This window comes from Vanellus vanellus, assembly GCF_965231255.1.
Source record: "Vanellus vanellus genome assembly, chromosome: Z".
NCBI lineage: Eukaryota > Metazoa > Chordata > Aves > Charadriiformes > Charadriidae > Vanellus > Vanellus vanellus.
In genome coordinates, this window is record NC_138908.1 from 57796179 (window position 1) to 57868267 (window position 72089).

The 72089-nt window shown below is 39.8% G+C and overlaps 1 protein-coding gene across 1 annotated transcript; it reads right to left on the reverse strand.

Annotated features, from left to right (window-relative positions):
* Nucleotides 1-3259: 3259 nt before the first annotated feature.
* On the reverse strand, nucleotides 3260-55337 carry SLC1A1 (solute carrier family 1 member 1; the record flags this gene model as incomplete). Its single annotated transcript, XM_082497832.1, has 12 exons — nucleotides 3260-3595; nucleotides 6820-6954; nucleotides 7476-7670; nucleotides 8208-8330; nucleotides 13068-13175; nucleotides 15220-15404; nucleotides 16791-16898; nucleotides 18600-18642; nucleotides 19639-19753; nucleotides 22044-22136; nucleotides 40083-40223; nucleotides 55247-55337. The coding sequence occupies 12 exons, from the start codon at nucleotides 55335-55337 to the stop codon at nucleotides 3349-3351; spliced, it is 1584 nt and encodes a 527-aa protein (XP_082353958.1). The 3' UTR covers nucleotides 3260-3348.
* Nucleotides 55338-72089: the final 16752 nt, after the last annotated feature.

Consider the following 72089-nt stretch of genomic DNA (forward strand, 5'->3'; position numbering starts at 1 on the left):
CTAAATTGGAGAGACATGGATTTGACCAATGGACCACTCAGTGGATAAAGAACTGGCTGGATGCCTGCACTCAAAGAGTTGTGGTCAACATCTCCGTGTTCAAGTGGCGAGCAGTGATGAGTGGTGTTCCTCAGGGGTTGGTACTGGGACCTGTACTGTTCAACATCTTTGCTGGTGACATGGACAGTGGGATGGAGTGCACCCTCAGCAAGTCTGCTGATGACACCAAGCTGTGTGGCAAGGTAGACATGCTGGAAGGGAGGGATGCCATCCAGAGGGACCTGGACAGGCTGGAGAGGTGGGCCCAAGCCAACCTCATGAAGTTCATCAAGGCCAAGTGCAAGGTCCTGCATGTGGGTCAGGGCAATCCCCTGCACAAATACAAGCTGGGCGAGGAATGGCTGGAGAGCAGCCCTGAGGAGAAGGACCTGGGGGTGCTGATTGATGAGAAACCCAACACAAGCTGGCAATATGCGCTTGCAGCTGAGAAAGCCAACTGTATCCTGGGCTGCATTAGACGAAGTGTGGCCAGCAGGTCAAAGGAGGTGATTCTGCCCCTCTACTCCGCACTTGTGAGACCCCACCTGGAGTACTGCATCCAGCTCTGGAGTCCCCAACATAAGAAGGGCATGGACCTGTGGGAGCGGGTACAGAGGAGGGCCACAAAGATGATCAGAGGGCTGGAGCACCTCTCCTGTGAGGATAGGCTGAGACAGTTGGGGTTGTTCAGCCTGGAGAAGAGAAGGCCCTGGGGAGACCTTAGAGCAGCAGAATTTAAAGGGAGCCTGCAGGAAAGATGGAGAGGGACTTTTTATGAGGAAGTGTAGTGATAGGATGAGGGGTAATGGTTTTAAACTGAGAGAGTAAATGTAGAATAGAGATTAGGAAAAAAAATTTCACTCTGAGGGTGGTGAGATGCCGGAATGGGTTGCCCAGGAAAGTTGTGGAGGCCCCATCCCTGGAGGTGTTCAAGGCCAGGCCGGATAGGGCTTTGAGCAACCTGGTCTAGTGGGAGGTGTCCCTGCCCATAGCAGGGGGGTTGGAACTAGGTGATATTTAAGGTCCCTTCCAACTCTAACCATTCTATGATTCTATCACTCAATATAGTGTTTGGTCTCTTGGTGGTGAATAGATGGCAAAACAGCACCATCAACCCCTGCTTCGTTGAATCTGATCCATCTAAATAAATAATAACTAAATAATCCCCTGCTTTGTGTGTGTTTACTAGTATACTCCCAACACAGATCATCCATAGTTAGAGGGCTTCCTTGCAATCTCAGCACTGTGCTCTTAAGCATTTATTTTATTGGAAGAGAAGAGTAATTATTGCCAAAGCTACAGCTGAGTTACTAGTGAAGATAACAAATCCTAAATTCGACCAGTTTAGTTTTCCTTGCTAATAGCTAAAGGAACTCAATATGCTATAGTGAGGCAAGGACAGCAGCCTAAAACAAGAGTAAAGAGAGAAATTATTTATTTAGAACACATTAGGAACACTGTTCACAGTACATCATAACAGGGTGACTACATAATGGGGTGATCATAAAAGGGTGACTTAAAAAAGCAAAGAAATGACAAAGTGTAGTTGTGGAAACTGGTGCGTTTTTTCCTCCCATAAGCAAAGCTGTACAAATACAGACTGTCTCACACTATTTCTGCACAGGTAAAAGATGGATTTACTCAGTCTTACTTATTTTGTATAAACATACTGATACTTAGATTAACACTTCCATATAGTTTACAATGTTTAATTTAAATACAGTATTATGTCTCATTGACTTGTTGATTTAAGGTGCAATTTATCAAAACCTACAGTAAATATTTTCTTCTTTTCTTCATCAGTTCTCTTTGGCACGCTTCTGGTTTATTTAAATACAAAAGTGTAGGATTGAATTGAATATATAACACTGTAGGAACTTGAAGGTTTTTTTGTTAGCATATGAGTGCAATTTTAGGTTTACCACAAGCTTATTTACAAACAAAGAACTGTATATGAATTTCAGTTTACTTTACATATAAAATGGCTAACGACTTTAATGTGCAAGGCAAAAAAATTTGTTACAGCATTTCCTCCCTTGAGAGTGATTTTTGCACCATGGAAATCTTGTATAAAATGTTTTAGAAAATGGAAATTTCTTATGAGGAAGTTCTTGGTGCTTCTTATCCTATAGCAAGCCATCTGAACACATGACTTCCTGGGTCCAGAAATGCTTCATAAGATACAGTTTAGCTGATATGTTGGCACTGTATTAGTGTTGCAGCTACAAACTTGTGTGTTCAGCTGGAAAACTAAACCAAGGAGCAAAAAAACCAACCAGCCTGTGTAAAACGCTCAGTGACAGTGACTTCCCTCTAGGAAAAGGTATGCCTCCTACATTCTTGATATTTTGTCTGTTTTTATTCCAATAAGGAAAGATTTATAATTTACACTATGTGTTGCTATATAGTCTATTTTCACCTTCATGACTTCCGCCTGCTTTTGGGCTGATTTAATATTTGGTTCAAAAGTGAACAACAGTAACTGAACTTATTTCTGCTTCTGGTGGAAATGTACTAGGAGGCCATCAAAGTGGACCTAATTTGATGAAGTACCACTACAAAAACTCTTCAAATGCTAGAAGAGCAAACACACAGAAACTTATTTCACATCTGAAGGCCAATCCCAGCAGCTGTCATTCACATGAAAAGAATGGGGAAATCTAGCTACATGAACACTGGAAATTCTTCCAAGCCCAATTATTTCATAATTAAAGAAAAATGAAACCCTGTTCACAGTAAAATACTTATTACAAGGCCTTTCTGGTCTGCTCCTTCCTGAAGCACCCAAGTAGTATCCCCTCAGCTGCAGAAATGAGTATTTTGGCACACGATCAAGTTACAGTAGGTGTCAAGTACAGTGCAATCTGTTTAGAAGGCAAGGATGTTAAAAGGGATTTCATACAGGTGCTCTGTAATGTGGGTAAGATGTGGAATGCTGTGCTACTCCTGAGTAAAACACGTTTGGGCTGTCCCAGCTAAGATCCCCATTTATAAGCATGCTAATTCCAAAGAGGCATTTTGTAGCCTCATCAATAGTGTATACACTTGAGGAAAAAAAAAAAAAAAAGTATTTTACAATTTTACAACTGTCTTTTTCTTTAACCTATCAGCAAGGACTAAAAGTGGTGAGTTCAAATTGTTGGGAGAGGTGATGAGAAGGGGGCAGAACTGGTAAGGAGAATCAGAGTCTGTGTAGTAAATCAAATGCATGTGAGATGTAATTCATTCTCAATTATACTTTAAGCTATTTGAGATATTGTATATGGCCATGTCCTTTAGTGCTCTTGTTTTACCTGAAAGCTACTGACTTTAGAATTGAGATGTCTGCGTGAAGGATATGGTGTCAGACTTATCTACAGCAAAGCCTCCGTTGACATACGATTTTTTGGTCTCTGTTTCATCATTATCAAGTATTGTTGTTTCCAAGGCAAAAGGATTGACTATGTTGACTTCAGAGGTGACATCCATCTGCTCCAGCTCCTTTTTAGAGAGCTTCTCCACTATCCCTGTGCCAAAGGCATCTCCCAAGACATTCACCATTGTTCTGAATCGATCCCTATGGAATAAAAACATTGTCAGAAAAACCATTCTGTATGTTACTTAGAACATACTTTTACTAAAAGTAAGCAGCTCTGCATTTGCTAGAGTAGCTTTTTTTTTTTCCAGTGTAGATTCCCGGTAATTCTGCAATTAAAAGAAAAATATCTTGTAGAACAAGAAACAGAATTTTCCCCACATGTATTTAAAGAAACCTGGAGTCACCTTCAGGACAAATTACTTTGTACAGAGTGTGTAAAACTGCAAGTCACATCACTAGTCTGTTACAGCAGTAACCATACTGCTGTGCACAGCCGTCCAAAACGTTGTAGGGATCACTTCTCAGGCCCTGAAGTATGCTACACAGCTGGTTCTCTTTGTGACGAGACTGCGTTTGTTGGGAGTAGAGACTGTGGGGTGCAGCAGAACAGTCTGCATGGTGTCTTTTGTCTTTCTAACAGTCATTTCCTCAGTCAGAGGAGCACCCAGTCCAGTGTCTTCAGTATATTGGCCCACACCCTGGAAATGGGAAAGGCTATCTTCTGTTAGCTTCTCTGTAAAGAGCTGAAGTACAAAGTTGTACTAAACAAGTCAAAGGAATATGATACTTCTGTACTGTTGATTTTTCTCCCAACAGAAATGTGATTTGCAGGCCTTAAAAATTTGCCAGTACTTGGCAGAGGACCAACAAAACCATGCAATATAGCAAAGTTTGAAAATTGGCATGGAAGTAAGGTAGGGACAGTGGAAGGTCATGCTTCCCTGTTTGTTTTTTTTTTTTCAGCTACACAGCACTGCAAGGGCTTTGTGGCAGAACAAGTTGCTCTGTCTGTGCAGAGATGTTGAGGTGGATATAGTCACAACTAGAGGGACTGTAAAAACAATAGCAAAGTGAATTGATGTGTATCATACACATCTTCTTCTACTACAACTGTTAAATCCAGTGCTAAAAAGTGTCCATGCGTTCTCCATGTGGAAAGGAAATATATGGTAAGGACAGGAAGAGAGAGGGGTAAAGGAAAATTCTGGTAGGATGAGAGTGACAAGCGAGGGAATCAACAGCACTGGAAACTCATCTTTCACAATACTTCTCAAAATTTTTTTATTCTTCATTAAAAACATGGATGTACTCCGCAAGCCTATGTAATAAAATCTTCATAAGTTCAGAATTAACTAGAGGATTGTTAATGAGCCACTAGCAGGTTGCAAAATAATACATTTTAGGCAGTAAGTACAAAATGCGAAAGTGTTAATAATCTACGTGGCATCATGATGTGCATTCCAACTGCTGAGGTGCAAAAGACACTGGCAATGATCCCTGGTACATGAAATTAATCTTTAATTTGCTTTACAGAGCAAGACACCTTAATTTGAAAAATATCTCAATTAGAATCAGAAGCAGCTAGAATTCTCTGTCTGTTTCATGGTGGAACAGGTAGCTTCCATGTGTTCATATTGTGCCTAAGAATCACATAAATTGTGGACTTTCAAAGTGGAGACAAGATCAGATCCATAAAACTATAATTACTATGAGAAATAAGGAATTACTGTTCTCTTTCTCTCTCACTCCCACAAAAGAATTAGAGGGTATGGACTAAAATGATTAGGAAGAAGATTAAAACAAACAAAATTAAATATGTGTCTGTGCAACACATTGCTAGGTTGTGGAATTCCTCTCCACAGGGCTTGTAGAAATCTAAAAGTTTATATGGGTCCCAAAAGAATTAAGGCATTCATAGGAGAAGAAGAAATCTTTTGAGAACTGTTAAAAACCTCCTCTATCTCAGGAACTCTGTAAGCTGAAATTTGCAGGAGGCTAGGAGTGTACTTTGGGAAAAGAACCAATATACGTTTGTTCTGTTGTTACACCTTTCTCTAGATACCTGCTCTGAGCCAGTGGTTTGCATTGATCTTCATCACCCTCAATAAAATTAAATGTCCACTGGGAAGAGAGGAGAGCTGGAGAAAATGAAATGATTGTGAAGCACAGCAAACAAACCTATTAGACCCTGTTGCAGATAGTTGATGGGGAGAATGTACTTGTGGCTGGAGCTGTTTGGTCTGGAGCAGTTATGCTTGCACAGAAATTGTATTAATTCTTGGATCCGTTCAACAGCCCTGGTTTTCTGGAGACTGAAATTTCTCTCTACAGCCTGCAAAACTAAGTTATATAATGAAATAAATTATATATATCTGTGAAATACATAGGTTGCTGCCAGAGATCCTTCAAGAAAGTTATTGGAAAGGATGGGAGAGGAACAGGAGTGCATTTACCTTGCATGTAAATATGAGCCTAAGAAGAACACATGCAGAGACTATGAAATAATTAAGATCTCTGCATTGATACCAACAAAATGCCATCTATGCTGAGTTACTGCAGGTGAACAAGACCTTGGTCTGGGCACTAAAGCTTGCATGATTTAGGAGGCAAAAAAAATGTATTACAAACTAAAGTTGTACTCCTTAGCCTGTGAATCCTGTTATCTCTTTCCTAGTGAAAGATTTCTGGTAAAAACATTTCTCTCCAGAAAGAGCTGCTTAATGGAGCTGAGGGGTTTTGATGTGCTCTGAGGTGAGATGGTTGGAATCAAGCATAAGGAATACTTCCTGAGTTTGCATGCGTGTGCTTGTTGATCAAGGGGTTGGGTCTTTGAGAAAGTCTCAGTGAAGAACGGCCCCTGCAAAGTAATGCTGGCAGCACAGACCCATGTCCAGCCCACCACGTGTGTGCACACGGAGTCAAGGACCTGCTTTGCTTAGTTCATGTTGTGCTCCGCTCCCTCTTCACCACTGTATGGATTTTATGTGCTCTGTGGAAATCAGCTGAGATGTTCTGCTTGTGGCTGCATTTGATTTTTATAAATGGGGCATGAATTTAGTATAATATGGTGGCAGCCAAGACACTCCACAGGCACCCCTTGGTACTGTCAAATTTGTCTTTCCTGAGTATTATGCTAATGATTTATTAATGCTGTGGCCACTCTTTCAAGGTTGATAGCACCTCTGGATATGAGGCTATTCACTGCCATCCCATGCAGTAAAATTTCTCACCTAATTAACGGCTGTACTGCATTCAACTCTATATTGAACAAGCCTGGCCATAAGAAGAATCTTTCTCTAATTCCTGCAACGGTCCTAAATGATTTTGTTGCTTTCTCTCTCAGACCCACATGTTCCCACACAACTTATGTAAACATTAAAAAAGAAAGAGAAAAAATTAAATATCAAGTGCCTTAAACTTACAGAAGCCAGTCAACTGCAATGATCAGAGTAACATCTTCAGCAGGCAGGCCAACAGCGCTCAGTACAATCACCATGGTGACGAGTCCAGCTTGGGGGACGCCTGCAGCCCCGATGCTGGCTGCTGTAGCTGTTACACTAAATCCCAAATAAAGTCCAGAAAAAGCATTCAGAATACATGTTGCTCACAGAAACTCTTATTTTCTGGCACAGATAAGCTTATTTCACTGCAGGAAAGAAGCCCAAACGTTCCAGTTTTCCTCTTGAATAGTATCTACTCAAAGTCTGGTGACAAGTTTATGGGATAGGTCATGTATAGATAATGTTGTGGCTGCACTGCTGAATAACAGGCAACACATGACAAACATGCAAACTGAACAGATCAGAGGTAGAGGCCAAGTTGGTTTTGCAAGTGTTTGCAGTGGAAGAATAATGGCAATTTCCAGAATGATGCTGTATACCAGCTGCACGTCCTGGCCCATCCCACCTCCTCATCAGGTTGCACAGGCAATGCCTTGGACCAAGAAGTGAGAATGTTTCTATTACTTCCTGTGCTGTGAATGATAGTTTCAGCTTTCCCAGGGGGTCATCCAAAGTTAATGTACCATTCATTAAAACAAACACCTCCAACAAAATGCATGTGATATATTTAGTCTTACCTAATAGTAACTATTTGGCCAATATCCAGTTCTAAGTCATTCAGTTGTGCAATAAATACAGCTGCTACTGCTTCATAAAGAGCTGTGCCGTCCATGTTGATGGTAGCTCCAACTGGAAGAACAAACCTGGTAATTCTTTTGTCGATTAAGTTTTTTTCTTCTGCACAGCGGAAGGTGACAGGCAAAGTTGCTGAACTGGCACACAGATAAACACACAAAGTAAGTGCAGGCAACAGCACACCATTGCCCTTACCTTTCCTTTTCCTCAGAGCCTCATCTGCTCTAAGACTCAAATGGAGATCTAAGGCAGGCAGGAAGGCCTCCAATGGCTTTTATAGCAAAGTAACTTTTGTTACCTCTTCTAATTATGGGAAGAAATAACAAAGTCTAAGTTATCCACAAAATTACATGGTAAAATCATCATGATGTATGTAGTCACAGAAACAGTGCAACAGCTTAAACTCTAGCAAGTCTGTGACTAATGAACTGAATGGCAAAGGAACTGCCTCCTCCTGGGAGGGGCAGACTCTTGTTTGGTGTAAGGCCAGTGCAATCTATAGTGCCGCTCTGGGTACTACAGAAATAATGATGAAAGTAATATTTCAGCCTCCAGGGGATTTAGAATTGTCCAGGCGAAATCAGGGTATGTAACAAAGTAGCAATCAAATCAGAGCACAAATAATGCAATTACTAGTAAGAACATTACAGAAAATGTATGTTTCTTTTGTTTACCTGGAAGAAATCATGAGAGCTGTCAGAAGCGCCTGTGCCATCCCCATGGCAAACCGAAAAGGATTTTTCCTTACTATTATTAAGTAGATCAGTGGCAGAATTATAGTGGAATGGATTGCAAGACTGCAAAATAAAATGGACTAGTTAAACAAATGGATCCAGCTCATTGCCTTGTTTAAATAAGATGGTGATAATAGGTATCAATTTCTGTCCTTGAGTACATTTATGAAAACACTAAAGGTGACTTTAGTGACACCTATGTTCAAAATATACAGAGTATTCCATCTTAAAAAACGCAGGCTAATGTTCTTCTACACTTTCTTTTGGAACGGAGATAGAGATTATTAATTGCTTCTCTTTCCAACGTAGAACAAGAATTAACTGATATATAGGAAATAAATGAGAAAAATAAGGCAATAAATAATATTTTAAATGATATGCAGAGGATGACATGAAATATGGTAAAACAGTCCACTCCCCTGCCAGATCCTTACAATGCAGACTAGAGACAAAACAGAAAAACAAACCAAATAATTTTTCTAAGTTTATCAGTCTTTATTATAGAACATCTTTTAGAATGAAAGGTAAATATGGTTCCAAGTCAGGGATAGATGAAGTCCACAACTTTCTGCAGAAACTTTAAAAATGATCCTATAAAAAAATCTGCACTTACTTTGTGGAAAACTGTATAAGCTTAGGTCTAAAATGAAAATGTAGTGAGGTATTTCAGACTGTACAAATGAGATGTATGTAGTCTTGCCACTTTAATGTTGTAAGATGTTGAAATACTGTCTTTTGAAACTATTACTTTTTAAAATTAAGTGTGTTGGCATGCAAAAGATCAAATTGTCCTCTTGACTCTAGCTGCTCAGGTGTATTTGCCTGGATATTTGGGTGGGTCTCAGGGACAAATTAATCCTTCAATTTGTGGATTAATTTTGAGCATTGTGCATCAACCCTGAATCCATATGAATGCAGAGCTTTGTGGGCATTAAGATTAGAGGTAAACAGCCTGCTGTAAGTATATTTGAAATAAATACGCATGAAGGGTCTGGGAAATATTTCCTGTGTTCCAAGGTCACAAGCAATTACAGCAGCATCAGCTTCTTGTGAAAAGAAATTACCACAGCCTGGAAACATAAAGCCCAGAACTGTTGTCATGTATGGCCTTGGGATTTTTATTCTGTCCTCACAAGATGTTCTTGCAAACGTTACTGTGTTGTAATAGTGCTTTTATGATTTCAGAGCAGCTGATAAAGATAGCGATAAATCATGGTACTATTTGTTCTCGCAAAAATAGGCAATTAAGAGAACAGTAGCCACAGTAAAAAAATCCACAATAGCACCAAAAATCACTCACAAAATCTAACTATTTGTTTCCTTGGAAAAATTATCTTTTGAAAAGCAACAGCCATTAAAGTTTTCACTCTGTATGTGAACAAGTGATTTATTTAGTGAAATGTAAGTAACAGCATACAACATGTATTGATAAAATTTTGTAAAGAACTCTAGAAAGAAACCTAATAATTTATATAATGGTGCCTGAGAACAAACTAAATTCTGCAGAACATATAGAAAAAAAAAGTAAAGTGGTACAGGTATTGTTGGGTGTCTTAACAAAATGTTGATGAGAATAAACATTTCAAGTGTGTCTACACCTAGAAGCATACTGAATTCCAAATAGTTATTTTGAAAAATTTATATCTGCATTTTTTTAGTGGCAGCATGAACGGGGCATTATCCAAAATAAAGTATTTGTGCATAACTGCTTTGCTACTACTGATTTTCATGAAACAAATTCAAAGTAATAGCTATTTTCATGCATAAAATGCATCTCACAGCACGTAGCAAAAATTACACCAAAAATCACCATTGGGAACTGAAAAAAGAAATTCTTATAGTGCTCAATTCTAAGATAAGAAGATTCTTGTCTCTCAGAAATCCAAACTGGCATGCCTTACACTGTCCAGAGATGCAGCTGCCTTGCTGCTTTCAGAAGAGACAAAGGTACAGGCAAGAGAGAGTCTGCTGGCTGCAGCTTCCTTTTTTCTTTTTTTTTTTCCATCTCAGGCTGTGAGTCCTCTGGCACTCCTATTATGCCTTCTATTTTGATTTTCCTTCTCTGTGACTGCTAACATGTCCTTATCCTGACACTGACACCATTAAAAGTGACAGGCTGAAGATATTTAGTGGCCAATTGGAGCAGAGGCACTGAAGGAAGTCTGTTCCCTCATGGTGACCTGAATGAGACATAAAGACTGAGACGTGCTGCAGACAATGGTGGATGAGATCTGGTAGGACTGAGAATGTGAAAGGTCATGAATAATCAAGCTGGGAAGAAGGTGAGATAGAAGATGAGCTGGAGAGGAAAGTTAAAGGAAAGGAAGAAGAGGATAAGACACACCAGCTCTCGTGCTCTTGCACATTTTTCTTGATAGGGAATACAAGAAATATGTTTAAGATAACCTGTAATTCTCAGGATCAAGCTTAAAGGGAGGATGATAGACAGCTACAGAAGATGCTGATGAACAGAACACACTGCAAGCAGACAAGGTCAAGCAAATAAGGATGAAAAACAAAAAGATGGTGGAAACAGCAGTGTTTAAGAAACCAAAACAAAGAAACAGTACAAATTCAATTTGCTGAGAGGTGGGGAAAAAAGGGTATTCTTGCAGACTGTAGGACAAGCACTTCTTCCCTGCAGCCTATAGCCTTGTGTGTACATTGTCATCTTTGCTCCTGTGATCTGATGACAACATGCCCTCCGTGATGGTCAGTTTTGCAGAGAATATATTGCCGTTAGCCCTTCTCCACAATACCTTGAGCATCACCTGCTTCAGGCCATCCTATAAGGACAGAAATTCTGCAAAGATCTACCCTAGCAGCCATCATGGAAAATTGTGGCATGTGCAAGGGTGTTTGGTAGAACAGAGACTTTTTGTCTCCAAGGATGTAAAGGTGGGCACCCTTATTATATACAATCTTTCTGAGAGCACCTGAGAACCTACTTAAAATTGTTGTGCCTGTCAAGCCCATGGCTACCAGCTAAATGGGAGACTATACGCGGTGGTAGTTTACTTTGCAATCAATGTACTCAGGAGAAGGCAGTGTGTCTTCACACATCTTAAGGAAGATATGCTCTGTCACAGTACACATAGTAACCATTAATAGGTAAATAGTCATAAAACTTGCTATCAGATCTAAAACTGAAGTCTAAGGGCAGTAATAACCCATCCAACATATTCCTCCTCTGAGCTAACTGGAGTTAATAACATACAAAACCTGCAGAAGTGATACAGTGTCATTCTATAAATTACTTTTACCTAACTTGTGGCCATAGTGTCATTTATAATTTATATTGAAAATATTAGTCTCTTGATTTACAGTCCCTTGGTAAACATCAACTTTTGCATCCTTTGAAAACTTTATGTCTTTTCCAAGTCTAAATGGAAACTCACAAAAAATTGCATTATGCATTAGACAAACATAATTCACACTCATGTCTGCAACATTTTGAAAAAGTCATGATTCAGTGCTATTTCTGGAGCTGCAACTTTTACTTAGAAAGTCATTATATCTCAAATTATTTTTGAACACCTAGTCCAAACATAGTGACTTATGCATAAAACAAAACAAATTTGAAATAAATATGATTATCTAGCAAAGATTAATGCAAAAAAAAAGAGATATCCTTCTTGACTATTTATCTCGACTATTTATAGAGAAGTTTGCATTTAAGGCTAATCTGTTACCCTTCTCTCTACTTGATTGTCAGAAAGCATGTAAGCTTGAAAAATAGCATGCATATGCATAAAGTGGGGGAAAAGAAGCTCTTGAACAACTTTGGATCGAGCCTCTAGACAAAACATGAATAAATCCTTAGTATACTGAAGGAATTATAGAAGTGGATGCTAAGGCAATGAACCAAGACAGCCTAGAAGTTATGCTTCACTGAATTGGAAACAGAAATTTAAATGCATTTAACTTGCTGGGACTGTAATACCCATTTATCTATCACAAGGGTTCTTTGTAGGATAGTCTTCAGAAATATATAATGATCTAGTATTATAACCTATATCATTTGGAGCAGTTAAGTTGGCACTTCCAAGGCTCCATGTTGTGCAGGTGTAACCTCCTCCACCCCAGACTGTTCTATACAGCCAAGGGTCTACAACAAGAATAAAAAAATAAGGTTCTGATGCTTGGCTAAGTTATTCAGATAGCAACTGCTGCTTTTGCAGCTTCACCAGTTACCTTTGCCTTGAAGGAGTAACTAACAAAAAGTGCAAACCCCAGGGCTTCTCTTGATGCCAGCTGCCTGCTCTGTACTGAGGTGGGAAGGGATCAGTTTCCTCTTTGGCATCATTTATTGTGCACTGCACTTACTACGCATTTGTGTGGGGCAGTGGGGCTGGGCCCATGCTGGTAGACCTTGGGCCCACAAGTCCCATAGAGGCACCCTACTTAATCCAGATATTTGTGTATTTTCAATAGGCTGCCAACACCCCATAAGCCATAATTCACAACCTCACCCTTTTCCAACTTCTTCTAGTATCTAATAGAAGCATTACTACTCTCAAAAATACAATTATGTTATCTGTTTCAGCACCAAGCTGATAAGATGAAACAACAAATACAAGAACAGCCTTTGCTTTTTTTTTCTTTTAGAATGCAAGGCATTGACTTTTTAAAACAGAACATGCATTCAGCAAAACATGCATTCAAAACGTCCTCACATAATTTTCATGGACAAGAACTTTTGTCTCTGACAAGAGGCTGGGTGTTTTGGATAACTGAGTTGTAATGAACTGAGCTCTAAAAACTGCACACATTTAACTTCATCTTTAAGAAATTACATACCCACTTAGTACTGTAGCCATATAAAGACCCAGTTTACGGAAGATTTCCCAGTCCTCAACTTCTATTATCTTCCCAGCAATTAAAAACACGATACCGATTGGCATATACCTGGAAAGCAAAAATAAAGCAATTAAAAATGCATTCTTAGAAATATTGCGTGCTCACCACGGAATAATTTCTCACACAGTATAACTTTTTACAACAGATGTAAGATTTTTTTCATATTCTATTACTCAACTGACTTTTTTTTTTAATATTATATTATACAGTGAACTATTCACTTGCAGCAAGACTACATTAGGGGTGATGAAAAAAGATTAGAAAATGAGAGTAAATGTAACCTTAGGCATAGTCTAACAAGTACTGCATGACCTAGTGTCACAGAATACACAGCAGCTGGGAAGGGATGTGGGTTTTGCTCTACTGCAGTAAATGTTTATGCATAGCCATAAGCTTTCTTGGAGGCAGAAGTCTGCAGGGCTGAGACCAGTATCTGTGCATTCTGCAACCACACACACATAGGAAAGGGTTCCTGCGCTTGCAGCAGCTGCCCTGCCCTGCAGCACCAGGAGCTGCATGTGAGCCACTCGCACAGAATACGAGTGATTTCAGTATGTTGGGATAGTACAGCCATCAGTGTGTTGCTTGATGGAGGGTCCCCATCCCCCAGCAAACTTACACAAGGGCACGCTTTACAGTCCTGAATAGCTGCATGGGCTACCGCCTATAGAACATTCAAGGCAAAAATCAGGACTTACTAGCACCAGCTCCACTGCATTCCTTTTGGTGCCAGAGAGCAGGCTGTCACAAAGACTAGTTGCTACTTCAGAGCTTTAAGTAGTATAAATTAATTTATAAATTTACAGATATGCAAAATGTATCCACTTAAAAAATATAAATTTATAAAATGCTTGTGTGCATGCTATCTCACAGATAAAATAGTATTCTGTCCCGACACAAGGCAGGGACTCCTACTTCCTTCTGAGTCCTGAACCTGATGAAAGCAGAATTAATTCCTCACACTGCCAGTATCAAACTTTACCTTATTCAATACAACAGCTCCCACATCTGTAGAAACACAGGGAACCTGTAGCCACAACTTCAGGTATATGCAAGAAAATGGATAGTCAGCTTATGGGTAGGATCCTGTATTTGTGACATGTGCTAACTCTCAGGTCTCGTTAGTAGTAATTTGCTGCAGAGTGAGGCAGGCTACTTCATGGGGCTGTACCTCAGCTGGGGTCTCAATCAGCTGCCTAGCACAGGACAAGCTGCAGAAACTAATTCACCTTTCCTTAAAGGCAGCAAGAAGCGTGCAACTAAACTGTGGACAGGTTTACTGTTTTACAGGAATTTCAGTGTGCTGGTGGAAGAAAAATCCATGGAAGGGACAGATTTGATAAGCTACTGTTTGTGTAAAATATGTGGATATGAGCAGAGTATTGTAGTAAATGGCACAAGGAGTCTGGAAACGATTGTGTGTGCTTATAGTCCTGGTCCTGTAATTGTGATCTGCATGGACAAAACCTCTATGAATAGCTGTGAAGTCCAACCAAACACTATTAGATGACTTGCTACATTTTTAAATTGTTTTTCTTGTCTGAGAATATTATGAAAGAATATTGTGAGAATGTTGTCTCGCAAAACTTATTAGCAGACGGTACATCATATTAAGTTGTATTTTGCATACCATTTGGGATTTTGGTCCGTGCTGTGGCTTGTATATTAATATATATTTCTAAAGGAACTTAGCTCCAAGGACAGCTATCCTGTGAACATAATGTCTATCAGGGAATAGTGTTCAAGACTGAGCAGGGCATGTGTGTGGTAATGCTTCTAACAGTCCTCAAATCACTAGTGCAGTTGTACTGGTTTGATATAAAGTTCTAACAAGAATGTCTGAAAAACTCAGGTTCCTTGTGTACCAATAGAACTGTTTCTTTAATATATAAAGTGGAATCCCCAACTCTAGTTTCCTCAAAAGGATCAAATTCTGTGGAAAGGAAACTTCTTACCAGTCTTTCTTTTAGAGTTGTTTGCTGTAAAGCCCTATACAAAAGCAAACATGAAGTCTGAGGTCGCTCCGACCTCTTCAATGACAAAACCCACTTAAAGTAGTTGTTAGAAAACTCCAGTATGTCCTTGGACTTACCACATGATTATCTGAACTATTCTCATTGTAGCTTCATTCAGTGCATTGAAAAAATCCACCAGCACTTGTCCTTTCTCTCCCATTTTCCCAATAACCATTCCAAACACAAGGCAAAAGACGATCAACCCCAACACATTGATGCCGTTGGAATACATGCCCACGATTTTGTATTCTTGGGTTTTGTTCTATAGATTAGATTCAAGAGAAAAAAGTTACTATCTGAAAACGTAAAATTTACTTCAAAGAGTTCTAAAATGAAAACACATTTAGGTCTTTCTTTGAAAGGACAGAGAGCTCTTCCCTAGTCCCTCTATTCCCTTTCTGGCAGTGCTAAGTGGGTAAGTTCAGGATGAAGGTAGAACTAAATTGTCTTTGAAAGCTTTGTATTTTAAAGCTATGCAAGGATCTGTCCAAACCCTACCAGGGTATAAAGCAGCCCTTAATATATGTTGCCCTTTCTATAGACTTCTGACACAAACTATGGCAAGCTCTAGGTATCTGCAGTCATGCCTCCAATATACTCAAGACTTACTCCCTACTGTGAAGAACAAAACACAGATGATGTAGAATCCTTGTGGTTATTTCTGAGCAACTCGAGGGTTTGTGTCTGGATTTAAGATAAATAGCGTACTGTGTAAGAACTGAGGCAATGGTGTCCAATTTTGACCCAAGTTTAAAATCCATTGTTCAGCTGAAATCAGTGAAATTGTATAATTTATAGCAGAATTGGATGTACATAACATAAAAATCCAACTAAATAGGTAGGTATTCACACATTCCTCGTGTTTGTGCAGTATGAACATATGAAGGAAAGGATGCAGGATTTAATTCATGTCTTTTCCTACAGCTCATATTCCCATGCTCTCATTACTATGAGATGAAATTTGGAAGGAGTATAATAAAATGTGTATTGATTTGGTACTGTCAATAGTTCTGTGTTCATATTCTATTGAATTCCTTTCTACCTCTCCTCCAGTGTAATTCTAGGCTTTATAAACCACCAACACCCCTAAGCTTTCCACACCTTTAATCAGTGGCACGTTAAGCCTCTTCTTCGCTTTTATCTCGTCACATTTTTTTTGCAGAGTAACAAACCATTAATTAATAAATGCCTTCCATTGCTTTGTTTTCCATTAAGAAGTTTTTATTATGATCTTCCATTCCTTTCTTTCTGCAGTGCTTACAGTTATCTCATTGCTTATCAAACATCTTATGCTGACATACATCTAGACTTTCCAAAGTGACTGTTTTCTTTGATTTCTCAGCAAATTGATGGCTCATTAGCATATACATTTAATTGAGTATATGAATGGATTATTTTCTCACATCATCTATTATCTTTGGACTGCTTAATTACCAGTGGGGTCTTCTGGTGTTCTTAAACCTACTTGAAGATCCTCATAATCACCTCTAGCATTTAGCTGCTAAGTTTTGTGCCCTTGCTAAAATCTATCTATGTACCATTTCCTTCCTTTTCTCAACCACTAACCACATGAACTGAACCAAATTTATTCTGTGTTCTTTCTCCCCACTTCATATCTTATGAAGGAATACAACAATAAAGGTCTCACCTCTGAAGCCTCTGCTGTTGTAGCAGTTGTAACAGTTTCTTCTGTAAATGCAGAGCTATTTTTATCCAAGCCAGTTGTAGCTTCAACTTTTTCACGTTTGGTTTTATACTGGAAAAGTTTTTTTAAAAAAAACAGAAGGGCTTATATAGAACCACAAGGAAACTGAAGAATGGACAAAGACATAGCCTTTGCCCAGTAAAAATAAGGGAAAAATGAACCAATCTGTTTTGAAAGTAGCAAACATAGACAAACACCTTATTTCCAAATTCATGTGAGCCATCACAGTTCTGTACTTCAGATGCTGTAGATCAACAAGTGATTCACAGATAATATGCTATGAATTCTGCTCCCCAGGCTCTCAGGTACCCTGTGGACCTGGTGCAGTCTTGTGGGCGATGAGACACAGCTCCTGACAATAGCAAGGGGACTTTTTGCTGGGACAAACAGTCTGGAGACAATTGCTGACAGCCACCCCAGGAGAGGTCTGTAGCACAGATCCACCTGATACAATCAGACCCCTGGTAAGTGGTTAGCATAACTAACACTATTATATAAGGCAAACAGTCATTCTTTGCAGCTGAGCTGGTCACTTATTAGTTCCCTTTCCCCTCATTATCAGGCCCTGAAGGTCCTGTGCACCGAGCAGACATACCAAACAGATTTATTTCTTCCCCTCCCTACCAGCCTCAAGGTTCCTGGGTGCGAGGCTGACTATTCCCCTCCTTACCAGCCTGGAAGGTCCCAGGCGCCCAGGCAACCTGGTGGTGTCAATGACCCCACCAAAGAACAGGGACACGTAACATCACCCAAACAACTGTTCATAAAATCAAGCAGTTATAAGTCCTAAGGGGGAACTTGGACCAGAACTGCTGCTGGACAGTGAGACCATGACCCCCGGTGGTGAGGGATGCCTCCACTGTTGTCTGCTTCCTCCAGGGATTGAGTGACTTGTATTCTTTTATATGTTTTTGAGTCTAGATCATGATTGTCTTTTTGATACAGCAAATCAAGTATTAAGATTTGACTCAATCTGAAGAGGGTCCAGGTGATTAGAAACCATAAGCTAAGCAGTGCTCTTATAAAATTGTAGTACACTGATTCTGCTTATAGAAATCCTGTGCTATTCTGATTATAAATTCAGTGCTATACTAATCATACTATCCTGTTAAGAAAATAAAGCTTTAATTGTAACCACAATTTAGTGCTGTCATCATTCTGCCAAGGATCCCTAAAAGAACCTGTCTGTCCCCTTAGTGTCGGATGACTGTAATTAATGTAAGAGAAAAAATACATGAATAAGTTTTATAAACTGGAAATACATTCAGTGCTGTGCACAGCAAGACACTTAACATCATTTCCTGGGAAAGGTTAACTACCTCACATACAAACCTCAGATCAACTGGTAGGCAGCTGCTAGGGAAGACAAAAAAGGGAAGCTGAGCGCATCACAAAAGATAGTTCATGTATTTACAGATGAACGTGACTGAATCTGAAGTAAATCTGATATATAAACAACAGTTTCCTATTTCACCTTGCAAATATCACTTTTTCTGAAATACATCTCCAATAGACTCTACCAATTGGCTGCCTTTTCCTTAAGATGGATCATCAGGTCTGACAATGGACATTACATGTGAGACACATCGGGATGAGGGCTAAGTTATGCAGATTTCATCAGACAGTGAGGGTTTCTAAGAACGAGGAAATAGATCTTCATTTTTACCTGACAAAGTTTTGGGGACATAAAAGAAGAATAATTTGTAGTTAGGAATGAAAACTACAGTAGCAAAGAGGAACATTCAAACTTACCTGTTGAAAACAGGCCTGGACAAGGTTTTCAGGGAACATATTCCTGTTAAAAAAGTAGAGGCATTTCAACGTCATAGCATACTAAGAACAAGTTTTTTATACGAACAAAATGATAAAATCTGCTGCTTGAAAAACAAATTAGGTTATGTTCCTTTATCCAGAAAACAATGTATTTAGCACCATCAGTCCAAAGAAATTAAGGCTTAAGGACTCCCAACAATCAGTTGACTGTTTTCCTACTGTTGATTTTTGGGCTTATTTTTCAGTGTTTGACATTTCTGTCGGTAAGCTACTAAACCCAGTGTTTTTTTTCCCTGCTGCATCATCTCCGTCATTTGCACATGGAATACAGGACACACCATTTTATTAGGATTTGTCAAATACAGGCATAAAAAAAATTAGTAACTCTTATAAACACTGCACTGGAAGAATCAGCTGTTTGGTGTGCTCTATTGTAGTTTAGAATTCAGAAATTAATCTTGGCTGATGGAAGATTCCCATGTGTTATTCCAGAGTCAAGAACCATTTTCACCCACTGAAAAATAATTTTCCAGCATGCTCATGGGGAAAGACTCATTACTAGGTTGCTTTAGATACTGGTGATGGAGCAAACCTGTTGACTGTGCAACCCTAAGAAATCTTTGCGTACTGGGTCTGTTACTCTGCATCCTGCCTTGAGGAGGGGAAACATAACATTGCAATTTCAGGTGCTTGTCTACGCCAGATGACACAGAAGCTGCCAGTCAGTAACCTGCCAACCATTCAATCCTTTCTGGATATTTTCTTCATACCGAGTAAACCTTGCATATCGGTTTCCCTGAAGGAGGGAATTTTTGTTGGTGGTGGTTTATTAACCGAAGTCTACGGTGTAAAGAGATGACTTTTTTTAGGTGTCTAACCTGTTGGAATACAAGTTATTCTCTCTTTATTCATCCAAACAACATTAGAAAGTATTTTTATTGTATTACAAATCACAACTCAATTCGTATTGTTTGGTTTTCTGCAACAAGGGTATGGAAGCTAAAGAAGAAAACCTCACCTGATCAGATCCAGCATGGCATCAACAGTACTGACTTCTGGGGTACTGCCCACTCTGTCAATCTCATTTGCTGTCTGAGGCACTCCAGGTTTAATGGTCACAACTAAGACAATCCCTGCAGAAGGAGAACCAGAGGAAAAGCTCAGGATGCAAGCACTGGTGCATCCTGCTTCAGTGTATCCCACATAGCTAAATTCTTAATGAGCTAAACTCACCAAATGCTTTCCCCAGGTGCTCATGCAGGGCTGTTCAGAAAAGAGAAGTCTACAGGTAGTGTCTTTAAATGTGCGGGTTCCCCCAACACAGGACCTACTTGCAGCCTTGCCACTGGACTTGCGCACTCTAGCTTTGGTTTTGTATGTATGGTACTAAATCACTACTGCTTACCAAGAGGGTAAATTACTGCAGCTGGGCTTCAGCTGAAGTGTTCTGCAACTTTTACATGGTGATATTTTGAATTGATATTTACCTTTTTCCTTATGCAGCTATTCTTGTCACTAGCTTTCAGATATGAATCACGTGCATTGTTCTGTGACCCCAAAGCACAACAGGTTGTTTTGGTAAAGTTAGTTAGCAATAAAGTTACATAAGAGAAGGACTTCAGAAACAGACTGAAATAAAAAATTCTGGATGAGAAATACTAGCTCTGACCTTGTGAATATGGAAATAAAAGAAAATTTTTCAATTTACTTTAGTGACTTCAATTTAGGCATTTTTACTATTCTGTGAGATACCTTTCTAAATGTACATTTCTAAATTTTTTTTTTCTCCCCCAAATCCAAACAAACCTAGAGCAAATGAAACTACTAAATCTCCATATAGTGAAAAACAGGCATTTGGATGACCCTTCAACCAGCCGGAACAAGGTGTTCTAACGACAGCTGTAAATAAAAGCAAAACTGTATTTGTGTAACTCTACACAGTGAAACAAGTAATATCATAGTATCATAGAATAACTTACAATAGAGGGACCTCTGGAGATTGTTTGGTTTAACCCCTCTCTCAGGGTAGGAACAATTTCAAAGTTAGATATATATTAATGCTAGCCTTTATTAATTTTCCTCACTATGTATTCAAAGAAAATTCCCAGAGAGATGAGATAGCCTAAATGGTGTAACCACAGTAATATTTTAATCTCAGTGATGCGACTTCTACAAAGTAATCTGGACTTATATGTCTATATGTCCTCGCCTATGAAGACAGACTGAGAGAGTTGGGGTTGTTCAGCCTTGAGAAGAGAAGGCTCCGGGGAGACCTTGTAGCAGCCTTCCAGTACCTAAAGGGGGCCTACAGAAACAATGGGATGGGACTACTTATCAGGGAGTGTAGTGATAGGACATGGGGTAACTGTTTTAAACTGAAAGAGGGTGGATTTATATTAGACTTGAGGAAGAAATTCTTTATTCTGAGGGTGGTAAGACACTGGAACAGGTGGCCCAGAGAAGCTGTGGATGCCCCATCCCCGGAGGTGTTAAGGCCAGGCTGGATGGGGCTTTGAGCAACCTGGTCTAGTGGGAGGTGTCCCTGCCTATGGCAGGGGGTTGGAACTCGATGATCATTAAGGTCCCTTCCAACCCAAACCATTCTATGATTCCATGGTTTTATGATTCTGTGATTCTATGTGATTCTTTTTCTATTGTTAAATACTGTTTTGCTTTACAAGTAGGCCACATAGGATGTACACTTTGTCCTTCAAATAAATATGTTTCTTTTAGTGGGTGATACCTAGGCACAGTATTAACTTAGGATCAACAAAACACAAAGATAAGCCACAAACTACATGACATCCAACAGAGGAGGGTTTAATTTTATTTCTTATTTAAGAAGGCAGGCTGAAGATGCTTGTTTAAGCAAATACGGAAAATTTCAATGCTGTTTGAAGGGAACAAGCAAGAGGACCTGTGGACTTCAGAGAGGCAGGAGTGGAGCCTGGCAGTGATAGAGAGGATAATATCCTTTTAGGAAGGAAATGAGATGACAATGAAAGCAGTATTTTCTGTCATTCTTTCAGGTGAGATACATTATACCTTCTCACACCTGAGAATCAGCAATAATCTATAATTTTGCTATTGAGGAAATTCACTTTGTAGTTAAGGCTAGCCTTTGATGTTCATTCAGCTTTCCCACTGCTGGTCACTGTTTACCTAAGCAGACAGCTCCTCATCTTCCCTGAGCTGAAATGTATGGTGAAATTGCCTGTGGTTTCATATTGGATATGAATACAGCCCAGCTGTGACCAGCAGGACTAACTTCTCCCTGTATCTGGCTATAAGTATGTCAAGACGTTTGGTATGATTCCTGTCTCTTCCCTGCATCCTGTCTTGGGAAATCAGTAATGTCACAGTGCTGTATACTTGTAATTAGGCCATGCTGAGGATTTTAAAAGTTATAGTATCACAGAGTACCTAGTATTACAGCAATGACTGTAGTGCAGAAATAATATATGACTGCTCGCAAACCAATCTTCCCAGAAACGCTGGAATCCAAAGCAGCAACACCTGCAAAAAGAACCACAAAAACAAAACAGTAAAAAACAGTCTTAGAAGAAACTTGTTATTTTTGTAGACACAATTCTTTATTGTCTCTTATTTCTATGCAGGAATGTTTTCCTTTTTCAAGATATTCCTAAATACCCAATTGCCAGTTGCACTTCTGAAAAATGTCTGTAGCAGACCAACATACTTGTTTCTGCTTCTTTTCACAAATCTGGTTTACCTGGATTATTCTAGGAAAAAGCTAATTGAGCTTTTCTGATTTCCTGATGCTGCTGATGAATTAGACTTCTTTGGTTTATGAAAGTATGTTACAATTTATTTCCATGTTTCTGTTATATCTGTACACATTTTCCATTAAATAATAGCTTTACTTTCTTCATATCTGTAACATTTTGGCTTTAAAACTGAAAGGCATGGGAAGGGAGCTGCTCAGGGCTGTTGCCTCACGTTGTTCAAAGGCACAGTCAGACAAGTAAGGCTCATTCCCGGCCAGCTCACCTTCATTAACAGGTTTACTTTTTTTTTTTTTTTTTTTTTTTTTTGACTAAAGCTTTTCTGAAGTCTGGGCTGCTCCCACTCTTCTGCCTGTACCTGTCATGGCCAGGAACTGAGAGCAGTTATGTTGACAGAGGTGGGGAAAGTGCTGAGGCAGGTGTTATACTGAGGTCAACTTAACTCCTGGCAACAACATTATATCAAACTGCTCATGAAGTATTTTTTAATTGTTTAAAAGATTGGTTATATCTGTACACATACAATTCAGTAACCAGGGTAAAATGAGCATGGTGACTGTAAAACTTGACTGTCTATAACCCTGCTAGTTAATAATTCACTGCTATCTCTTGATTATACATTTGTGATCCATTTATATTTTTATGTTTATTGAGTCAGATTATCAAAGGCTGGCCAGATTCCCTTGTATAGTGCAGTGGTTTAGGCCAGAAAAGCAAAAATACCATGAGGATATTTAATGTCAGAGAAGCATGACTTTGTAGAAAAAAAAGAAGTTTCAAAAACTAAGAAAAATCAAAAGATCTTTCTGACACAAATGTAACTTACTGATCTTTGAGCTCAAAAGAGATCTTAGCAAGCATACTTTAACCATGTGTTGATGTCTCTTTCCGAAGGTATATTAACAGCAGTAACAACTTGTGCCTAGACCATTCACATAATGCCTTACTTGTTCTGTTAATTGTTATTCAAAATGCAAACAGTACTGGGAGGGGAGAATGAAGGTTATTTTATTTCATCATCTATTTGATTATTTTGGGGTCTTCCATGGGATAGCGCATAATCAGACTCACTAGAGAAGAACTACGTATACGTGCAGAAATCATGATGTAAAGACTATCTCACTTGTACAGCAAATAATGATAATAAAAGAACTACTCATGTGGCAAGGGAATACAGAGCAGTGCACTGAAAAAGCAACACCACAGCTATTACGGGGGGCTGTCAGCACTAAGGATATTGTTTGAGGCACAAACAACAGAATGGACACCGAACCTAGGCCATCATTTTTATTTCTAACTTTGGCAACTGGGAAAAAACAGGTAGAAAGGAGGACTTTTGCCTAGTTGCGGGCTCAGCTGTGGAAATTAAGGCAGTAAGAACTCTAGAGAATGCATAGTAATAAATAATGGGTGCTGTGGACAATAGAAGAGCTGGTTTCAAAGGCTGTCAATGTTGAAACTTTTGCACCTGATATATTAACTCAGAAGACTTTACACCATGTTTTTAAAAGATAGCAAACTGGTATTGCAGAAGTTCCAAATCTCTTAATGAAAAGTTCATAACAATTAGAAATCATCAATTTTTATTCTAAAAACTGTTGTATCAACTGTCAATAGTGGTTAGACAGACAGTGGAGGTAAGATAATAATATTTTCATGCGATGAAATGCTTCACAAAGCTTCCCTTAAGATTTTTTTGCCTGACAGCCTTGCTGACTCAGCCAAGAGCCTAATAATCATGCAAGGATATTTCCCTGGAGTACTTGGTTATAAAGGTTCTACAATTAGTATGACTTGAAGTTCCTGTGACAGCCATTCTGCTCGCTCCAAATGAAATCCCTTTGCAAACTGTTATGCTCACTGGAGTTACAGAGGTATAATTAAGGTCAAACTTTGACCCTGCATTTTTTAAACTGGATAATGATCTCGTTAGTGAGTGAGCTGCGCAAGAATCCAGCTTGTGCTTCCACTGTCATGTCGGTGTTACTTTGCTAGTAGCTATAGAAACACGCAAATCAGTCAGGCAGACATGACTGAATAAGTACAAGTATGCTCTGAAGATGACAGGTGTGGGGTTTTTTTTGTTGTTGTTGGTTTTTTTGTTGTTGTTTTTTTCAACTGTTGTACTCTGAAACAAAACTGCATTTATTATGCTTCCATTCAGAGAATGAAGTAACATTCGCTACAAATGCTACAGACAAAGGTTTGCACTAGGTACTTTATGCTGCTAAGCTGCTTTTTTTTGTGTTAGCGTGCTACTCATAGGAAAACACCATATATAAAAATGGATTTCCCTCCAGACATATTTTACTGTCACTAGTGAGCAATTGATACTATATTATAGTTGATAGGTACTGGCCACCTTCTCAAGCCAACTGAAAATTAAATTTCCTTTGAAATAACATTATGGCTTTATAATGCCGTTGTACATAACTGAAAAAGTTAATGGAAGATGTATTAAACAAAGCACACAACGCTGATCTCAGCTCATAAGAAAACTTATTTCTCAAATTAACATGGCAAACTTGCTACTTAAAATGGAAAGCCTGCAGTGTTGTAAATAAATATAAGATCATAAAACCAGTGTAATTAAGCTTGGGTATCTACTGTGGATTACCACTAAACTTTTATAGCTATTTTATTTGCTCTCTCTCTCCCTCAGCCTATCCCCAACTTTTAAATGGTCTGAGTAAATAAACTGTAAATGTAGGCTACTGTACAGAATTTAAACAGGCATGGATTCTCCTCCATCCCTGGCCATTTAAAAACTGCAGTATTTCAGATTAATCCCTTAAGTTTTACTACAAGAGATGTTCTAATTCAGATACAGCCACTAAAACACGAAATGCAATTCTGTGGCTGTGATGCACAAGACTTAAGGGAGATGATCACAATACACACCAACTGGTGTTAAAATCTGTTAATCTATCTACCTCTCTGCCCATGTTATTTTAGCAGAACAGAGTTAAGGTTTTACTATCTGAAGCCAAATTTGGGAATCAATTGCCCAGTGTTCTGCAATTCAGCTTCCATGTTTTCTCTGTTACAGTCTCCAACTCGCAGCTCTTTGTACCGTTTTTCTCTTTTTGCCTAATTTTCTCTAATTTGCAACACACACTCTTGTAAAAGAATACAAAAGGAAAAAATCAATGAAATCAAGTCTCTCACATGTTCTCTTTCTTGTCCTAGGACCTCAAAACCCTACCAAAATTGCATGCTGTGCTGTACACGCACTTTTTTTTTTTTTGAGGAAAGGATGGGAGGATAAAAATTAAGACCAATATTAATAATCACAACAGGGATGAGGATAGTACAGGACCCTTAACAGAACAGAACAGGCACACACTTTCAGGCAAGATACGTATACATCCCATTTTAAATGCTGGGGTAAAAAGGAAAACTCTAATCCAGCTGTTCCTCACATTGCAATAACTTATTCTGTGTATGGGGTTTTTTACTTGAATCTTTTCGTTATTATTGCCAGGAAGCCTAGCAACTTAATTTTCGTTTATTTTTAGAGCTGTTATTTTGCTCTATTACTAGAGGATTCCCAGGACTTTCCTCTTTAAAAAATAACCAGAAAGGAGGACAATGGTGAAATGTGCAAAAAATCAGAAATGGCAAAATGGAATGATAACTGACCAGTTTAATCCTGTGTTGTGTTCAACTACTGGGTTTTGCATGTGGAATATGTTGTGTTGCCAAAGTTAGAGAAAGGCACATAGCTTCTTCAACTCTTATTTTAGAACCCATGTCTACCTGGTTAAGTGCATCAAACCAAGAGTCCTTTTAAGACTGGACGACAGCACCATTAGTCATCTGCAACTTTTGAAGTCCCTCTGGAATTTCTTTCACAATATTGTTTTGTTGTATGTATTTAGAGCTGCTTCCCTGAAATATACTACTGTATAAAGCTACTTCAGCTTAGGGAATAGCCTGATTTAAACAAAACTGAGCCTAAATATGAAACATGGTGTTCCAGAAATTTTTACAGTAGCCACTGATGGAAGCATGACTCACTCTTTCAGTTTCTCACAGACTTAAAAAACCAACACTTTAGTACAACACAAGGTTGCAACTTCATGAAAGACCAATATTTACTTGTCTCTTTTCTCTCTGACAACAGTGATTTTTTTTCCATTTTAGTGTCGCAGGGGAACAGAGAATGTTCTTAAACAAAGCTATAATTTTGAAAGTGCTGCAAAAGTTACAATGAAGTCATGAAAAATCATTGAAATGTATGTTTCAATGGTACTGACGCTGTTGAAGTTTCATGCAAATCCAGAAATTTGATTTTCTAAACTTTTGTGATAAACACTGGTCTTCCTTTGACATGCTGCTTAGAAAGGTTGTTTTGGAACATTCTGAACACAAACCAATCCTCAGGTTTTCATTCTTTGTCCTCTCTTCTGCCACTAATGACAACTCCACTCCCACTGAATACAGGAGTGTCTCTGCCAACTGAGTCAACCTCTCTTCACTGCTTCCAGGTTGGTCTACAGCTTTCTTAGTGTTTCCTAGCAAATACAAAAAGATTCTCAATGAGTTCTGTACTCCTCTTTTAGTTTTCAAAAACAGTTACCCAGATCTTTGGGAACACATAACGTTTCAGTTAACAGAAACCAAGTAGCTAATAAAAAAACCTCTGCAGGTATTGGAGTGAGGTAAACTATTCAGACAAATTCATAGTCATAAACCAGCCCTCTCTGCCAGTCCCAAATGCCCCCTGAAATTTGAAATACCCATGTTTTTGTTGAGTAAAAATCCAGCTGAGATCTTTCAAACTCTGCACTAGTGTGCCAGCAAAACTGTTGTGGAGCAGCGTAATTACACATCTCCGCATCAGATAAAGTACTGTGGACTTTGTAACGAATCCTAGGGCAACACTGCTTCACATTCACTATGTCTGAGGCATTTAGTCAGAAAATAGGGAATTCCTATCTCTTCCTCTCCTGACACAGGAGCAGTGGAAAGTGCCACCAACTAGCTACAATGCCATGTAGCATTTCAAACTAGTTCTAAGGAAATATCTTTCATCACCTGTGTAACTACATCACTGACTGGGTTGTCTTTTGAGTGTTGCTGAGGCCAAGAGCTAAGCAGGAGGCAGAGCTATTGACAAAGAACCCAGTTGTTTCAGTTTATAGCAATATTAAGCTACTAGATAAAACTGAAACCTCTGCAATGTGAAATTATTCTGCATCTGGATATTACAAAGCTTTATCGTTCTCTGAAGTTGGCCATTATACAGACTTAAGAGCTGATGGCAGTTCCTAAGGAGCAATCTATAGTCAGGCAAACAAATCAAGTACTTATTAATATTTTCATTTTATTTAATGGAGTGCGGGAGAAGGAATCACTTACTGTGCATTACTAAAACTTTCAAAGATGTTGAAAGGTTACTACCCCATTAGCTCCTCCTCCTGTTTTGTTCCTGCCTGTTGCAATGACCTAAACTTCCCACATAAAATAGAAATTTTATGCTGGTATCAATATTTGGGAACCTCGTAATAAAATCCATTGTACAACTATATTTTCATAGACAATGGAGTGGATAGCCAAGTGACTGACTAGAGTTGTCAGTATATAGTATATAAATATATATATAGTGTTATATATATAGTATATATATATATATACACGCTATTATTATCACAGAAAAAATACCAACGCTTGAAAGATCTACTGTCTGGGGTAGAACACTTGCTCTGTACCACAGGTACCAAAACAGATCAAAAACTGAAACAGTGTGATCCATGAATAACAACTTTTTTTTTTTTTTTCCCTCTGAGATGTGCATAGTTGGGATAAATGTTTTAAACGGAAACAAGGAAATCACTGCCCAACATGATTACAAGTCAAGTTCAATTTTCTTTGTACAAAATGATATAGCACTGTGTTGTGTGGTTTGTATCACGGCTCATTTTGGAGGCCTGTATACATCTCTAATGGCTTTGGTATAAGGTATAACACTGTAATTCTAGAGCTGTTCACTGTGCTTCATTAATCCAGTGGTCCTGTGAGATCTGGGAGTGAAAAGGGTTGCATTTAGGACTGGAAACAATCACAGGGCTCTTCTGACTTATAGTGATTATCATCCTACTGGTTCCCTAGGGAATAACACATCCTTTGAGTTTGTCATACCGTTCTACAGAGGCATCCCAACTGAGCAGTGATATGAAGTGATATGATGGACACCCAGAATATTCTATTTGCGGTAAGACAAGGGGTAATGGCTTTAAACTAAAAGAGTGAAGATTTAGACAAGATATAAAGAAGAAATTTTTTAGGACGACCGTGGTGAAACACTGGAACAGGTTGCCCGGAGAGGCTATAAACACCCCATCCCTGGCAACATTCAAGGTCAGGTTGGGCAAGGCTCTGAGCAACCTGATCTAGTTGAAGATGTCCCTAGTCATTGCAGGGGGTTTGGACTAGAAGACCTTTAAAGGTCTCTTCCAACCCAAACGGTTCTATGATTCTATGGTAGTCAGGTTCACTTAAAATTTTTTTACAGAATGTTGCAACAGACATACGAAAATAGGAAAACATAGGAGAACCTTAAAATGCATACAGAGAATTTCAGTAAACAATCCTTCTAGGGGGACCACAATGCTTTATATAAAAATAGCAGTGTTGTTTTATTGCCAGAGGTGCAGTATGTTATGTGTTGTTGCAAAAATATAAGATTTACTCTTCAAAAATACTAGGGGAGGGAAAGAATGAAGCAGTGCAGACACAGTGCCCTTGAGAAATGGATAGATGTCTGAAATGCATGAAGTTACTTGGCTTCAAAAGATGGAGCTGGGAGTGTTTCTAATTTAAGACATGAACATTATCAAAATTTCAATTGCACCTGACTGTGGTATGACCTCTTGCTTTTTGGAATGTCATTTACCTTGTACTGACCATTCTCATTTCATCCTCTGATCATCACAGAGCTGTTGGTAAAGTCCCAACAGCAATATTTCTTAGACATAAGTGACCATGTTGAATTAGTTGCCATACTTCTCTTCTACTTGCAGTTGGAAACATTGATAATAATAAAATGGTATTTGGCCTGTATCTTCAGAAGTGACACGTGATTTTTGCTTGAGGAACTGAACACCAAATTCTAGCTCCAGTGTTTACCTGTGTAGCAAGCTTATTGCTTATTTTCTTATTCCTCTATGTGTCTAAGAGAATCCAAATTTGCATTCTTGTTCCATGGTCTACTGCCAGCTCTAATCAGCTACTGCCAGAAGATGAAGGAATCTCACACATACAAGTTAGATTTCATCCTATTTCCATGTAAATTTTGTCATTGTTTGACAGCTGGGTGATGGATACAAGTGGGAAAGTTTCCTTTTCACAGCAGGGAAAGGTATTCTCTGCTGTCCTACGAATTCGGGACAGTTCATAAGCATGAAGTCAGGTTTGGAGAGATCTTTGCGCTCAAAATGCCTGGCACCACCTATGCAATCTCCCTTGTGACTCATCAGTCCACAGCAATTCTTCCTAAACAAGGACATGGGTTGGAGTCACACTCCCTGAGATTTGGAAAAGGTATGAATTGACTAAATGTTAAATTCACCAACTAATCTGAACTTTGTCACCCAACTAGTCTATTAGTGATGTGTCTATGTCCACTTTGGACATCTGCTTTTGCAAGGCAATCCCAGTGCTACCTCTCCATTTCCTGCGTGAAGAATGCTCTTCTCAGGGCTTCTGAAAAACAAGGAAGAGTACCAAAACCAGCTGTCCTCTGTCCTTTTGTCCTTGGCCCAGTATTTTGTGTTGTTCTTGGCCTATGCACACCTTTTGAAGGGAAAACTGTGTAGTATACTCTTCAGACAGTAACAGCTGCAAGGGGAATCACTGTTAACACTGGTGAATTCGGAGCTTATACTTTATTGAAGCTGTCTTTGACTCATCTGTGATTTTCTCCTCTTCTCATTCCAGACTTTGAGCCTTTTCCGCCTTTTTAGTTGGAATGGTCTTGTAGTAATTCACAACTGTCTATTAAAATACCACCTACATACACAACTTCAGTCAGCATGACTTCACCATTCAGCTGAGACACAGGACCCAGATGCTCCTCTCTGTTGTTATCTGTAGATCATTCTCAACCATCTTTCACTTGATATGCACCTGATATAATTTTATTTTTTCTTCCTGCGTAGTGTGTCATGGGGCTCTGAATTATCTTTTCTATCTAGTCTTCCACTAGCTAACTGAATGACGCATATAGCTAAATCTTATTAGAAGGACAGTTCTGAGTCAGATGTTGTCTGAGAAGGTCAGGGAATGAAGAAGCTATGCCAAATGGAAGCCCCAAAGACACTGTGAATATGCAGTCTGTCAAATGAGATTTTTGGTGACCCACCACCTTTGTCTTTAGTGTTTGTGACTAGAATTCTTCCATTCCTATTCTGTCAGTCCCTCTGTAAAAGCAGTTATGCTGTCTTTCATTGTTAGTTACTGAAAAGGAAAAGGATTTCTATGACAGCTTGTAGCAATTACCTTTCCAATAGACTTGGTAGAAATTTAATTAATCTCTCTTCTTTGGAGCAAATGATTGTTATTCTACTAGTATTGTGTAAATGCAATAGAAGAATGTCTTACAAATGAACTGAAAAAAATAGTAAATTGGGGGGGCGTGGAGAGGGAGAAGAGGGAGAGAGGGATGCATGCACGTAATGAATAAGCATCTATTAGTACTATTTAAATACCACAAAAAAATTAAATCAGAAAATTCTCAATTCCTACTTACATGATGTAGCAAGACCACTGGATTATCACAATAAATATTGGTCTTCTAGCTTTGAAGAGGCATTGAAAAAAAGCTTTTTTTTTTTTTTAAACAGACTAAAGCATGGAATGCAATAATAGTTATAAAGAGTATTCCAAATACTGAAAGAGGGTGTCCTGGATTATTTAGGATGGGGTTGAAAAAGTAGCTGTTATGAACCTTTCTAAATACTAGATAGAAACGGAGGAATAAATGCAAGATGAATAGCTTATGGCAATGAAAAGGACAAAACCATTATAAAACAGAAGGAAGTTCAGGTAAGATGTAAAGAAAAATTTCTGACCCTGGATATCAGTTTGCTAAAGGACTGTTGTGCTGCCCTGCAGGTATTTGGCACAATCAACATTGCAGGATTGTATTATGACCTTTCCCTAGAGAGTTTATTGGACTACATGCATAGAAAGAAGGTATTTAGTACTGCCTTCCATTCCTCTTATTTGCAGTATTACTTGTAGGAAAAATTTAATTTTCCTCTAGAAAGCTCTTAGAGGTTATATAATCTCAAGTTAATGGCTTTTTCAGGAGATACGATGTTCCTTGGGTGGAATATAATAAGAGCTTATAAGGAGTGAAGATGACACATCGATCTGGCAAGACAGACAGGCTAGCAAGATTCGTAACAGAAATCAGATTCAGTTCATGCATGTAGCAGAAATATAGGTTCTGCACTGCTTCAGGTGAAATATGTATGGAGTGAATACAGAAAACCTGGAATACTGAAAGTACTTTATTTACCTCAAAATTGCTGGTGGTAAAACATATAGGTGACAAGTTTTAGCTTCCAGACTCTTAAAAGGAAAACACAACACTACATTTTTTAATTGATCATGGTGTCAACAAACAGGGAAATGGAATAAAGAAGTGAATGTGATATGGTTTATATAGTGGAATTGTTTACATCCTGAGCTCCAGAACAGAAGAGCAGAAGACACTAACTCACTTCAGACCCATCCACAGTGGTGCCACCAGCAACCCCCAGTGATATGGCTGGGACAGGAGGCAGTGATTGCCAATGCTGCACAATGGCTGTTGCGCTGGGGCTCTCTGCCCTTGAAAGCTGGTGGTAATCATGCTCCATGAACCAGAAGTGCACTTCAAAGTTTTATTACTATAATTTAAAACCTTAAATAATGTAGGGGCTGTCTCAGTTGCATAAGGTCAACTGATATTGATGGGAAAGGAGTAGATGACTGTGATAGAAGTAATCTGAAGAGGATGGGCACAAAGCCTTGTCCATTAATAGCCTATGACTCTGCAGTCCTCCCTGCCTCAGTGACTGCACATGGACAGCGGGGACAGAACTTCCAGCAACCCTCAGTACAACTGAAGGCAAAATTCATTAACAGTAGTGTAACATTTTCTGTCCTTTGCACAATGTACATGATACAAAAGGAGAAGGTGAGTCTCCTGTCTGAGCCCAGGTTACAGGTTTACTAATACTACACAAGGGACTTGCTTTCTCAGAGGTTCTTGTAATTTCAGAAACATAGAAAAGCAAAAGAACACGCAGATATCCCAAGAGACAGTCGCTGAGCATGTTAAGCTAGAACAGGGATTCCCTAAGGCATGTAAAGTAGTGTGCCTACTGGTGATGCACAGGGCCTGTTAAGGATGCCTCAATCACAGACCATCTCTCAATAGCTGCGCTTCTTGGACTTGCAGAAATGGAAACTGCTGAGGCAGCTATGACCCCAGGAACAGTGACACCAAAGGAAAATTCATTTGGAAGCCGCACACTATAGGAAACAAAACAGATTTGTTCTCCCACTGTTTCCTTGCTTGTGCTCCTTTACAGTACTTTAAATCTGTGGACATTTTATAGCTAATGGAACTGGCAGGTCTATTCCTGAGCACAGGCACAGCCTCAGTGTGTTTTAACTTCAATTACTAATATAGTGGACCAAAAAAAAGGTTGTTTAAGTCCGAATTTTTCTAACTTTCAAAGACAAACATGAGAAATAAGAACAATCTGATTAATAATTTACTTTGATTTTTTTCTCATTGCATTCCCGTTCTTGTCTCCCATTTTATACATTTTTGATTCCATTTACCAAACTCAGCAGCACTGTGATAAAGCAAACTAGTAGCTTCCCAAACATAGATATCAGGTAGGAAACTGACACTTTAATTTTGAACACTGGAAAAGAACATATAACCTATTCAAGACACCCATCTGTCAGCCATGATTCAACATTCTCTGATTTCACAGGGAAAGCAATGGTCTCTGCAAATGGCAAAAGTAATATGGCCCAGGTACCTCACAGGGACATTCTTCCCTCTCACACGCTTGTAATAGGTCATTGTTAGCTAGAACATACCAGATTTGTTGTGGAATCATTATCCTTGAACTAAAAGCAAGAATTGCAAATAAAAGAGTCTGCAGTTGGTACTGGGCAAGGTGTAACTGGCAGGATGCTTCAGACAGTACTGCAGAAGTAATCAAGGCAAGCCCTGGAGTAAAGAAGTTTATTTGTATAAAGAGTTTATTTGTATAAAGAGTTTATTTGTGTAGTCATGGAAACCTACTGGTTGGAGCACTGTCAGACCCACAGCAAGGCACATATTCTATTTATAACTCACATACAGCTGCCCTCAGAAAGGCAATTGATACTGTCTTTTTTTCACTGTTCCTGAGGTATGCTGTGTGTAACCTACAAACATCTCACCAATTGCTTTAAGAAATTTTGGTGTTCCCCATATCTGACACTGCACAAACCCACAAGCCAGGACACTCCCATGCATCTGTTCTATCCTCTTTGGAGCTGCCTGTGAAGACTGGAAGTGACAGAAACATAAGGAAAAGCTTTATTAATGTTTCGTTAGGGAGAAAAGATAAGAAATAAAGGAAAGGTACTCCACTCTCGTGAGACCCCACCTGGGGTACTGCAGCTCTGGAGTCCCCAACATAAGAAGGACATGGACCTGCTGGAGCGTGTCCTGAGGAGAGCCACGAAGATGATCAGAGGGCTGGAGCACCTCTTCTATGAAGAGAGGCTGAAAGAGTTGGGGCTGTTCAGCCTGGAGAAGAGAAGGCTTCGGGGAGATGCGATAACGGCCTTCCAGTACCTAAAGGGGGCCTACAGAAAAGCTGGGGAAGGACTTTTTACTAGGGCATGTAGTGATAGGATGAGAGGGAATGGCTTTAAACTGGAAGAGGGCAGGTTTAGATTAAACATTAGGAAGAAATTTTTCACTGTGAGGGTGGTAAGGCACTGGAACAGGTTGCCCAGAGAGGTTGTGGATTCCCCATCCCTGGAGGTGTTTAAGGCCAGGCTGGACGTGGCCTTGGGCAACCTGGTCTAGTGGGAGGTGTCCCTGCCCAAGGCAGAGGGGTTGGAACTCGATGATCTTCAAGGTCCTTTCCAACCTAAACCATTCTATGATTCTATGAAACTGGACCATTGTCTCCAGCGTAAGTCCTGTTGCAATTTAGACAGAACACAGATTTCCAAACATTTACTGCCATTACATACGCTGTGAACCTCACTCCATGAAAAAGAAGGCTAGAAGTGATTAAAGGGGACTAATCTGCTCAGTGTGCAGATGTGATTAAATATACTGCATAACTCTAGAGAATTTTCATTCTCTGAATGAAATTAGAGTTGTGAATATTCAAGACTTTCAAAGACATTTTATAGGCTTTTAAGTACTCCCAGAATGATTAGATTTAAGCCTCAAAACTCCCAGGAAGCACGCAAGAGATTCCTCTCAATTCTTTCTCCCTACAGGGCACCTAAAAATAATGTATTTTTGGTATTTGCCTAATCATTTCTTCTTTTAGAGCATTACTTCAAAGAAATGGATATGCTGTGTGGAGTATTACACTCAGTACAGGTGTAGTTCTGGATGTCATAGCAATTGTCTTGAGTAAAACTCTAGGGTTTTTATTTTCATTTTCAATTTTCCCATGCCAATACAGCAGGTAATAGAAAATACAAATAATTCCTTCACATGAATGATTCATTAGTGTACTATTAGCTAATTTGAGGGATAGAAATCTCATGCAGATCCAAAAGAGCTAGACGTTTTGAACTGAATTATGAGTGGTGGGCTTATGGGTCAGAGTAAATTAAACTTACATCTGCCATCCATTAAAATAATTATGAGAAAAGAACAATTAAAATTTGGCTCTCAGGTAGACTAAGAATAATTTAAAAAGAGCATGGCACTACTTGGACTCTTGTGTCCCCAAAGCAAGGTCCTATGAACCATCCTTTCAAATTTTTCCAAACAAGAAAATGCTTAGTGCTTATGATAATTTTTTTACTAGGTTACAGTTCAGCCTCCAGGTCGGAGAGTGGAAAAATTCCACAAATTGAAACTTATATGAGATGTAAAATAAGGACATAATAATGCCTTCCCTCTTTTACACTCTGAGAAACTGAGTTTGCAAAGGAAAACCACATTCTACAAAGCCCTTCATTTATCTAACAAGGGAGAATTTTGCCTTTTCAATTTGACTGTGTTCCCACTCTGATTGAAGAAGTCAGTGAGAGTTTTTCCACTAAGACAGGATTTCCCCCAGCAAGTTAAAATTACAAATCATTTAAATTTCGCAGGAACTCCCAGAATCTCAAGGAGTGATTCCTACCATCACTGCCTTTTCTGCAGGCTTGATTTATATAATTAAGTCCAAATGAACAAGGATCTGGTCAAGGGACATGTATTTGTACATAGCTCACTGTCTCAAAAGCATATGTATAAGTTGGTATTTTTCAGGCTGTGACACTACCTTTTAAGAAATTCTAATCCTAAAAAAGAAACCTACAGATTGTATTTGCAGTAATGTCTTGGTGATTCTTGTGCAAAAATGTTACTAATCACCAAAATCCAGTATTTTGACATGACATACATTCACAAAATAGCCTCCTGTAGGCATCCAAACTTCCTAGATGACTTTGGACCCAACACCGTGGTCTGGTTACAATTATGCGCTGAATGAGCCACTGCAATTGTCTCTCTGCACACTCTTAGCCTGCAGCAAAGGCACAATAGCATGACTTAATGTTCAACTTTCTGTCATGGTGAGCTAAGTAGCATCCCCTTAGCTTGTGAACCAAAAAGACAGTCATTCGGGCCCAACTGGTGTGTTATCATGTTTTACTGCAGTAACTTCATATGTATTGGGGCCCTAAATGTCTGCCACTGAGCAGACAGACATGTGAATGTGTACACAGGTCTGACAGCTGTGAACATCAGGTACATGTGGGGTCTGCATAATATACAAATCCTGAGGAGGTGGGCATACTCAAAAGACACCTAGTCCCACCAAAGACAGCCAGCATGCAAGTTGTGGTGCTATCCTTGTATGTCCCGCGTTTAGTCAATAATGATGAGGTTACTTTTGACAAAAATACTTTTGTGTCTCATTCCAGGGAAGGTTAACAGCCAAATGCAGAGACATGTACCCTCGTCACTAACAGTAAGGTGCCTGTCTTCTTTACAGACATAGCTAAAGACAGATCCTGGATCCTCAATTTTTTCATTCTTCTCGTTGTTCTCCTTGTATTTTTTGAAAGTGTGAATTTTGCTTTGGTGCTAAATTCAGGATTTCAAAGAGGTCATATTGTCTATCTTGACTTTAGTAAGGCTTTTGACACTGTCTCCCATAACATCCACACAGAAAAACTGACAAAGTACAGATTAGATAATTGCACAGTGAGGTGAACTGAAAACTGGCTGAATGGCCAGGCCCAGAAGGTTTTGATCCCCAGCACAGGTCCAGTTGGAGGCAAGTAACTACTGCTGTACCCCAGAGGTCAATACTAGGGCCAATACTGTTTAACTTCATCAGTGACCCAAATGATGGGGCAGAATGCTCCCTCAGCAAGTTCACACATGATATAAAACCAGGAGGAGTGGCTGACACATGAGATGGTCTTACTGCTTTTCAGAGGTACCTGGATGGGCTGGAGAATTCGTCTGAGAGAAATCTCATGAAGATCAGTAAGGATAAATGCAAAGCTCTACATCTGGGGAGGAATAAACCCAGGCACCAATACATGCTCCCAGCCATGCTGGAGACTGACTGGCTGGAGAACAGTTCTGCAGAGAAGGACCTAAGGGTCCTGGTGGACAACAAGCTGACCATAAGACAGCAACGTCCCATAGCAAAGGCGGCCAACAGCCTCCTGGGCAGCATTATGAAGAGCACTGCCACCATGTGGAGGGAGGTGATCTTTCCTCTAAAAACAACATCAGTGATGCCACACCTGGAGTACTGTGTCCAGTTGTGGGTTCCCCAGTAGAAGAAAGACATGGACTTACTGAAGCAAGTCCAGCAAAGGGCCACAAAGACAATGAAGGGACTGGAGCATCTCTCACATTATGAGAGACTGAGAGCTGCAACTGTTCAGCCTGGAGGCTCAGGGCGATCTTATTCATGTGTATAAATACCTGATCGGTGGGAATGAAGAAGATAGAACCAGGCTCTTCTCAGTGGTGCCCAGACACAAGACAAGAGATGACAGGCAAAAACTAAAAAACATGAAATATCATCTAAACAGGAAAACACTGTATTGCCCTGAGAGGTTGTGGAGTCTCCAAGCTTGAAGATATTCAAAACCTGACTTGACATGGTCAAGGGCAACCTGCTCTAGCTGACCCTGCTTGAGCAGGGAGAGTTGGACTAGATGGTCTCAAGAGCTTCCTTCCAACCTTAACCATTCTTTGTGACGCTGTGTGAAAAGGGAAAAATAACTAATGTGCCTTATGATTATACACAGGCCTACTTATTCAATTCAAATGTGCATTTCTGATGCTTGGATGGTTACCACATTTCTTCTAGAAGAGGCAAAACATCTCATCAGCATCCTGAAGAAGGATGCAGGTGAACAGTAAAACTTGTGCATGGACATGCCTGGTCCGTTTGCTTGCCACACATTTCAGTATTACTTGCACACAGGCAGCTAGTGCTTTTGTCTTCAAGAGCAGCAAAGTTTTACATATTCTCATGAAGTAGCTTCTGTTCTTTATAATTTTTTTCCTTTTTTTGCCTCAAAACCTAGCATAGAAGTGGAGAAAAAATAAGCCCTTATTTTCTATGTAAATTGGATATGCCAAGGTCAGAATCAGAACATCTCATTCTCATCTCTATATGAATTTAAATCCTGAAATCTGCAATCTTTAAAATCCAAGCTTGTGCTAGTAGATACAAATGCAGTTTACTCATACTGGAATGTTAAACATTAAATAGCAGCATAATATTTTTAACAGCGTGATTTTTGTTTCCCCTCGCAAGTGCTACACAGGGAAACATTTAATAATTCATTTCAAGGTTGTCCTAATGATATCATTTATTTCTGAAGACACAGGCCCAACTTCACCCACAAAATAAAAGCTTGTTTGAAAAAATAAATGTATTAGACTTATCTTGGCAGCTTTTCCTGGATTTCCTGTCACAGACTTAAGTTCGATATGATAAAAGTAGAATTCAGTTTTCCTTCACTTTCTGTGTTATTTCTTCCTCTATATAAAAATGCTGCTGTCCTGTCTATTAATTAAAACACCAAGCCCTTTTTATCCTCTCTCTGTTCTTCTCTCCTTTACATACTAACAACTGTTATCTCCCTTCATTCCTTTGGACACAGCCCTTGACTATTTTCTGCTGCCATTTCTCACTCTGCCTCTTGCAGCTTTCCTTTCTGGATGTCTCCATCTTGAAGCTCTTGACATTCTCCATTTTAATTCTAGCATTGGTTCCTGTCACTCTGCATTACAGATATGCCCCAAAGACCTTGGAGCTTCCCTTAGGTTCTTCCTGTCATAGGACCACTTTGGGGTGCACTGCTGAAATTAGTGGTATTCTTGGCCATGAACTTTGAGGAGTTGGGAGTTTATATTCAAAATCCTATTCTTGAAAGCACTTTCATAGCATGATCAATATCCCCCTTTCATTTCCTGATCACAACATGCTCTCCTTTTCTGCAAATGTCTTATGTATTTCCATGACCATCCAACCAAACAACAAATACCCAGACATGAATGCATTCCCAAAACAGAGGCTTTGTGGAGATGAAAGGGGACAGTATAGTGACAAATGTGCCCTGATTCTAAAAACAGTTGTGACTAAAAATAGTCACAACCCTTGTTCCCTCAATAAAGGCTTAAAGAATAAAGACAAATTTGTTTTATTTTCTTCACTTTTTTTTTTTTTTTTTTTTTTTTTTTGACGTCCAGTTCTGCCTCTTTGCTTTGGGCTTGCTCTGGCAAGTCTTTCTAAATCTTTCCTACCCGGTGAGCTGTTAGCAAACTAACATGTCATGGCAGGGTTCCAGCCAATGGCTTGCTTGCTTCTTCCAAAAGAGGAAAACTTTGCTATTCTTTCCATAACTGCTTCCTGGCCACAGTCTCCCCACTCTCCTGCACTTCCCCAAAACTCCTTTGAACCAAGCATACCAAACAGATATCTTCATTTTTCCCCCCCCCTAATTTACAGTTTTCTGTCAGGTCAGTGAATTTAATAGATTTCCAGAAGGATTCAGCAAACCCCAGAGCTCACACAAGGTACTTCATGGGAGTTTGTTGAGACAGTAAGCTATGAGATCAGCTCTCCCTTTCTTGTGAAATGGCAGCATGGGACTACTTACAATAGTTAATTTTGTACCTGAGAATATGCAGTTGCAGCTTTGAGCTTGCAATTTGCAACTGTTTAACCCACTCCTGAAAACAGGGAGAAAGAGATACAAAAATCTATAAACGTGTAATTTTTTATCTCACAGCTCTTTACAACTTAATTACCAGATAGTGGTGCTAATCCTTCCAAATCCATTCTCATCATATAGAGAAAATCTTAATCTAAATGTACTGCAATCTGTACTTTTCATTATTGAGTTCCACCAAATTGTTTTAAAAGGTATTTCTCTTAGAAAGAAAGCTAAACCACAACGATAATCTCATCAGCTAACAGTACATTTCCAGTCATACCTGTGATCATACTTGATATGATTAATGGCAGAATGATGAGTTTGAGCATTCTCATCAGCACTTCCCCAGGAAAGGAAAAGTAGAATTTATCCAGGTTAGACAGTTTGCCATATTCCCGTACCAGCATGCCAACTCCAATACCTAAAAGGCACATAAAAAATGTGACACAAATTAGCAGTAATTTATAATAAAGACATGGGGAAAAAAGAAGAAAAATAGGAGAACAGTAAAACAAAATCGAGCAATAGACGCATTTTTACAGCTGTGGTGGAACTTCTAAAGCAAATTAGACATGAGATGTTTCCTTTTTCGTTCTATATAATGACAATAAGAACAGTGATAACATATGTAATTCTGAACTTGGAGGATGTCTTTAGGTATATTGGAAAAGTCTTGATTATGCCCTCTGATTATCAATCCAGTCCAGCAGTGGCTTTTTATCTGTTTTCACTAGCTCTAGAAGACCCATAACTAGTCAATATAATATATAAACACTACCAAACATTAAAGAAACTGATATGTTTTAAATACTTTAGATAATTTGTATTGGCGAAAATATCTCTACCCAGCAACAACACTTTCAGTAATTGCTGCTCTACATAATTAGAAAAAAGTGTGACTACAATCACTAAATTAATTTAATAATTTCCAGGAAATTGATCAACAAAAATACACTCAGCATATTTCACACTCATTCCACAACATGACTAATCAACAAAATACCAGACTACAAGTATAATCAGTGACTGAGCCATGGCACAAGGCACCTTCATACTTCATTTTATATTTGGATTAAATGAATTATCAAACAGCTCTAGCTCTTGAGATAAATCACTGATAAGAGTTCTACCAAAAGAAAATAAATCATAAGTCCAAAGACAAATTTATTCCGTTTGACAGGCAATACCTTTATTTTCCATTTCACCACGATTTTCAAATGAAAATCGCTGATATAAGGAACATGTTAATCAATGTTTAGAAAGCATTATGACTGTTGTTTCACATAAAAACTTTGTAATGCTTCAGTTCTGGCTAAACCGAGTATCAAGAGATCTGATTTCTAACTGGATTCAGTGAGAGACACAGCAACTCAGAACCCTTCATTACCCACTGAGTGCTGAAAGGTGCTAATTCATATGAATACACTCACTGAAGTTAATGAAATTATTTACACCTCTTGCTATTTTAGTGACACGAGTGGTGTATATTTTGCAGCAGAATTGTTCCAAGAGCACAGGAAGGTGCTACGAGTCTACCCTTACCAGCCTCAGTGGCTCATGTAAAGTTGCCCAGGAAAGCTGCTAGTGCTCAAGCCAAATGCACCTCTTCCCCCAGCTTTATTTGTGATGGTATACAAGGAATTTAAATTAGATGTTGCTCAAGAAGCTGGTGTGAAGTTTGACTAAACAGGCTTACAGGATAGGTTCCTTATTTTAAGTGATTGAAATTGTGGAGTTGCACAATACCACCAGGTTCAAAATCAGATTTAGGCAAGTCTACAGACACCTGGTCCATGCTATTGATACTGAAGGAAATAGACAGGGATCCCATATCCAGCCCTCTACTAAAGAAGAAACTCATTAACATTGTCTTCCAGAAAGTATGGATTTTTGCAAAAATCCTCCCCAAAGATTCACCATGGTTGTTGTATGCGCTAGTTCACAAGTGATCTGGATGTTAGTTGATGCAGAAATGTAAACTACTATTTACCTTCACAGAATTTGACTCTTGAGAGCACAAAAAGATAATGAACCATCTTTTCTGTGCTCTATCCACACTTGCAAAAAGAAGCTTAAAGAAAATAGAGGCAGATTATGAACTCCTACCAAGTCTTTCCTGTTAATAAAGGGATGGAAAGTGAGCAATTTAACCTTTCAGGCAAATAGACTGCTCCAAGCAACTATTAAGATTTCTGATTTAGGTGTCATCTGCGCCAGAGAACATGGACAGTTTAAATTCCTGGCATCGATCTTGAATCTTAATAGCCTTGAAGATATTTGCAATATTATGTAAATGCCCTTGATCAGTAATTGATAAGACACAATGATGTCTATTTCTAATCTAGTGACTAAACTAAATGTTTGGAAAATAATTAGTCTGCACTTTAAGATAAGCCCAAGCAAGATAAAACTCTGCTTATAAAATGGTTACAAGTTGCTAAGGCTTTGATCATGAAAACACTAGTGTAAATAGTTGAATCTGAGCATACAGGTCTCCATGTCTTCAAACTATTCACATGACTTAGGGTAGGCATATGCTTAAATGTACATTTATTAAAAGTTGTGTAATGCCACTTTACTTTGAGCAGATGTGACTAGGACATGTTCTAACCACGTGCCTTTCATTCCAGGTGGTGACTGTCATGTTTGACCAGCTGGGAACTTTATCATTGTACATTTAGCACGATTACTAGCAGGTAGAGATTCACTCTCATTTTCAGTCTTCAGAGTTCTCTTTTCCACTTAGAAGTGGAAAACTTCCCATGTGCTCTCAAAAATTTTAGTAGGGTTTCCTTAAGCTTTTTCACTTACATACTTATATTTGTTTAATTTTTTTGGTGAGGATGTTATTTATCTAGTGGCAGTAACTGAGAATAGACTTCCTCATTCCAATAATCTCTTGAAATTACATTATTGTGCTCCCTTCCTTGTTCATGCTATTCCTTTACCAGACAGAGTACTTGTATCCATATTAACTCGTGTACTGTGACAAACTACAGTAAAATGCAGCTACCTTTGGAGCTAGCATCTAGCATATGCTGCTTGAATTTAGCATGGGAATACAGGAAGAAATTTTATTTTGTAACACTAACAAGAGAAAGTTAGAAAGTTAGCAGAATAAATTTGCTTATGCACTGGAAATGGATGTAATAGAACTTTTAGATCTTTGTCTCAATAACCAAGTTCAAGTGGAATTTTCTTCAAGTGAAATTATGATGCACTGAAAGAAGTGTGGCCCAGCATAAACATATTTCACATGGTCGCCAGCGTTTTTAGCATCACATTGATTACAGCAGCCCTAAGCAATTACACACTAAAGTCTTATAAAATGTTACTTTCTCTACATGAATGCTACTGATACTCCACCATTTCTGAAACTTATTCTTACATATGCAATTACTTTTAACAACCACAAAACACCCTATAGTAGGCAAAGCCTCTACTATGTATTAAGATTTTTCCTTTCTTTTCACTTGTCTTTTTTTCATTTATGGAATAATTTACGTCTGCTATTTTAAAGAGCAAAACCTCACTTTTCCTGCTTGCTGTCTTCCTGTTTCCTCAGTTTCAACAACTGCACCTTTCTTCTTGTCCATGCAAAATTATTTTTTCTTTCTTTTCCTTCCCCTCTCCTTGCTCTTCCTTCTTGCCCATATGGCTAAGTTAGGTTATGATTTTTGAGCAATCCTTTTTTGTGAGCAATCCTCTACTTACAGCTTAATGGCATGTACTGCTTAAGGTCCAGATTTCTGCAATACTGGGCAGAAGGAAAGAATGAAGATGCAAAAAACAGTACAATCCCATGGCTTTAATTTAATTTTCTAAGGCAAATACTTTGTGACTGTGCATAGTACAGAACTTGGTGTACAGCATGGTGTCTACATTTTTTCACTGACGCAGAAAGTGAAAGGTGCAGTCTGGGTCCCTGGGATTGCAACACATGAAGAGGCCACAGGACATTTCTCTTGTGTGAGCCCATATGAAACAACACATGCCTTGACTCCCTGGCACTACTCTCCCAGGTAGCACATAGCCTTTTTACAAGTTCAGTAACAGAGAGAAAATCCTTCAAAGCAAGCCATAAATGCAGAGTAAGAGAAGTGAGGGGTAAGTGTGAGAAGAACAAGAGAAGAAAAACTGAAGAAGAAAATCACTTAAAATGAGCATACCAAGAAAAATCTGTTGGCACCCATCTTTCAGGTAGGCCCAGCATAAAAAGCTAGAGGGAATATATGCTTCATCTGTATGGGATGACCCATTTCTTGTTGTGTTACCTGGGGAAAGGGTAGCAGGAAGTACTGCAAGGGAATAGCACCTGCAGCCGGCTGCACTGCATGTAGTACTGGATCCATCACATCTGCCAAGCCTGAAGTTTTCCAGGGCCTGGGAGATGATGGCTGTGTGTAATAAGGTAGCAGAACCAGTCTGGCCTGTGTACGTGTGAGTGAACCACAGAAGTTAGGTAAAATGTGTCTTGGGAGACCATTATGTTGTAGGTTCTGCATATCTTGCAAAGCTAACTCTGTCACATTGGGTATCTGGTGAACACTCATCACAATCTGCCCTACATCTAGAGTATGTCTTTTTGCATATTGCTGTTGTTTCTGAAATATTGACTAAGGAAAAAGGCAAATTATTTGCAAGGGAATAACTATAGGACTACTACATTTTTCTTCAAGTACCGTGCTGCAGTTTATGACACAGATTTGGAAATGAGTAAGAAAAGAAACACACACCCTATTCAAACAAATTCCATAATCTCTGGGCTCATCTAAACTAGCACACATGGGGAGTGTCACAGATTGTCCTAGAGCTATTGTAAACTTGTGAAAACGTGCAGTCCTCTCAGTAATCACCTGAGCAACCAAATGTGCAGACTATTTACAATTTTTCAGGGAGTGATGGCTCAATCCTGAAGCCTTTTTTTTGTATAATTACGTGCGGTCAACATAATTCAGATCTTAAATTTGAAAACTCAGAACCCCTGAGTAGCTAAATATATTCAGGATATGCAGTATGAAGTGACTGTAGTTACTTGCTTTACGTCATTACCGTTTTGTGTTCGATGGTCTTGAGAATCTGATTACATCTTTGATAACAACACAGAATGATACCACGCACCTTTACTTTACCTTCACTCACAGGTAAAACAACTCACCATTTAGAAACAAGTAACTGAAGTCCACACATAGGACCAAGCATGTCTATTTCTCACTGAAAGGGAATATAAACCAGATAAAATTGGTATCTAACAGGTAGGACTCCCTAACACGTTGTTTGCACTCATGGATGACAACACCGATACAGGATGCACAGTGTTAATAGGCAGGGAGTTCTCACCCCACCAGTGTGCATGACACCGCAGAAACAGCACATCACCTTCAACTCCCACTGACTTTATTATGGGAATGAACACTAGGAATGAACCATAAAGATAATGGGAAAAGAAATCCAGTGTCTATTTCTGGAGGACAAATAATCTGTTTTGTAAAATGATCTGTTCTGAATTACACCATGTCCCCTTCTGAAAGAAGTTGTGGTATTTATTTTTCCTGTTTTCATACAATTCCAGCACGTAGAAACTCCCTTTCACTGGAGCAGTTAGTGATTCTGGCTAATATGGATAGGCAATGAGGGAATTATAGCAATTTCGCTTTAATATGGCATTGAGAAAAGAAAAAACGTGGGCATGTTTCATGGTTCAAACCTGGTATTATTTAATTGTACTGCAGCAACATGGATTGTGCTATTAACAAAGTGATTAAACTCCTCATAATTTCACGTGATATGTTGTTCACATGACAGACTAAAATACAATTACTTCTATCATATTGGTAGGCCTTAATTGGATTATCTTTGTAGTAGATGATTCATGGGATTGAAAAGGCTGGCAAACAAAGTTCACTGTCTTGATTCGAAACACAATACAAAACATTCAATATAAACATGTCAAACTGCAGCACAGCCATGCAAGATTTTTGCAGTCTGTGATACAGTCTGAGTCCTTTCGTAATATTTTTATAAAATCCATTTTTTTCTGCTCTTCCAAGAGTTTCTGTAATATCACTGGCTGTCTCTTAACTACAAAGAAATACACAGTACTAATTACAGAACACTAAAATAGAGGGTGTAGAAGAAATTCTTACTTGTAATAATACTTATAAACTTATTATTTCCACTTATTAATTCTCTTTTGATTAATATTAGTATTTTCTAATGTCACACATTTTACTGTTTTACATGCTACTTGACAATTCTAATAAACATACTTGATTGAAAAAAAACAAGGTCCTTAAAAAGGTTCTTAGTTGACTGAAAAAACCCAAGATTCTTAGAATATTGCAGGCAACTACTGAGGTAGGATTTAGAGTCTCTGGGGTGTAATTGCATGGCAACTATCTTAAATCTCTGGATGTTGGTGTTGCTCAGAGTACCAGCTTGCTTACAAAGCTATGTGAAGAAAAGTCCTCTCAGAAATCTCCAGGAAGATCTTGGTCAGATCCTGGTCTACTGAAAAATATTTAATAGGAATGTATTGGAGGAAGGTGGGCTCTTTCCTCCACCGTGGATTAGCCTGTTGAGAGTGCAGCAGTTGTAAATTCCTTCACAGAAATAACATAGTGTCATCTGAGTGCAGTGTGAGGAAAGTTTGGGTGGACAGTGACTCTCTGTGATGGACCTTCAGGAATGAAGGCAAGGTGGAGCACTGGCCAGAGGGGTAAAAACCAGCTTCTCCAGTGTGGGGTACTCCCCTTAGTCACAGCAGCTGTAAAAGCCACTGCAATCAGCAAAGCCACATAATTCCTGCTACTTTCTGTGCTGCGGGAGCCTGTAGCAGGGCTGATAACACAGAGCAGCCTGTAGCAGTCACTGATAACACAGAGTGGCCTCTCTGCAATGCCGCCCTGCAAAAGACCCACTCCACCCTCAGTCAAACCAAGGGCAGTTAAAGCATTCAGCCAGGAAAGGGGAAATAATGGCCATTCGTGCATGACTACAAGTGACCACAGTTCTGCTGAACACTGAACCAGTGCTGTCCCAGAACGGCAATGTGCAGATGGCTAAGCAGTTTGATAACTTAAGTCTCTCCTATTGAACTCCTAGTTTCCTCTCATTTATCTAAATATGCTGTAGGTGAATTTCATGTGTACATATCTTCCAAATACTTTCAGTATGCAGATGTAACTTCTGAGAAAGCCAAGACAGAAGAATACAGTTGAAGGAAAGAAAAAAAAAACAATTATGATCATGCTGTATATGTATACATCTGTATATGTATCTCAGTACACTAGCAAGAACAGAGAGGTATTGTGAAGTATTCATTCCTTGGTTAGTCCTTAAGTCTGTTAAGATAAATTAAGTTTTATCAGAGATACAGTTTGCCTCTTTCATAGCTTTTCAACAAACTCAGTGACTTATTAGATTTGTGAATTTAAGCACAGTACTTACAACCTTAACACAATAAACACCATATTATAAAGATTATGTCATAAATTAAGTAACTCGGGGAAAACGACAGTTGTTTCCCAGCCTATATTTCCTCATTAATTTGGATGTGTCCTGATGAAAGCACCTGTTCTGTTGGGGAATACTGTCTGAAACTCATCAAGGCTTCAGGAAAAGTGAACTCAAACTGGAACACATACAAAGAAGGACTATAGAGTGATGAAAAGAATGAGGAGCCTACCCTCTGAAAGGAGACTAAAGAACTTGGTTTATCCAACAGGGATGAGGAAGCTAGAAATACAGAAAATGGCTGTATAGCAGAGAAAGAGCAATGTTTTAACAAATGGATGCATACTGAACTGCATACATTTAGACCAGAAATTGTAAGGCTTTCAACAATCAGACTGATGAATATAGCTTACTAGGAAGATGTGCAGCACCAAGAAGCCTATCCAGCTTTAAGGTGGAGCATGATATGTTACAGAAGTTTATATAAAATGGTGTAACCTGAAGCAGCAGTACACTAGACGTGATAACCCAGGAGGTATCTTTCTATCTCATATTCATGTGTTTTACAGTAAATTTGAAATGTAATGTGACAATGGTAACTTTCCCTTCTCCTTTTGCAGACCTTTCCCTGGGTCTTTTCAGCTTTCACTTCTTGGGTGCCTTCTTTAACTGAGCTATCTCCTCTGCAGTCATCCAGACATGTACTGGTCTTGCTGTCTCCAAATCCACTCAATTTTATGAAATAGTGCTTTAATTTGGACCCTTTTCGTCATTTATTTCAGATACTGTCAAGTCCCCAGTTCGGGTGTTCCAAGTGTCTAACATTTTGCTTACATGGCCTAACGTATTTACAACACCAATGGCACCATCCCAATGCCACCAAAATAATTAGAGCTTCTCATCCTTTCTTGTAAAAGCCCACTGATCTTCTGTTCTCTTTCCACAACATGTGCTTGCTATCCCAAAGCTACATGAGCACCTTTGTACATCCTGTATAGCCCAAGAGATATTAGCTCAATAGAGCACATGAGGAAAAATACATCTTCATTTAAGACCCCTGATACAAACAAGAAACAAAAGGCCTGGCAATGGTACAATAAAGGTGAAAGGCTATTACTCTGGAATATCTGTCAGATTCTAACCCTTGCTGCAGCTTCTGTTTTAAACAGTGATGAGAGGAAAGGACAGCAAACAGGACATACTGTTCTAGCTATCCACTTGCGGTAAGGGCAGTGCAATGATTCTGACTATAATAAATTGAGATAAGCAGACAGAAAGGCAATTTAGTGGAAACTAAAGAGAGACAGATAGTGACGTGCAGAAACATTGTTTTATGAAACTAATGAAGATATCAAAGTGTTGAGAAATCAGACACATGACCTAGAAAATTAGTTCAGATTAAGCAAGGCCATGTTGTTTGTGGTTCCAAAAGCATGAAATGACCAGGAAATGACTGTTTTGCAATATATTGTGAAAATACTGTGATTATATATAATCCATAGAAATTGTTATCATGTAATATTTAATCTTCTGGCATGCTAATGGGTTCTCATGGAATGTGCAACATGTGGAACAACGGTAGAGAGAAAAAATAAACCTGGAACACTTAGTCCAATATAGCCCTGATCTTCACCATAATATATGACAAAGATGTGCTCTCACACCATGAGATATTGTTGTGGGCCCATAAGTCAGAATGTCTTCTAAAAATCTTATGAGACTTTTGTAAAAATAAAAATATTTGCAAATAAATAGATTTGCAAACAGTGCAAGTGTTGCGAGTAGCTTCAACCTGAACATTATCTATTTGCTGGGGTATAAGAAAGTGCCTTTATGCTTTGTTAAGGTGTAAACGGAAAACAAAAAATATTTTTGCAAATATATTATAGTATTTTCCCTTAAATAATATCGGGAAATTGGAAACAGTAAGTATTTTGCTGGTATTAGTATTGGTGTTATTGTTTCAAATGGAAAGAAATATTTCATTGTCTTTGGTAGCTTTGGGGGTTTGCAAAGTGTAATTGATCTTAGGGTCACTCCTTTCAAAGTTCCCTTCATTTAAAAGTTCAGCTGTAGTTTCACTTCATTCACACAAAGTGAAACCCAGGCTTTATGTTAAAACAAGACACAAAATACATGGACAATAGGAAAACACTTTACATGCCAGAAGAACAAGTAAAAGTTAGATTTTCTTTGCTTCAGAACAATGCAAGAGCAAAAGATGCAGCATGCTTAACTTCAGCTATCTTTGGCTTCTTTTGTTGGCTGAGGTTTCTGGCTCAGAGCATTTTTGATCAGTAGTACATGGAACGCTCAGATGAAACTGTTGGCCACTCTGCATTTTACTTTCTGTCTTTCAAGTTAAATTCAGACATTCTTTCTGAACAGATCGCATCCTGTATTGAGCTGTATGCAGTGTGACTGAGAAGAACAGACAGATAATCATCACAACTGCTAAAGAGGCATAAAAAGTCACAAGTATCATCTATGCTGCTCTAAATCACACCAGGAGGAAACTGTGATCTTCTCTCAAATTTCCATGTCATCACAGTTGATTCAGGATGTCTGGTCTTCACTTGTTACAAATTCCAAATTAATAAAATTTCATGCTTCAGAATTAAAGAATCAGATGTTTGCTTTACAACTACACTTGTCAGAAACAGACAGGGTAATTCCTCTACTTTAGTATATTCCCTTTAATTTTAATTTTTTTCCTGATGTGAAGAAAAGAGCTCTGGTTTTGCAGGTATATTTTAACAGCCAGTTAATCTGCTTCATTGTTTGCAACCTTCACCCTGTATTGTGCAAGCAAAGAGAAATGCTACAGAAGACAGCCTAAACTAAGCTAACAGGCTACTCTGTGGTAAAGGTACAAGGAGGTGGGAATGAAAAACAGCAAAGCCATATGCAGAATGGGCTTTCTATTTTAAATTATACATGTCAGAAGCAGAAAAAACTTACTGGGAGAAACTGAAAAACTTTTTAGGTTTATGGGGTTTAGAAGCTGCAGGCTACATCTGCAAAAGAAACTTCCCAGCCTCAGGAGTATGGTAAGCTCCCTGGATACAGGGTGGCCTTCCACATGGTGAAAGGCCGTCAACAGAGTGATACGTGACTAATTGTTCTGTTGTCGTCTTTGCCCTGCGAGACATTCATTCTTGTAAGAACGCACCAGTGGGCTTCCAGTAATGCTAGCACGTGCTGACACTTCTCTGTCATGGATAAATTTTAAAGGAACTACTGCTTTTAAAAGCAGGTGTCAAATCCCCTCTCATCTGATTGCAGAGGGAGCCTAGCCTTTCTAGCTACAGTTAGTAGGTGTGAATGCACCTGACAATTTATTTTTTTTTAACACAGACCTGTGAATAAAATATATCCTTATAGGGAGATATTACTACTTAATACTATAATATAAAATAGTAATTTTCATTAAAATAAAATATAATAAATTTTTGGCATATGGACTGCTGGGGTGATATCATAAAGCACAAAACAGAAGCTCCAATAGCTGCTGCACTCATCAAATCCTAGAAAACAGCTATAGCTATACCACTTAAAGTTTCCGCAATGCTGATGTTACAGACAGGAACTAAGTATATTCTAATCTCACTCTCAAGCGCAGGGATGCTAGCCTCAACCTTCCAACAAGGGAACTGTGTGAGCAAGGTACCCGATCCTGCAGAGCCCTAATAAGCTTCCCTTCACTTCAAAGGTGCAAAAATCAGTTATTCGGGCGTGCTGGAGACGTTGACCCACCCCCTCTCCCTCAGGCACTGCACCGTTGCCTCCATCCCCGCTTCCCGCAGCTCCGCATTCCGCCAGTGCCGCGGCCGCCCCGTCCCCGGGCCGTCCCACGGCCACCTCGGACAGCTCCCGCCCCGCCCCGCCCCGCCCCGCCCCGCCCGCACGGCGGTGACGCGGAGACCCCGTTCCTCCGAAGCGCGGAGGGGTACGGCGTGAGCGCCCGGCGTCACGTGCGTGCGTGAAGAGCGGGGTGAAGGGTGCCGTTAACGGCAGAGTACAAAGGTGTTCTTCGCCGCATTTCTGCACCTTTGATAAACATGATCTATGGCTGGATGAAGCAAGGGTACCCGCCCTTCAGTCTCTCGTGACGGGTGGCGGTATCTATCGAAATATTGCATTTCTCGTATATTCCTCATGAATATGTGAACAATTTCAGTGTCCTACACATGTGCTGTTGAAAAAATACAGCCTTCGGAGTCCCAAGCGGGCTCACAGGTATCTGAAGTTCTGAGTTTGTTTACAAAGTGACAGACTGACATCCCATTAAGCAACAAATAAAACGTACTTGCAAATTTACACAAACCGAGTCCCTCAGAAGCCTGCTCTCCAACCACAGAACTACTACAAAAAGATATTGGTCTAACAGATTTGAAAGACACAAGTATTCAAAAAAATTGCAACCTACTTGTGTATACTTTCTAAATATGTAAAAAGATCTCTGCTTTAGTGTAGTGTGTTACTGCAACTCAATGCCTGAGACTGTAAGTACTCAAATCACTTACACTTTTATTTCTACTGTAAGAAAAAAGCTGTTCTGCTGAAGACCTGCACAGGACTACAAGCTATTAGGCTATGACCTGAAGACTAATGAATGAGTAAGTACACATCATCAGCCCTTTACCTTCATGACTGCTTTGGTTGCGTTGCAGCAGTGACCTCTTGGAGACAAAGTGATGATAAAAAATAGATGCTCTATCAGAATCCTATGAAGTGTGACTTAAACTCTCCCTTTGCAATTGTCCTTTGTAAGCCTGTTTCTGGGTGAGTAAATTTCAGGGATATTTCTGGTTTATTTTTACTTGATTGTACAAACTGGAAGCAATATAACTTTCTTCATTAAAGGCTGAAGAAGCACTTGAAGTAAGTCAACTTTTAAACTGCTTTTGTTAGCTCAGCTGCTTTGGGCTCAGTAAGGCCAGCGGAGCAAAAAGATGCAAGATATCCCTCCTTTCGCAGCTACCCATGTGAAGCTGCCACTCTCCTGCCCCTCTGCCTCCCAAAGAAGGGCAGTGAGACAGGGGAGGCACAGATGAGCTCAAACCTCAGTGCAGATGACCCACTGCACACCTTAAGTATACACTAAGAACTAATGAACAATGACCTTGCTTCTCAGGCCCAGTATTCCAGCAAATCTATCACTGAAATTATACACAATGCAAGCCCCAGAATTAGCCCCGAGTCTGAAATTCGGTCAATTTCAGACTCCAAATCTTAATTCATAGATCTCCCATAGATGTCCCCACATCAGTTTGAAAAAGAATCTCAAAGTAAGAAAAAAACCCTCGAGTCTTGAGTTGTGTTTTCTTTGAATAATACATACAGGTGTTTTCACCAACAAGATGGGACATTCTTAAGATATTTTGTGTACAGATTTTAAATAATCCCCCCCCCCCCCCCAACTGCTGTAAAAGAAATTCCAATGTATTTGAAAATCTAATGACAGGCAAATGATTGAATCCTTCAAATAAAACACACAAAATAATTACTCCTGAAGGAAGAAATGTTTGGAATTCTGAGGGGTTTCTGTCTCCTCTTGTCAGAGAAGGGCACAAGAAGTAATTGGGAAAACTTTTCAGTTTAGTAAGGGTACTAGCAAAGATAAGCATATCTCACTAGGATGCTGAACACGGCTCTGATAATGATGCACAAAAAAATCATGATTCCATACGATAGTGCTGGAAGATCAGGCACTTCGCAGCACAGCTGGACAGCTTTCACAGTACATTTCCACAGCTTCCTGCATTCAGTATTTCCACTCCTCACTCACGCATATTTCTTTGAAAAGTCTAAACATATTTTCTGCTTTCAAAATGATAAGTGGTACTCTTCTGTTCATGAATGCTAAATTGTTCCTCCAAACTAAGTAGATTAATAAACCTCAGAGCAATTTCCCAGTGGATATAAAGAAAGAATAAATATGTAAATTTAATTCTGAAGGTTTTGTGAACTACAGGTATATTACAAACATTGCTCAAGCTGTAACAAAAAGATAACATACAATTCAACTGAGCCATCTGTACAAGAGTTTCACTGTTCTCCTTGTGTAACTTATTTCACCTCCATGAAATACTGAAAATGCAGCAGATACATAACTACTTGCAAAATTTAATTTGGTCCAAAGCTCAAGGAATTTTTATGACAACTCTTTTCGATATCATACAGTTCCCCTGAGTTCTGGACTGTTAGTTACAGTGTAGCAGGTAAAGACCTCCAAAGACACAGGAGGCATTTGGGTGCCTGTCACTCTCTCACTGCAAATTCCCCCTGGGTATTAGGGAGATAGGGTCAATTTGTCCCCACAGTTTCCACAGTGCCAAGCTCTGTGGAAACCACAGAGGAATCTCATTTCAGAATGATCAGCTTGTAGGATCACATCACACACTTCAGTTCTACATACATTCATTGAAGATAATGAGAGGGGAAGATTTCTTAACCACTTCTGTAATTGGGAAGTAAGTATGTTGACTGGTAGAAGTGTACCTGACAGGAGTACATGGAAAAGCAATTGTACACACACAAACACAGACACATACATACACTCCTCCAGTTGTTACAGCCAGATTTTCACAGCAAGCCCTTAGCACTTGGTACATAGAACTCACAAAAATCTTTCCACTTACTAAAGAGGTGAAAAAGAACCGAGATCTTTCAAGTACTGAATGCATGGAGGAAAACACACATGCATACATAAGTACATCTCTGATCACAGCTTATAAATAGCTGGGTTGAATTCCAAAAGAATAATTCTCTCCTGGGCAAACACGCACAGAAATAGGTATGTTCCAGCCAAAATTCAAATCAGCAGAAAAGTCATCTGAAAGAGGCCCATCAAACAGCAAGTGCTGTTAATGAAATACTTAAAGCAGCACTTCTCAACGGGAGTAATAATGTAAAGGAAGCTCTGCATGCTTAGCATCAAAATAATCACAGGAGAAAATTAAAAGGGTGTGTGACTACGACCAAAATTACGTCCTATGGAAAAGTCTCTTCGGCCAAGTCATTTGACAGCTTCTCTTGGCCCTTTTACCCACACATTCTTAATATGATGGCGTTCAACTCATTCCTCCCTCAGAAACTTGTTGGCAAGCAGAGGAAAGATCCACCTATTCTTTACAATGAAAAGCCAGGGGGCATTGCCAAACTTTTCCGGTTGCGTTGCTTTCTTGGGCCATCAGAAGCACTCCATCCACCAGAAGCCACCACCAGCGCTCTCCCGCCCAGCAGCCTCCATCTCGGCCGGGCTCCCACCTGCAGACTAACCAAAGGCGCCCCGAGCCCGCATCGCTCCCCAATGGTCCGTCCCGACTCGTCACGCTGCCCCGTCCCTCCAAGGTGTGCAAACGCGGCCCGGGGCACCACCTGCAGCACCCACGCACGGAGGGCTCACGCTCATCCGGCGCACCGGCAGTTTTTTTCGTAACACGATTTCACCCTGCTAATTACCAGACCTTTGTCACTCGGGCTGGCGGGACGCAGGCGGGGTGTTCCTGGGCACCCCGCCGCCCACCCCATCTCCCGGGGGCGCCGCGCTGACCCACGCGAAACCCCCTTTTCCACCGGCCGCCACGGCACCGGCCCACTGCGGACCTGTTCCCCGCGGCCGCGGGTACGCGACGCCCCGGCCCCGCAGCACCTCAGCCGGCCTGCGCGCCGCCGGGGGAAGGCAGCCGGCCCCCCTCGTCCGCCGTTAGAACCGTTAGCCTTCCACGGCACCGGCACCGCGGGGCGGGGGGGACGCGCGGATCGCTCCGCACCTCCCGGCCCGGTCCCGCGGCAGCGGAGCGCCCCTCGCTGGCGTTGTCCGGCGCTCCGCCGCGGGCCCCGGTCTGGCGCCGCGCCGGCTCTGCGACGGGCAGGGCCGTAACGTGCCGGGCAAGGCCGGCCGTGGGGCGGCGGCGCCGCGCTCCCTCGCTGCTCCTCGCTTCCCCCCCGCCACCTCCGCCGACCACCACCACCACCACTCACCCATCAGCACGGCGGCCACCGTGCTGAGCAGGAGCCAGTTCTTCCTCAGGAAGCCTGGGCAGCTGCATCCTTTCCTGCCCGCCTTCGCCATAGCGGGGGGCAGCAGCGGCCGCGGTGAGGGCGGGGGCGGGGGGGGTGACGGGCCCGGGTCGCTCCACGCGTGCTGAGCCGAGCCGAGGCGAGGCGAGCAGTATCGGCGGCCTCCCTGCGTGCGCTCCGCGCTGCTGCGCGGTTACAGGGGGAGGCGGAGACGTTGCAGCTCACCTGGCAACGGGCGAGCCCGGCCCTCCGCCCGCCCCTCGCCATGCCCGCCCAGCCCGCCGCACGCCCTGCGACTCCCTGCCCCCCCCGCCCCCAGCCCCGTTGCCTCCCTGCTCGCCCAGCTAGCCCGCGGGGCGAAGCCCGGCTGACGGTCACCTCTCCTTGCCGGCCTTTCCCACATGCCCGCCGGGCCTGTGCATGGGGCACAGCGTCCAACCGGGGCGCCGGGCCAGCGCCCCTACCCTCCCCCCCCCTCGCCCCGGCCTTCCCCGCGGGGCCGCTGCCCGGGGGCCCTTCACTTCGCAGACCCCATGGCCGCAGGGCAGGGCGAGGGGAGGAAGGAGCAAAGGTGGTTGGTGGGCCCTGCCGAAAGCTGGTGGCCATGGCTGGTGGGGTTCCATGCCCAAACCCCACTACCCCGGCTTGCTTCCCTGCTCCTGTCCCCTTTATGCCCCCAGGCCCAGCCAAAGAGACATGGAAGCCAGCCCCCACGATGCCTGACACCTCCGTGCCAGAGGGGAGGTTGTCCCATGGCAAGGCCTGTGTTACCACACCGCCTCCCAGGCACCTGCTGTGGTCTGCAAGGCAGTGTAGGAGGCCCACACCTCCAGGCAGAAGAGCTGGTCCTGGGTGTTGGTGGCTGCTGGAAAGCCACCTGTGGTCACACTGGGCATAATCTATGGTGAAATATTAAGGGGAAATATTCTGCCCTCTACTCCTGGTGGGAGAACTGGGGGTAGAGAGTACAGAAATGGCTTGTAGGATTTGCCACTGGGGTTTTATCCTGGTAAGTTTAAATACCAAAGCTGTGATGAAGCGTTTATTTCTCCATGTAACTCCTCGGCAATGGTCTCCTTCCCCCTCCCTGCCCATAAGCATGGTTAAGGTGTACATAAAATTGGGACCCAATTCCCTGTTAGATTATGGTAGGGTTTTCAGTATCTGTTTACAAACTTGTTGATTTTGATTTTCAGACTTGGAGATCAATTGGTAAATGTAAGCAAGAAATAAAAAAGGAAGACTGCTATAGTCTTGCTGAATAACATGAAAGAAAGTGCAGAATGAAAGTTTAATTTATCTTATTTAATTACACTTGACATGATCCATTCCAAAATGTACGCTAGTGAACTTTGCACAATTTCTGTCTGTGATGACCTGGTGACTAGGGCCTGGCGCCTAGGCCTACGATTGAAACCTTGTGACATTTCCTCTTCACTTGGATCTAGCTGTTCTGGGTGACAGCCTGGGGAAAGAGACAAATATGTCCCTTGCTGAGAGAGGGAAGAGCACTGAAATCCACCTGGATGAGAAGCAAGAGCCATTGTCTATCCCAAGTGTTAAAACCTAGAGCCAGCTGCTTAAATTTATATAGAGACTCCTAAAAACATAGCCTTATTTTTCAAATGTGTTGAGCAACTGCAGTAATTTGTCTGCGTCTGTCACGATCAGGAAAATTTAATTAAAAAAATAAAAGGAAGCCTAGTGATAGACAGGAAGCAGATGATTAAGTATCATATTAGTTTAATTGAATCATAAAAGGTTTAGACCACTTAAAAGGAAAGCTGGCATACTACCATGTTACAAAGCCACAGAAAAACCAAAAAGAAAAATAACTAATGCAAAGAAACAGTAAGGAACACCACGATTATGTCCAGGCTTTGATACAGAAATGTGGCAAAGTTTGAGTGGCATTGAAGAAGTATAGGAAGAAAAAGGCACATTGAGGTTTTAGAGTGCGCAGGGTCAGGCTTACCCTGTGCAGAAGAGCTCTGGCCTTGGTTCTCACTGCCACAGAGTGTAATTTTTTTTTTATTTTTTATTTCCTGCCACATATACTGGGAATCTCAGATGTTGCTTTCCGTAAGTAAAAGGTCTGATTTCTCCCAGGAGGCCTCACCTCCATCCCTGGAAAGATGATGGAACAACTTGTTCTGGGTGTCAACTCCAAGCATCTGGAGGAAAAGAAGGTTATCAGAAGTAGTCAACATGTATTCACCAAGGGGAAGTCATGTCTGACTAATCTGATAGTCTTCTACAATGGCATGACTGGATGGGTGGATGAGAGGAGGGCAGTGGATGTTGTCTACCTTGACTTCAGCAAGGCTTTCGAAACCATCTCCCACATCATCCTCACAAGCAAGCTTAGGAAGTGTGGGTTAGATGAATGGACAGTGGGTGGATTGAACAGTGGCTGACAGAGCTCAAAGGGTTGTGGTTAGTGGTGCAGAGTCTAGTTGGAGGTCAGTAACGAGTGGTGTCGCTCAGGGGTCAGTACTGGGTCCAGTCATGTTCAATATTTTTGTCAATGACCTGGATAAAAGGATAGAGTGTACCATCAGTAAGTTTGCTGATGACACAAAACTGGGAGGGGTGGCTGACACACTGTGCCGCTGTTCAATGTGACCTGGATGGGCTGGAGAATTGGGCAGAGAGAAACCTTATGAAGTTCAACAAGAGCAAGTGTAGGGTACTGCACCTGGGGAGGAATTAGCCCATGCATCAGAACAGGTTAGGGGCTGACCTGCTGGGGGAGCAGCTCTGTGGAAAGGGACCTGGGAGTCTGGTGGACAACAGGATGACCATGAGCCAGCAATGTGCCCTTGTGGCCAAGAAGGTGAATGGCATCCTGGAGTGCATCAAGAAGAGTGTGGCCAGCAGGTTGAGGGAGGTCATCCTCCCCCTCTGCTCCACCCTGCTGAGGCCACATCGGGAATATTGTGTCCAGTTCTGGTCTCCCCAGTTCAAGGACAGGGAATGGCTGAAAAGAGTCCAGCGAAGGACTACAAAGCTGATTAGGAGACTGGAGCATCTTTCTTATGAGGGAAGGCTTAGGCACTTGGGTCTCTTTAGTCTGGAGAAGAGAAGACTGAGGGGAATCTTATCAGTGCTTATAAACACCTAAAGGGAGGGTGGCAGTCTTTTTTCAGTGGTGGATAGGACAAGAGGGCACATGCTTGAACATAGGAAGTTCCATCTAAACATGAGGAGGAACTTCTTTACTTTGAGGGTGGCAGAGCACTGGCACATGCTGCCCAGAGAGGTGGTGGAGTCTCCCACTCTGGAGACATTCAAAACCTGCCGGGACGTGGTCCTGTGCAACCAGCTGTAGGTGACTCCGCTCTGTCAGGGGGGTTGGACTAGATGATCTCCAGAGGTCCCTTCCAACCCTGACCATTCTGTGATTCTGTGATTCTGTGAGGTGGTGCATCTCTGGACAGTAGCAACAAAATCAGTTGCAATACAACTTCAGAGTTTAGATCTTCCTTTAATTTTCTGTCTATTCACTTTCTCATGTATCCCTTCTTACAACCTACTCTGCTTTTCTTTTGAGCTGCTTTAGTGGGCTAGAGGAAATAACAGCAATACAATGGTTCCTGAAAACAAGCTAACATTAAGTTAGAATTTACTTTTTCCTCCATGGAGTTTCCATGATTTGTGTGTTTCTCTTAATGCTTTAAGTATCCTTTTTTCACATTAAGAATTTCATGGTAGCTTCCTGGAAGAGATAGATTTGTCTGCAGCAGTCTTAGCACACAAAAAAAATGCCCCCCTGCTGGTAAAAAGCAATGTGATTGTAGCTGATATGTACCTTCCTGGAGCTTTCAATATCTTAGAGGAGTTGTGCAACCTTAGAAAAAACATAATACAACTACGCTATGTAACTTGTGAAAGCTAAAGTCCTATCTTATTTCCATGTTCAGTGACAGTAGAACAATATACATTGAATTGTACTGAAGACCTCTACATAATTTTTTTTTTTCCTGCCACAGTACAATGTTTCTCTTATTTTCTGCTAGTGTTTTGTCCCTAAAAATATTTAAAAAAAAAAGCATGCCAAAATTCTAGGCTTTTTTCTTAATAATTTGTCTTTCTTTTTTTTTTTTCACTTCATCAAATATAATTGCATGGACATGACCTTGAAAAAAAGTAGTTGATAACTTATGGCATGCATAGAAACTTAAAGAGGCATTTTTAAAAAGACATAGGCAGGTGAAATAAAGATGTTTTAAAGATCCTGATGAGCAAGCTGGTTTTAATTTGATCTTCCTATTATAGAATGACAGACATTGGCTTTGATCCTGGATGTGGAGTCAAGCTGGCAGTTTCTGTATGGGGACCTATAGAAAAAAAAAACTGCAATAAAAGTGTCCCAATAAAATGGGAAAGAATTAAAGGTAGCCCAAGCCCATGGATCATTCTTGAAATACTGAAGTTATTTTAAAAATGAACTCAACTATGGAAAAAGACCAAAAGAACTAACACTTTGGGAGACTAGCTGCCTGTACAGCTACCAAGCACAGCTGCTGAGCAAACAAAAATCTAAATTCTATTTAAACCATTTTTAGCTTTGTGTGATTTCAAGACATCCTGGAATGACTGTGAAATAAATAGGATATATGTGTGAAAAAAATTTCATGTGTACAGGTGATAGGAGTACATTCTTTAGCTATATTGCTCACTGTTACAAAATTCTCAGAATAGATCATGAGTAAGATTGTATGTGTGATTATATGGTTTTATTTTTGTGTGGTTTTTTTTTTTTTTTTTTTACTGTTAATGAAACACACAGAGGAATCAGTCTTGAAGATCTAACTATTTGCTTTGAAAAAACTGACATGCATTTACAAGTATGATTTTTTTCTTGAAACAAACCCAGGGTACTTTGTTGTAGACCTAGGATCATACATAAATACATAAATAACTATTATATTGACAAGTTATTACCACATGGTGACCTGATATGTATGTAGCCCTGTGTCTCAATATCCATTCCCAACCTGTAGAACAGTCTTAACAGTATTTTAAGTGAATTACTTAGGAATATAGCAAGTAATTTTACAGGCTGGGAATATTTTCAGCTCTTTGAGGCGTTTGAGTGTTTCAGTGATGGGAGAGGCAGAGAGGTCCTACAGGAACATACACAGCACAGTGCAGGACATGGTGTAGCGAGTGGAAGCTTGTCTCTTCATACTCCTTAAAAAGTATCCTCAGAGATTGTAGTTAAGAGAGGAAAAAGCAATTGAGTTTTAAATATCTAGTTCTTCAACTTTTTCTGCCTAGGTCAGCCTATTATTATTATTTGTATAAGCTTCGTTGACAGTTGATTTAATCCACAGAAAAATAATGAAGTGCCTTTTCCTCATAGTTGACCACAGATAAGAAATCACATCACAAGGAAATGCTAAAACTGTGAGTATGGCATTTTTTAAATGCTTTGATAAAACAACAGTATTTAGCAAAGATTAAAAAAAAATAGGTGCTAATAATTGAATAAAGGAATAATTGAGTCTGTTTTTTTTTTTTTGTTTGAGGCCAGCCCACTGCATGGGAAGTTTGCAACTGCTTTTTAGTACCATAAAGCCAGGGAACACATGCAAAATTTCAAAACACAGAGTAACCAATTCTTGTCTAATATATCTCATCTTAATGAGAAAATAATCCATTAAAAAGGATAGTATTTATAAGTACTGTGAACATTTCCAGTTGTCATCCTTTGGCACTGAACCATGTTGCTGCACTGGCTTCTCTTATCATTAAAGTAACTGAAATTCTTTTGTCTTACCGTATTCTAGTATGTTGAAAAGCAAAATTTTTATGCAGTTAACTAAGCATGAGCCGTCAAGCACAATGATTTTATCTCTGAATTCCAGAATCAGGCTATTAGCAAAGTCGCCTTGCTTTGGTTCCACTCTTTAGCTTTCTAGCCAAATACAAAGGCTGAAATGAGGGATGGAGATGAAAAGTGTGATTCTGGATGCAATTCAGTGAAGAGCCAAATGAGGCTCAAGGAAATGCACAAAGCTGTGTCTGATGTGTGTAAGAATATTTTACTGTAAATAAGTGCCCAAAATTTCAGGATTTTTCTTATAGCCTGGGACCTGTGCCTCCTGACATCTGACCTCAAAGTTTAACTGCCATATAAACTATGTAATATAGCTGAGTAAGCAAAAAAAACAGTCTGGTGCTGAGCCAACCTGTGAAATAAATAAACAAGACCTCTCTGACAGATGCTCTGACTGTCCCCAGGGGCAGAGCTGATGGGATGCTGGCTTTTATTTTTGGGAAGAGATACTGGTTTCATGGCAGTAATGTCTTTGCACATGGAGATCCTGTTTAATCCATTGTAGGCTGGTTTTAAGCTACCAGATCCCATACTGGTGTATTTAACTAATTCAATCCACCCTTTTACTTTTAAAGGCGTATCTATTTCTATTCCAGTAGCCGGGTCTGAATACACAGGGGAATCCTTGTTATCTACTTATAACTTCCAGTAAGATTGCCAGTAGCTGCTTTATCATCTCTATGCATAGGTTTTTCTACTGTCTTACCAAAGACACTCTAAACCTTATCAAATTAGTAATTCTTTGTGTTTTCCTCAACTGAGTTCTTTTCAGAATGCTTGAGTTATTGGTGAAAATACATTCCATGTAGGTAAAATGGTCTGGGTTTGGCCTAAAATCAAGAAGGAGAGGAGGGTCTTCTTTTTTCTTTCCTTTTTTTTTTTTTTTTTTTAAAATTAAATTAAATCCTGTGCCAGATCAATGGGATTTTTTAACTTTGTTGGAGCCAATAGGATCACAGCTGGGAGGAAGATGACAGCTGAAGATGGGATTTTTATTTTGCTAGTTTATAGCCCTCTAATGCTGAATATCTTTTTTCTACCAAAACCCACTTTTGTTCTATCTCAACTAGACGTTAGTGTTTTATCAGCCACTTTTCACTGTGAGATCAGAACAACTCACCTGTGTCCAACTAACATAAAAGAGTAATGATGAAAACATATTAGATAATGGTGTACCTGTTATACTTTTAAAACCTTGGATCTGGAACACTCTGTTCTAGATGACCTCTATTTTCTTCTAAGTTGTGTTTCTGTTCCCACTAAGAATACAATGAATATTGTCACAGATGATGATGAAAGCTGGAAGAGACTGTGCCCATGTGATAATTAAAGGAATTCCTATCAGTGATAAATACTTTGAATTTTTTCTTTCTTGTTTTTTGTAGTGTAAACATTTCATACAATGCTCATACATTTGCCTGGCTGCAGACTTTTTATGTTGTAGGAAGGTAGGCAAGCAGAGGGGAAACTGGCATAAAAATGTGTTTCACAAATCAAGATTTAAATGGTAGCTATGTACTACTTACAGAGGGTTGAAGGAAAGCCATATTCTGCAAGTCACCAAAGGCAGATATGTTTTACAAAGTCCAGCAGTTCTCATTTGCCTAGAAAGTATGATGACATAGCTGTGAAGTGATCATGAGCCAGCAGCTACGTAAATCCATGTGCATATTGTGATAAAGGTTTTAAAAATGGTTCTTCCTTTTCCTTAATTACTCAGATGATTAGGTGTCCATGAAAAGAGGTAGACCAACATGAATGCAAACAGATTTCCTTCCTAGTTACACAAAATGGTCAAGGATGAGTATGAACAACGCATATTTGTCACAGCACCCTTCTTTAGTGTCATGTGAGACGTACTTCTGGTAGTAACAAAAAATTAGTTCATTTTGCATGATTAAAAATTTCTGAGTTTCTGCAAAGCATTTAAAAATGCCTCACAGATAATATCAGCATGGCACGGATGGAGTTTGTGTGGAAGGATGATCTCTTCATGGGCAAAACTATTCAGTAACTGATTTTGAAATGTCCGTAGGAATTCATAAAGGTGCTGTCTTCAACTGATGGACAGGTCCAAATGTGATTAAGATAGGATCAGATAGAGAAGATAAATACATCTGCAGTCTGGAGTGGAGGCCGACCTTTTGATTTCTGCAATAGCTTGCCATCTGCTGACTCAGAAATGTACACTGCTTAAGGCAAGTGACTAACAGGAATTTGAACTGGACCTGATAAATGTTTCCAAGATTTTGGATCTGTGGATCAGGCATTATTGTTTGCAGATGTGACTTGCTATAGGCTGTTGCAAAAGAACAAAATGTTTTTAATAGTGCTTTCAATACCTACAAGACACCTCCACGTCAGAGCTATTGTTACTTCACAGTAGCACCAGCATCTGACCTCTGGGACCATGTGAGAAGGCTGGATCCTCACTGTATTGGCAAACAGCTCTTATCATCTTGAAAAACTGAGAGGTAAAAGTATGTTAAACAAATACCATTTTATTAGTAGAATAATAATTTTTTTCGCCAAATGAAGATGATGATATTGCCTTGCCATGTTGGAGGAACATTGTTTTGTCTCCATTGTGCAAAGTGCATATGCATTAATATATGGTGACAGTGAACAAAGGGCAAAGTGTAGGATAATATTCTACTGCTGCTCCAGCAGTTCTGCAGAATGACTCATTATGTGATATATCATACATGTAGCCACTCTAATACATATGTAATTATAAAATTATTGATTCTTGCAGACAGTTGCTCTTTACTGTTCTTCACAAATGGCTTAAATGGAATTGGAGGGCTCTGTTCACCCACACGCCACTTGGAGACTTATTTTAATGAAGACATAATGAAGCAGAACACTTTCTTGATAGAAGATAATGATAGCAAATGACAAAATTATTTTAAAGCTCAAATCTCTTGGTAACACATTGAAATGGATGAGTGGGTGAACACTAATTTGGAGAACGTTGAGGAAGTTTGAGGAAATAGGTTAACTTACATACCTAAAGATCTGGAGGGTGAAGTGAAGAAAGGCATTCAGAATTATTGGCTATGCAACTCTCAAAAATGAGTTACAGGCACATGATCTGACCTTTTGGCTTATTTCAAGAACTTGAAAACACTGGGTGCCCTTGACATCCTTTCTAGCCAGAGCTAAACAATCATTGCATTGCCAATTTGTCACCAGGAGCTTTATCATAAGACTTGGACCATTAGTGGGCTGTTTCTAAGTCTCAGCCTTTTTAGTTCCCTTAACACATTAGAATATTAATGTCGAGCTGTAAACTAAAATTCTAGCCCAAAAGAGTATCAAGAAAAAGTTGAAAAATATAATCGTAATGCACTTACCTGAAGGCAAGCAGAACTCATCTTTTATGATTTTTAAAAATCTTGTTATGTTTAAGCCAGCCTCACCATTTTCTAGGGAATGACTCATGATTTTTTAACACTTTTGGTTGCAGTCCTGTTCTGTACACATCTGTGGAATAGTAGTTATTCTTGACAGTCTTATTTGTAGACTGTAAAGTCTTGATGATAGAGACATCACTTCAGTCTGTATGTAACTACTGTTTTTTCTAACAGAGTCCTGCTCCCCAACTGGATCTTGAGGCACTTTCAGAACCTATATTCATATTAATATTAGCAACCTCTAAATAATAATCAGGGGAAGGCCATTTGCAGTGGCCTCTATGCCCCAAGTACCTTACCTATTCAGTATTATCAGCATAAGAAATTGGAGGGGAGGATAGGAAACCCTAATCCCTGAAATGATTATGCAGGTATTATCTGTCTTTAAAAGGGATGTTAACATTATTTTCTGGCAGGCAGTTTGGGCTGCAGCATGGAGGAAAATATACAACTTGCATTGTTGTTGGGATAAACAAGTATTGACTAATGACAGAAGTCAAAAAATCAGAACATGAAGGTGGATTTGGAGAAAAAAAAAGAGAGCAGCAGAAGAAAAATTATGCTGAACTCATCCAGGAATACTATTATTCTAGCTTGTACTAGCAAAATCACTTTGCAATTCAAGGTACATATTTACTTTTGTCATCTGGAAAAATGTATACCGGTAATGACCCAATTGCAACTGACAGAAAATTAGGATATTTGGGAAAAAATTGTGTAATTAGGTTCTGACAATTAACTTCTGCAGCATACTATGTAATGTGCTTTATGCTGTGGTTCCTATGAATCTTCGAAATTTAAGATAGGCATAGGTGGAGTGTAAGATGTTGCGTTGGAACTGTGCCATTCAATCATACTTGTTTACATTTTTCAGAAAGACTGGGAAACAAAGTATATCGACAAAGATTAATAAAACAGTGCAAAAGTTTTAAGTGTTACCCAGCAGTTAGAGTCACACAGGAATTTAAACCAGCCTCCCTATCTAATAGGGCTCCATGAGTGGAAAACAAAGAGGCTGTTTTTCTTTTCTTTTGTTACTGGGGCAAAAATGTAGGGGGAATCTGAAGCATATTTTTCCTTTGACATTTCCTCATGAGAATATTTTTGTGACCCATTGTTATCTGATGACTGATACTCACATGTATTACATTTTCACTACATACCATGGGCCTTCAGGGTGTGACTGTGACTCTGGAACTGACAGGGGAACCATGCGTGGTGGAAAGAAGGGAGATGGACAAGAAGCAGCAGATGATTAGCTTTTCCATCTTAAGAAAAGAGCTCTGCCCTCCTCTAAAGACTTCTGAAACATGAGGGGTCCTTTCCATCTACCCTACCATAACTATGACGGATTGCTCATGGAAGATGAACCTGACCCTTGCAGCTTTCATTCTGTGTATCCTTTCTCTGTGCTTTGAAACTTCCTCTGAGAAAGACAGAATTTCTGCAGGAGCTGGGGGAGAAAAGCCAGCAAAGGATATATCAACCCAGGAGGAACAGGGTGACCACCAAGTGTTAGCAAGACTCCACAAACTTAAATGAAGGGATGGCTTACAAATTACAGCCCTCCCTGAATTGCAGTGAGATGAACACCAGCAGCTGTAGCTGTAAGGAAATAGCTGATAAATATCTCAATATTATGTTGAGATGTGAAGTTTAGCCATTGGGCTTTGGTTCAGGCACACTGGAAGTCATAGGCCAAATTTTAATGGCTGTAGGAAAGCCTTAAATAGCCAAGCATCTCTCTCAGTGCATTAGCTGCAGAAAAAGCCTACTAGAAACAAGAAGGAGAAATGAATGCAGTGCAGTGCAGAGGAGCCAGGTGTGTGGCAGTGACTTGCTCAGTCAGTGTGGCAAGTAAATCTTACACACAGCTGCTAGTAACAAAGAGACTATATTTTAGTGCAAATTATTATGCGAGCGGTTTGTACAGCGGTATGGTCGTTGTTTCCTTCTCATGTGAGGGATATTGTTGATAGTAGTTCGCTGGACACATGGGCCTTACTGTAATTATCAGTGTCTTCTTTTCTACCTTCTAACTATTTCAGTCCTGCTTATGTCTTCTAGTGCTTCAGCTCTTAGGCCTGTGAAATGAGGATAATGATGCTTGCTTCACACCAGAGGTCCATCTGACACTGATAAGGGAAGAGTGTGGTGCAGGAGGTAAGGATTTCTAGTTCTTTAGTTAGAGTAGCCAAAGGAGAAATCTTGAGGCTTTGCCATAGGGCTTTAGGCTACCTTGTAATTAGCTTCTAAGAAATCCTTTAGCTAGAGATCAGTAAACTACAAAGCAGGAAATAGAAAGAAAAACATAAGAAATTACCTTTTTATTTTTGAAGCGTTAAAATATGAGTTTTTTAACACCATGTTGTCATGGAAATGCTGATGGACTTGAAGCAGATGGCTTTTTTAGCCAAGCAGAAACTTGTAGTCACCAGCAGCAAGTAGGACTTCAACCTGTGGTTTTAGCAAACTTTATAATTAGGTTTATCCGTGGCAGGTTAACCATATTTTCACAGTTCTGGCAAAAATGTCCTGTGAGAAAAAACAAATCCTTCTGAAAATAGCCCTTAGAGAGGCAAAAAGCTTCTGAGAAGTAGCAGTGAAAACTCTTTGTCATCCAAAAGCACATAAAGTCCCTCCATGCGTCTGGACTTAACTGCAGTACAGCAAATTTGCATGGTAAGGTTTTCAAGTGACTGAAATACAGAAGTATTTTAACAAGTGAGCAGCTTATTTTGTCCTGTGCTAGCAAAAGTACTGCGTGAAAGTGACCCCGCACTGCTGCTCAGTGTCAGTGCAGTTTGTTCAGAAGCTCACAGAAGGCAGCCCCTTCTCATGGCAGCAGCAGAAAGTATTCAAGAAGCTCTTTGCATATTTTCCTTTATTTGTATATAAATTCATATATATATGTGTGTGTGTGTGTGTATGCTGCAGTGAACACTGAACTCTGCCCCCCTCTCCCTGCCCCAGCCCAATTTGTGAGGAGACCTATGACAGCATGTCCCCCTACTTTTGTCCACTTTTCACCTGCTAAAGAACAGAGAAGGACCTGAGACCCAGTGTGTAGCAGAATATTATCTTTCAAGGTAATAGATCAGTTGTAGCTTAGCTTTGCTTCAGAATTTTCAGAGGTGTATCCAGCTCTCCAGGTTCTCTGGATCTGGTGGCCACATAAAGATATGACCATAGCAGTAGTTTCTTATATTCTCATGGAATCAACCAGCAGGAAGGAGTAGACATATTCTTTGTTGAAGCAGGAGTCACGTCACAGGAATCATGTTGTTGTACAGTCCTCACAAGGTCAGCTGATATTGGAGAACTCCTTTTCATCAAATGTATGTGTGGGGTATTCAAGTTGTATCAGTCTAAAGAAATCTCGATTAACCTTGAATGCTGTTATTTTCAGATTGAGATCCCCTGTTTTCTTGAAAATAAAAGTAAATTATTCATTGCAAATGAAAATTTAATGTCAGGGATAAAGCCTGTTGTAGCACTAATTTGTTTAGTGTCAAATTTTGTGAATGTGAAAGTCAACAGTAGGATCTTGGAATAGAGCTTATTAACAGCTTAACTATGACACCATCCCAAGGACAAGCCAATGAATCATATGTATACTTTTGTTTGGAGGAGGCTGTATGTTGAAAACAATGATTTAACAATTTCTTCCTTTGTGGCCAATGAATATGTGGATAATTTGGGGCTGCTAATCCTTTCTACTGGCTTGTTATGTCACCTTTACAGGAAGGTAAGGAGGAAATTCTGATATATATGGGGAGATGTTTTTTCAGTAAAATGACTTTCAGTGGTGGGCTGGTCACTTATTTTTCAGATCCAATGGCACTACAAGTGATCACAAGGTGCAAGAAACTGCAAAGAATTCAACCTGGACAGAACAAGGCAGAAAATCTCGGAACATGGGATTTCTGAGTGTATGTTCCTGAGAAAAAAATTGAATATGCTGGACTAAAAGAATCAGTTACATTCTGAAGAACCCTATGCCAATATTACCAGTGATATTATCCTAAGTGGGCAATTTGCAAGAACTCTTAATGAAACGTCTACTGAATGGAGTAAACAGTCATAATTCTCTCTTTCTCTCTTTCTTTCTTTCTTTCTTTCTTTCTTCCTTTCTTTCTTTCTTTCTTTCTTTCTTCCTTTCTTTCTTTCTTTCTTTCTTTCTTTCTTTCTTTCTTTCTTTCTTTCTTTCTTTCTTTCTTTCTTTCTTTCTTTCCTTCCTTCTTCCTTTCTTTCTTTCCTTCCTTCCTTTCTTTCTTTTCTTTCTTTCTTTCTTTTCTTTCCTTCCTTCCTTCCTTCCTTTTTTTGTGTAGGTTTTTCTCAGTTTGAAAAATAAAATGTTAACCATCCAGTAGAGGTCATTTTTGGGGGGAAGCAGGTTTGCAATTCATTGTTTAAAGTGTTTTTCCAATTACTATTATATGTCACTTTAGCTGTAAGTGTGATGCTGGAAGTTTGTTATTGCAGTTTTTCTGAATTCTGGAAGAGAAGGGCCTGAACATAAAACAGAGGGAATTGAGGCAAACCAATGCATTCCTGGAGGAGCAGCCTGGACTTGGGAGTGCACAGTCTGCAAGTATCATCCAAGACAGAGGAAGATTAGTCCATGGCAGTTTTACTGATTATATTGAACCCTTTTTTTCCCCGTCTTTGCTACAAGACAGACTATGTTATTCCTTCAATACATGCAGAAAGTGAGATAAACATTTTGGGTGGGTGCGAGTCAACAAGGAAAGATAGGCAATGGGATCTTCTCTGGTGGGACATGATAAACTCTGTCTGGAGCGAGAGGAAAATTGCAAGTTCCAACAAATTCTTGCCATAACTTATAGCTGTAAATAGGGAAGATAATCTAGGGATGATGTCATTACAAGTGAAGTCAAGTTGGAATACATAGTCCTAATTTTCTTGGGGAAATCAAACCTGGATCACAAGGGGAATCATGATGACATAGACTTAACAGTGCTAGACTTGTGAAGAGATCTTTCTAGACTTGCTTATTATAACCCTGCGGAAATTCCCCTATAAACTAATTAGAAAAACTACAGCCTTCTTCAATTTTGCCAGGTCATCACTTACATATAAAAAGACTGTGACAAATGACATGGAATTTACATGTAAATCATGAGTTTCTCTTCTTTGAAGTTGAATATTGGAATATGGAATGAGGAAATGCTTTGGATGGCCCAGTGTAGCAAATTTGAAATCTAAAAATATGGCAGGGTCACTATTTTTCCTGTGAAGCTGTTGTGTGTAATTAAATACAAAATTTTTGTTTGAAGATGCCTTCTGGATCATAGCTATAGCCCTGGCATTGTGAAAAGTCCTTAGATATGTTGCCTGCATACTACCTTATCAGTAAATGTTTTATGAGTTTTGCAGGTCTGCTGCAGACTGACAAGTCAATTTCAGAGTTGTAGCTGTGTATGGCTATCAGTGTGGCGCCTGTAAGTTGGCAGCCCTTCTGTTTCTCTAGTCTGTGGGTTCAGTTGGCCTTCCGCCATTGCATGTGTCAAGATCTCAACTCATTTCTCACATTTACCCCTTTCATGCATCTAATAGGCTGCAGCAAAACAATGTGGTCCCTAACAAGGTGCCAGTAAAAGCTGATAAGGAATTTGCTGCTGAGGAAGAGAAAACTGAAGAAATACAAAGCTTAAATAAGAAGATTAGAAGGCAGAAAAATATTTTCCTTCGGCTCCCTCACTGCAGGCAAACTGGTACTACTTTTTCCTTTGTTGTTTTCTTGGTGAGAGGACAGACTCACTGGATATATGCATCTTTAATAAAATCGATTACTTGGCATTGTGGTAATTTATTATTACGAGATGTATATTAATATATATTAATATCTATTTTGTTCTAGATTATTTTGTTCTGTTATATTTTCTTAGATTTTATTTGCCTGTGCTTAGGAACCATTCCTATTCATCTGATTTTCCATTTTATCACAGAATTAATCTCATTGTGGTCAGTGAGATTACTGGAATTGTACTAGAGAAACTTCCATGTACATATATTAGGCCCATTTGTTTTTTTTATACTTCAAATTTAAGCCTGCACAACAAAAGACTACAGTAACAACAAGAAAAACTCTTTAACAGTTGTATTTTCCTGTGCTAATTAATTTCTTATTATTTACATAGCGCTGTTTTGCTTCTATTACTTGTTTTGCTGAAATTGTAGTACAATAAACATAATAATAATCATAATAATAACTAGTAAAATAATTCCAATTGTTTTATGCAAGAATAGTATTTGTATTATTGTTTTTCTAAGGAGTTGTCATGTTAAAATAAGGTGATTACTTCTGATTGCATATATTACTCTATGTCACTTAATAGGTTCCTTATTGCTGAGTGGGACTCTAAAAATTCTGTTCTTTGGAATATTAAGTAGGTGGAAAATCGGGACTCAACTGGAAATGTTCAAAATTGCTTAGATTTTGTGTTCTCAGCAGTAAATCAATTGGCTTGGTTTTTGTCATGCTGTGCCTCCCTTTGACTTGCTCATCTTCAGCACGTTGAAAATTAGGCTTCAGTATCTCCAACTGGATGCTCCACGTTCTTGCTTTGAAGATGCTAGTCTGATCATTATGTCTCGACTCCTTCCTGAGACCAGTAAGGATGATCTTTAATGCTGTATTTTCCCCATTTTATCCCACCATGCATATGCCTTGTGCTTTCATTTGTTGCTTTTATTTGCATGTGTGGTAGGTTTTTATCATCCTTTGCTTTGTGCACTTGGATCTGCAGGCTAAGCATGATGGATTTGTCTGTCTCACTATCTCTTCATGCTTAGTCTAAGTGTCCTTTTACCATCAAGTACTGTTTTCACCTTGCTGCATCACAACAGAGCTTACCCAAGCAATCACAATACTAATGATGTTTGAAGAAATAATTGCAGAGACATTCTACTTTAACAAAAGTAAGAAAGAGATATTTTCGTCTGAATGTGTTTGAGGCAAGGCAGTCCTAGTCTTAATTTTGCCATGGATTCTTTGAAGTCTCTGACTTCAGCAAGCTAGATTGAGCTCTACCATGGCTATTATTCTGATTTCTTTATGTGCCTGATTGAGAGATTTGTGTTTCAAAGGCCTAGAAAGCCTTCAGTTCCTATAGTGTAAAATTCTTTATTCATCGAGGATCAAGAAGTATCTCTGCTGCTCTGGTATTATAAACCATGTCTAAATTTATTTAAGGTGACATTGGACAGCTTGCATTTGGCAAGGTAGGAACCTTACAGAGAAAATGAATTATGTAAGAGTCAGTTTTCACAGAATGATGCTTTCTTGCCTCTTTTTATTCATTTTTGATCCACATTGATTTGGAAAACGAGAGAATCTGATTGTGGATTGTCTGTGAGTTCAGTTACAAAGTACTTGAAAATGGTATCTGCTTTTGGTAGAAGACCTAATATTCTCTGTACACGCTCCAGACTTGAAAGAAGAGGACGAATGAGAGGGAATGGTCACTAATGAGTCAGCCATGCTGCTGACATGAACTGTCAACCTTCTTACAAGACC